General features: G+C 41.3%; 1 protein-coding gene and 1 long non-coding RNA gene across 6 annotated transcripts; both read right to left on the reverse strand.

Moving 5' to 3' along the window:
• Positions 1–2,803: 2,803 nt before the first annotated feature.
• Positions 2,804–27,733, reverse strand: MDM1 (Mdm1 nuclear protein). Of its 5 annotated transcripts, none has more exons than XM_080575314.1 (15): positions 27,355–27,733; positions 26,464–26,569; positions 23,658–24,016; positions 23,078–23,212; positions 21,116–21,271; positions 18,934–19,067; positions 16,691–16,790; positions 12,434–12,472; positions 11,882–12,057; positions 10,287–10,565; positions 8,447–8,592; positions 8,190–8,320; positions 7,490–7,748; positions 6,340–6,408; positions 2,804–4,090 (listed from the first exon to the last, which is right to left on the reverse strand). In XM_080575314.1, exons 3-15 carry the CDS (start codon positions 23,742–23,744, stop codon positions 3,981–3,983), a joined length of 1,821 nt encoding a protein of 606 aa, XP_080431440.1. In that variant the 5' UTR covers positions 23,745–24,016; positions 26,464–26,569; positions 27,355–27,733; the 3' UTR covers positions 2,804–3,980. The 5 variants fall into 5 exon arrangements, with proteins under 5 accessions (XP_080431440.1, XP_080431438.1, XP_080431437.1 ...); XM_080575312.1 differs by lacking the exon at positions 27,355–27,733 and adding an exon at positions 27,009–27,348 and having other exon boundaries at positions 21,128–21,271; XM_080575311.1 differs by lacking the exon at positions 27,355–27,733 and adding an exon at positions 27,009–27,348.
• A 22,109-nt stretch (positions 27,734–49,842) lies between these two features.
• Positions 49,843–51,628, reverse strand: LOC308188563. The gene is made up of 3 exons (XR_013945590.1): positions 51,255–51,628; positions 50,974–51,090; positions 49,843–49,965 (listed from the first exon to the last, which is right to left on the reverse strand). It is a non-coding gene; the product is annotated as an uncharacterized lncRNA (long non-coding RNA).
• Positions 51,629–72,089: the final 20,461 nt, after the last annotated feature.

A 72,089-nucleotide genomic window follows, 5' to 3' on the forward strand; every position in this document is an offset into this window, starting at 1 on the left:
CTTCAAATAATATAAAATTGTTGGTCAAGTATTATGGATAGCAGTGGAAGAAAAATGACTTTCCCAATGCTGTCAACGATACCGAGATTCAGATAAAGGAAACATCTTAGTAAAATGAAGAATTGGAGTGAAGGATAGATGTGGTGACTGGTAACTTCCCTTCCCTTCACCCTTCTGCAACACATGCTGGTTTTCAACCTGTGGCCCTTGGGTCCAGGGCGAATTCAGACTACCTGTAAGACATCAGTGAAAGCACATCTGTTTTCTGGAGGCTGTTAATCACTACACAGGGACCCACATGAGCAACACATGGGTCTATTAATCAAAAAAGGCTGAGAATCCCTATGTAAGAACACACCCATAGTAACTTAGGCATCACTAGAAGACCACTGGGTTGCCTTAGAACTTAATCCAGACTGTACATCCCGTAAATATGCCTTCCTGTCTACATTTTCACTAAAAGTAATCTAGCACTGGTGGCTAAAGAAACTGACTGCTCACATTTGGAAGGCTAATGACATTCATACACTTCACGTAACATTTTAGAAACCCTATCAGGCATTAAAATTTTAAAGTAACAACTAAAAGTTACTGCAAAATTACTGCATTTTAGCAGGACTTTTATTGGATGGAACTACCCGCAACCCAAAATTTTCTCAAAAACCTTTTCTCCATAGCTGGAAAGCCCTAACTGTTCCTTCCCAAACTGTTCAGTCCAGGGTTTCAGGGATAAGCTCAGCATTTTAAGTAGAGAAGGCTGACGCACCACGAAAGGCACAGGAAATTGAGATACTGAAAAGAAACGAAAGCCCAGCGCCACGAAATGATGCAAATGCCTAAATACTACCTTGCTGCTATGGTAAGCATAAGGTAAACCCTCAAAACTCTCCTCATTCTCAGGGGGCATCCACTTTCCTGGAGAAATTGCCTAAGCACTTATAAAGTTGTTTCATCCCTCCCACTGAAGTCAAGCCACTGTGAGCAATTCGGCCAGGAGGAGGAGGATGCCAGAAGCGAGCACAGCTTTGGGAATAGTGAACACAGCTTTGTTTCAGTTCCTAGGCCAGCAACTGTTTACATGCAAAGCATAGAAGATTCAGTAGAAGTGTGAGGTATAGGAAGGACCTTTCCCCAGTGGCAGCGGTCTGCGAGGAGAAACTGACTGACTTACTTCTACAGGTGGCTGAGAGCTGTGAACCCACAGCAGTGAGATTCACCCAGTACTGGAGTAGAAGACCTGCAATTCAACAACTATTGACTGAGTCTATTGTTAACGTGCTGTTTTTTTAAATCTTGTCCTTGACAAGCTCCCAAAGCTGTTTCTTCCTTACAGATGCATCTCCTACTGGCAACTGACTTCCTCCTTGTTTAACTTTTTTGTCTCTCCACTTCAAGGTTTTTAAGATTTCCTTGACTGAAAACAATACACATTCACTGTACAGCACGCATTTGTAATTATTAATAAAGGGTGCACTTTTGAACTTTTTCCATGTTCAGATTACTGGAAAACACAACAGGAAACATGTCTGAAGGCTGGACTGAGTCAGAAAAAAAAATAAATAAATAAAATAAAAAAACTTTCCTGAAGAACTAGATAACAATAGCAGAAAGCAAGCATAAAGAATTTTTTTCTGCCTCAAAGACTACGGAAGAGCATCCTTCAGAAGCTTTGCACTAACGCTATTCAGAAAGGGGTATTTTATCTACATTTCCCCTAAATATTTCTGTGCAAAAGTAACTTCAAGTAGAGCACTTCAGGCAAAAGCTGAAGTGTTCACAGAGGAAATATCACGATGAAGTGTGGCATGCCATGGGCTTTCATTTTCATCTCTAAATTGGTCTGCACCCCTGTGCAACAAAAACATCTCCCTCCTCTACCACTTCTGTTGTCTCCCTGCTAGAAATCACCCAACTCACAGTGCAATACTGTAAGCAAAATTGACACATATGCTATGAAAACATTTATTTTATTTTTTACTTCCAGGCCTCAAAATTGGGCCTGCACAAAAACTCTGACTGAGCTGCCAGATAACCAGAAATCCCAAGCAATGCTAGAAAAGCAAAAAGTGTTTTGTGTTGTTGCTGTTTTTTGTTTTTGTTCTTTGTTTTTTTAAGAAGAGAACACAGTGCATAAAACTCATATGGGTTTACCACAGGAAAATAATGGAAGATGAGAGCTCTTGGCTATGACAAACATTAAACAATATGAAGAATGTGGACAGAAGACAACCAAATTAACATTTCCATCTTAACAAAAACATTTCCAGCTTTAGCCATTAAGTCTCCCACTGTAAAACAGTGGCGACTGTCAGTTTTCATATAAGATGTTTTACTCAAAAATAGGGTTTCTTTTTCAGTACAAACTTTCTGACCAATTACAACTTAAGCATTAACTGTATCCCAAAGAATAAGCCCAGAAGTCTTAGAGAAAAAATAAAATGCCTTGATTTGTTTCAAACTCTACTGGTAGGAAGCTATTGCAATGCAGAAATTCTGGAAATGGACACTGATTTCCATCATGATCAGTGCTGGATACCGTTCGTTTTGTATATCAACACCTCATCTGTTGGGGACTGTCCCTTCGGGCATTGCAGCCTTTCAGCTTGTGTAGCACCCATCTGCTCAGGACTCCAAATATCAACATATCCGCATAGCTTTAGTAAGTTATTCTTTCTAAAGACTTGTTCTGCGGTCTTGTCTTTCAAAAGTCCATCAATGTTCCAGCTGAACAGCTGTTCCACTAAACAGAGAAGTGTCAACACAATAGACTGGTGTTTATCTGGAATAATTTGAATAGAAACAAAGCCAACTTAACCCTTTTTTATTTTAAGTATTACATAGACATAATTGTGTACAAAATCAGAATGCATACAAATGTGTACAAAATTCAAATTGTTCTGGTACAAAATTTCCAAATTAAATATTATTAACACTTGAAGCCACGCAAGAAGAAACAAACCACTGTAAGAGTTGGCTGCTAGCCATCTACTTCTTCGATTTCATGTTAATTTGTTTGCATCAGTTGCAAAGAGAAAACAGGCTGTCAGCATAAATCACAAATATTTTTTTGCTGTGACAACTGTAACAGTAGTCCAGTCTCCCATAAACAGGCAACTAGAAAGAGGTAATTAAAATGTCAAAGTCAAGAAAACATTCTTCTTTTATTTTAAGATATCAACTACCCCTAAGTACCTGAGGTTGAAGAGGGGCTGGGAAAGACCACTGTTTAAAGTGGCTAAGGTTGTTTTTTCTAGAGAAGTTGACATTAACGCTAAATATGGGTCTCGCCCACAAAACATTTCGCTACATCTTACAAGCTGCAGAACTGTACACAGTGATCTTTAACAGTCATCCTGGCCAAAAAACTGTGGGCAATCAACAAACCCTGAAGCCTAATGTCCTTTTCTGCAACTCTTGTATGTTCCGTATTAGCTTCCTTAAAAAGTAATAAGGGCTTTTTGGTAACAGGCTAAAAGTATTAAGTAGCAAAAGCAATGAATTTTGCTATAGTGCTGTGTTGTACTCACGCTTCATACAGTAACAGAATCAAATACACCACAGTTGCCTTTAAGGTATCTGGTTAAAGTCAAGCAACTGAGATGTTTGGTGAATGATAGCGTTGCCCCTGAATACTGTCCCACATCATACTGCCAGACTGCAGCAGAATACCTTGAAAAGTAATACACAGGTTACTGGGTATAGTAATCGTCTGAGTTTCAAGAGGTGCTATTAAAAACAAAACAAACAACAACAAATAAACATGGCTGTGTAACATAATTCTCAAATATAAAGGACCTATATTTTCAACACTGGTTTAAATGTTGAAATTTTAAATTGGGATGGCAAGTCCTAAAGTTAAGTCATAGTAGTGACAAGTGAAAGGATGCTACATGGCACCTACAATCATCATTTTTAAAAATTTACACTACAACCTATAAAAATAAATATTTTTACAGTTTCTATAAAACAGGTGGGAGAGCCTATGTCTTGCCCCAGAAATCCTCCTTCCTCTTCTGAGCTCGTTCCAGTATCTGAGATGCAAGTGAGCTAGAAGCTGCCGAGCGAGCAGAAATCTGAGACAGCCTGTCATCTGTTGGGGAAAGCAACAAGGGAAAAAATAAACACAAAGATTAAATATGCATTTAAAACACAGCTGCATTCATGGCAGACTTGGGAAGTACAGGTATTTTTATACCCTCTGTAACAGTAGATAATAAAGCATTATCACATTACTTTGATTCTATTACTTGGTAACTGACATACAGGAGAAGAATTTCACTAGAAAGCTACTAGGAGGCCACGTAAGCTTAAGAGAGCTACATGCCCGGCACTTTAACTCAAGAATGAGATCCCCAATGTCACCTGGGGAATTTTGAAAGTACTGCCCGATTCTCCAGGTCATCTTTACCTTTACTCTTCTGTCAGGGACCTCAGACATTGCTCCTCTGCATAGACTAGACTCTGACAAAAACATATTCATGAAAGCAAACCACTTCAAGCAAACAGGACAACCTTAGAATGCCACAACTAAAATATCACAACCTATGTTGCCAAAAGAGCTCTTTTGTGCCAAAAGCAGTTAGTGTGCCACAAGCTGTTAAAAGAGATGTATCTTCTGAAGAAAACAGGAAGTTTAACACAACGACAACAAGCAAGCTTTATAAATGTACTTCTGAAAGGTCTTCTTTTCGAACACAGGATCCACTTCACACCCAACAGAACTTTGAAAATTAAACAGCCTGGATGCTGCTTCTGTGGCAAAGCACAACGTTTTACTTCTGCAACATCATTATTAACTTGTTGCTACAGCCCCGTCAAGATGCTCTCTATGAAAAATTACACCCATTCTCCTGCAATGGATTAAAATATATATATATATATATATATCCCTGCTTTCCAGGCCTCCTACCACCAAAACAACAACAAAGATTCTGCATCTAAGTTCTACCAGACCTGTACTTTGTCAGTGTTTCAATTAACTGTTCAGGAGCATTTCTAAATCCTTGAAATGCAGTCATCCAAACAGCTCACAACAGACTCACACGCTGTGCATAACAACTGTGTTCCCACGTATGAGAAAGCTGCTAACTACACTTGTGCAATCAGACGTGTCCTTGGAATAACTCCCAGTTTTGTATGCACATGAACAACTATGGGCATACGAAATATCCGTGAGCTGGCACATTGCACCTGTTTCTGAAAGCTCATATACCATCACTCAGCTCATAGTAAAAAAAAGAAACAGCAATTACTGCACTTGATCTGTGAGCTGCAAGCTCGTGGGAAGCTGCAGAGTACTATAGGATTTTGCATGGTTTATGTAGATACACAGATGCTTGGCTGAGCCATCTGCACAACCTACACATTTTCCAGCCAACTGTAATGAGTGAAATAGAGAATCAGTCTGAACCTTGGTTAAAACCAAGGAGCCAACAAGCATCAGGGGTACCAGAAAGGGCTTTGGTTACTCTGGGGTATATCTATAAATAAACTGCTGTCAGATACAACCTCACTCTGCCCATACTCTAATCTGAACCAAACACAAGTGATTGTGAGTTGCATAGCACCACACCAAGGTCAACCCTATACGTCAAGCTAAGAAATGATGTGTATCAGCCCAAACCTAATGAGGCTACAGTGCCTTTGGTTGACTCACACGACCAGAAGAGTTTTTTTGTGGCTGCCCACAAAAGGGCCAAGAAGACACACTGGTGGCCCATGCACGCACTGGCTGCTCCCCCCGAGTAAATTTACAGTAAATGGAAGAAAAAGCCAAAACAGCAATCAGAATAACAGGATGCCTCTGCTCCCTAATACACGTAGCAGAGGAGCAGGTTTGAAAATTGAAGTCAGAGGAAACATTTTACGCTACATATCTGGTGGCGAACACTCAAGCAAAATCTTAATCTGAAGATACGTGGTACCTTTTAAGTCGCATCCATAATTACTGAAGCTGCAACCTGAGCTGTGATCATTTTGCAGTTTGCTCCTGTTGCTACCAACACAAAGGCTTAAAAAAAATTGTGGGGAGGAAATGATTTTAGGTATGGAGTTGAGTAAGCTATATTAAACATACTGAACCACAATGGGCTGCTTAATTTTCAGCTGCATTTAATGGTTTATTTATGCTGGAATATACCTTCATATTCCTGCTTCACATTACCGGGGTGAACATTTTTAATTACTTTTGATAAAACAAACAATGGGGCAGTTATTCATGCAAACATGTAAACCAGTATTAGTTACTGTATTCGGAGACCTCCCAAGTGACTGCAAAAGTTAAAATTAATCTAGGTAACACACATATGATATACAGTAATACTTTGTGATGAGAAATACCTTCATCATTATAGTTTCTTTCCTGAAGGGGTAACTGGAAAGATCTCATTTTTGGATTCCCAATATTTCCTAAGAGAAAAAAGTCAAAGCACATTTTTGAATAATTTCAAAAGAGACAAAGGATAATATTTAATTGTACAGCATTTGAAAATGTTGCATTATTTCCATCAAGACGAGTCTTTCAAACAGGAAACATGCCAAAAACTCCATGAGACTCCTTTACCCTAAGCTGATGTAGAAGTTATTCCATGGCATTCTTCTCCCCTATCTTTGGTAAATGCCACAACAGCAATGCAGTAAACTGCACTCCAGGTGCTGAGCTACAATGTAGCACCAATTCTGATCTCTTTCCAAGGAGATTCTCTGGATTTCACTAATCCACTTAACCTGTCCAGTGCTTGCTCCTTTCTAGAATTAAATTATTACCTTATTATTAACTATTAATTACAACACAAGAACCAAAAACTGTGGGACTATTTTGGGCAGCTATCGAAAGCCTTTCTGGAATGGCAATGCAAGAGTATAAACTTTATTTTGACTAAAGGGTGAAGGACTCTTCATTATCAGATTTATGCCCTCAGTGCCCTCAACAGTTGTCAAAAATCTCTGAAATGCTCCAGCACAAATTCCTCCTCAAAGTAGAATTTTCACAGAGAATTAAAAAAAAAAAAAAACCTTAAGTGTCTTTTCTCAATATCCAATAAATCTTTTTATGGATTTTTTTTTATTTGTTTGTTTCCATGTTCTGCAGAACTATTTAAGGAGATTATTTCTCAGAAATCCACAACTTCTGCAAAGTAATACCATGTTTTAGAGGTCCAGTTACACATCACTCTACATATACGTATCAGCTGTGGCCTAAAGATTAAACATTACAACTGTTCATGCTAAACCAAATTATTCTCACAATGAGCAAGTACTTATTGAAACTAATACAGAAAAATTAGACAACAGACCACTAGAATACAATGATGTTAGTGGAATCTGAAACCAGGGTGGACAGCTGTGTGCACACCTTCTCAGCAATATGTGCTAGAAAAGCTTCCATTTGCATACAACACATTCTTTATGGTCATTAAGGTCAGAATACTGCAAGGTGACCATTTCCATCCCCTGACACTAACACGGCCAGTTAATAAACAAAACCCACCATTATGCTGGAATTCAGGATCTTTGAGAGTTCCCTGAATACGGGGAGAGGGGCTCCAACAAGACACAGGGCAGCTTCTGGTTGATTTCAGCAGAGGAGGTACAGAGGAATGCTCTTGATGTGCTGAATTATGAGAAACTCGCTCATCAGAAACACCGTTAGAAGGCCACTGATCCTGCCTAAGTGGCAGAGGATCCAAAGTTCCCAGCCCAGCAGGTGGAGAGGTAAGGAGTGAAACAGCTTTCATTTCCACATCAGGCTAAAACAGAAGGTGGAGGGTGGGGAGGGAGAAAAGCAACAACAACAAAAAAAGCAGCTCATATATACTGTTTTAAGCATATTCACACCAGCCTTCAAGTACAGACCCTCACGTATACACCAAATGGTTTTAAAAGGAAAAAAATCAAGGGCTCCGGATGGCAACTTGTGGGTTTTTTTGTTCGTTTGTTTAAAAAAAAAACAAAAAACAGACCCCATACTTTTAGCAGAAAAATCCAAAATGGAGCTCATCTAATCTCACTCCTTTATTTGATTAAAAAAAAAATACATATTTATTCAGACATCATCCCTTTTAGTCACAGATGCTGATAACTTTAGAATAAAATATAACACAAGAAAAAGAATTACTGAGTAAATTACTCAAATTACTTTAAAAGCATTTTCCTGAAATGCAAAATGCTAAGTTCCCTTCCTTACTCACCCGGAAGGATCTTCTTTTTGTAGCTTCTCTTATACCTTGCCTAGCTGAAGAAGGGTCTGTTCCTAAACCTCGCACTCTCGGCTGTGAAGATGAAGACCTCAATTTAGGAGGAGACACTAGAACCGCACCTCCTATTGTAGTGGAGAAAATGAAAAATAAATTATTATCTTAAAAAAAAAAACTTACTGAATTAATTCACGTATGTCTTTTTTTCTTTAGTTCTTGAAATACAGTTTTGCATTTAAAAGTCTTTTTACCGACAGCAGGGGTAGTGAGATCATGATGGGTCCTCTGTGCTCTACCAAGTGCTCTCAGCTTTGGAGTAGGAAGTCTGCCACCTGGCTCCGAGGATACAGAAGAAGAATCTGACACAGCTGCAGAATTCAGCAGTAAGGCATTCTCACTGCAAAAATGAGAAATGATTACAAGGTTAGCTAAGGACTCAGGCATCTTCCATTCAAACTTTTGACTTCTAACACATTCCTATGATGAAGGTAAGTCAGTTAGGGCCATAAAAAACCAACAGCCTGTAGCTAAAACACCTGTTTGCAATGACAAATCCTGAACTCTAGCCCCAGGCCTCAGTTTCTGTAATTATTTTTTTGTAAGGTAACTGGATAAAATTCATAAACAGTCTCAAGCTACAAATTCAGGCTCCCTCTGTCCCAATAAACCTTGAATGCTTTGCTGCACAGTAGCACAGACTCAGCTGGGCTGGAAAGATTCCTCGCCCAGCGTAACTTTGAGCCTGAAGTTGCCAATTGTCACCTCAGAGGTGGGAATGTAGGTTTTGTCTCTTTTCAGTCAATGTGGTGGAACCGAAACCAAGTATCCCACATTTATGCAACCACTCTAGCCCCCAGGTTATTATATAAATCAGCACTACCACTTCTGTCTTCCTCCTCCAGATGCACTGCAAAATAAGGTGGCAGCATGCCCACGCTGTGTGAGGAACCCGATCCTACCAGTGCATGCTAGACACACTCTGAGGACCTCTAGGCAAGGAGTGTCTCATTTCTAGCTCTTAAGCAGGCTTGGATAGCATGCTGTTGTTAAGCTGCATGGCCACACCTAGAGCAGATCTCAGCGCGCACACAACCACATTGCAAGGTAACAGAGAATCTTCAATGTCAATCCAGAAACATCATTGAACTGCATCACCTCTAGAATCAGAAACTTAAAGTTTTCAGGTGACAGTTTTGAATGCTGAGGCCTGCGTTTCACTTCTATCTGGGTCTAGCATCTCAACCTTTCTTTGCCTGGCTTTGCATACAGGATATAATCCCCAAAGGAGATAATTACATTTCCTTACCTTAGATTTGTGGCGCAACACCAAAGATAAAACACAATAGGGAATAAAAAACGCTTAGATAGTACGGTAACAAGGGCCAGAGTTATTCAGCTTTAAATATATATCAAACTAAAATACCGTTCTACCAAAAAAGTCTGCAAAAGTTGCACAGTAAAAAGCCAGAGACTTCTGTAAGTAGATATAATATAAATCTTTCAATTGCCAAACACAGTACTATGCACTGTACAATCCACATGGTTCTAAATACCCCTACACTTTTTTCCTACCTGGCTTCAGTAATGTAATCACTTGTGATTACTGGATGCTATTTTTTTTTCTCCAAAGTCCTCTATCTTTGCCCATGAGTTTTATTCAGAAAAACAGGCACTTAAGAACAAGATCGGCATGGATTCTGTCCTTTGAATCCTATGAATCCTACACTATCAACCTGAAGCAAATTGGGAGCTTTAATTTTCACCATGCTTTGCTGCTGTGCAACAAACAGCCTGTTCTGATAGGCCTAGACCACAAATTGTAAAGCTTTGGGAAAAACGCATTGTAATTTGTCATGCTTCTATTGATATTACAACTTCAGCCTGACAAGCTAGAAAGCCAGTATTCTTCTATCAACCAGCTCAATGTCTTGAAATTTCTTATTCCTTGTTGTACAATTAAAAAAAAAGGAGTCACACTAAATTATACTCTTTTAAAGTAAATCTGCTTTAAGAACAAAAACTAGTTAACCTACAAATTTCTGAGATGTTAGAGGAAAAAATTAAATATATGACAAACATGTTCAGTTTTACCCTTCAACTTTGTTATCTTCATTGGTGTCCTTATTGTTTTCTCCTAAATTCTGCACCGCAACTGCATCTTTTTCGTTTTCTTTTTCTTCCTCTCCTGTTGACTGCTGATTCTCCTTTTCTTCAGTAGCTTCTTGTTCACCCCAAACTAAACGCCTTTTGACTGGAACAGTTGAAGCATCTGACATGTCTTTTTTCTCAGGGCCATTCTCGTGTGACTCTTCCCTGGCTTCAGGTTGTTGCAGCATTTTTGGCCTTGGTGCAGTCTCTTTTTCAGAAACCCTAGGCAACAAAGAAAGCAGCATCTCATACCATTGATTTGCATGAAATACGTGTGCCTATATAGAGCATATTCATTAACTTCAGTCCTTCATCAAAAGTACAGCTCAGATATTAAGAAGTGGTACAGTTAACGTGACGTACGATTAAACTCCCATTGAAATTTTAACTGATGTTTAAGCACAACCCGTTTTCAAACTAGGTTCTGTGAAAACTCTTTTGGAACTACTATTTCCAGAAATGGACTGTAAAATTATCTTTGTGTTTTGAAATAAGAAACAACAAGCTCTGTATTTTGAAATATAAAACAACAATTTGGATTATCAGAAGTGCTCAAAATGTAACTAATTCCATGTGTAGGAACTGTCTGGTGGCACAATTTTGAAAGCCAAGCAGCTTAGAAAACTACTTTCTTGGCACAACTTTTCAAAGTTGCTCACAGAAATCAACACAGTGCACAGAAATAAGATCCCAGTGCAGAGAAATAAGATCAGTAAGAGGGTCTGTATTTCACTGGCAAAAAAAATAAGCTAACAAATCCTAAAAATTACCACCCCATACTTGACCTCAGTGTAATAAATACAGTTTTATGAGTCATCCCTCAACCCTTACAACAGCGACAGTCATGCAAATACATAGGTCTCCTCACACCACAGAAGCAGCAGTCTCAGTGGACCATACACTGAATCATCCAAGACATTGTTTTCAAACCTCAGATCTCAGCAAATACACAAATGACTTTTCTTCCCTCTTCGTTTGAAAAATATCTCTGTGCATATCACTAAAACACTATTTCTGAATTTTCCTAGCAAAATATTTAGCATCTGCCAATTCTGATGGAACTCTAAGAAAGGAAAAAATGGATGCACACCATTCCAGATCCTAAATCTTCATCTCAGAACTAAGCAGTGTCTTAAGACTCAACCACTGGGTTATTAATTAATCCTGACAAGAACATGGATGAATTCCAAGCAGGCAAAACGTATTTCACATCATTCCAATAGAAAGAGGAATATTACTTCAGTATGACTCAGTGATAAATTCTCCCATACTTGATGAAATTAAGGTTGTCACACTAAATATACATTTGTGGATAATTATAAAGGAGAAGCATTTCTCTTCTTTCGTAATATTTGACCATGCCTCATTTTAAATCAGAGAACAAATCAACTGATACATCTGTGAAATGGTAAATGTCCACATCTGTTCCAGAGAATTTATGGTCAAACATCAAAGATCTTAAACCTATGCTAAGCCAACATTCAGCATTTTGCTCTGTTTCAGAGCTGCAGAATAACACGCAGGAATGCACGTCTTACCCAGCAAGATCTAGTGCTCTAATGTCATTGCTGATGCCTTCTTCTGAACTGGAACTCGAGGACACATCCCAAAGACTGTTATTATCAGACAGGATCTGGTTGAGATGGTATCGGGAGAAGTGTGTTCCCTCTATTCGCTGTCTGTAAGCTTTGGCTCTTGCTCGAAGTTCTCTCACCTGCACATCAAAGTTTCGTTAAGTTGTACATCTCTTTCAAGTTCACTTATATATTACTACAAAGTACTTGCATTTGCTAATGGCTGCTAAAGGAGAAAGGCAAGTTACTCATAACACAGGGCCACCCACAGCACGAACATTGCATGCTACAGTAAGTGCAAAAAAAGGAAAGCAAAAATAACAGAAGTTTACGTTTAGTAAGCATGTTTCAGCCATTAAGCCAAAGCAAAATTATCAATTACTTATTCAGTGAGCACAAAAAGTTATGCAGCAGCTATGAGTAAGTTTAGTGTTGGATTCTAGTCTTTTCACCAGGATTTAGGCACAGCACAATGCTCCATTAAAACATTCACAAAAGAACTTAGATGCAACCAACCTCCATATACCACATGGAATTTAGGGGGTTTTGAGATGCCTAAGAAGAGGAATACAGAATTATTTTAAAATTTCTTAATTTCCTGTCAACACTGTATCACTCTTCTAACTTTATTACAGTCTAAGTAAGTAACTAAAGACTGAAAACCTGCCAGTACAGCTCTATGCTGCCTCCCTGAGATTCAGTAACAAGTTGTAAAACAAACACATCAGCACTGGTATTTTGACAATTTTTGTCAAGGTTAAGGAAATTAATTTAGATTTCTAAGCCTTAACGCTCAAAAATTCAATCAGCACATATTAATTTCTGAGTATTTCCAGTCAACAGATCTGTATGCAAGTGTACTACTGAGTTAATAGGTTGTGAATACTGCTACTGTTTATTGCTACACTAATTTTATCTCAGCAAGGAGCTGACGACTACATGAGATCTCTTAATGCTATTTTGTGTAAGTCACAATATCAAAATCATTCCTTCTAGACTATCACTAACTGTAAGAATGAGATGCAAAACTGCTAAAATGTCAGTTTTTGTTTCAAAAATAAGCATTGCAAACCCTCTCTTTAGATATTATGCTGCTGATTTAACACCGCCATTTTTATGGCTAAAACTGTTGCAATACTCACTGCCTTGTGTCTTTCACACAAACACAATTTAAAGCACATGAATAAAAAGCAACAACAAAACTTTTATTTTCAAATGATTAAAAATAAGTTCTTGATATGGTTGTATGTATCTTGTTATCCGGTCTCACTAAAAAATGGTTCAGAGGAAATAAGCACTTTGTCAAAGAGCAGAAAAGCAATACTGACACTACCCTTAGTACATTTTTACTTTATTATTATTGTTATTTATTTCACGATAGGCTTAACATAGTTCTTCCTGCAAGGAACAGGGGTAAGTGGGCCAAATTCCACAAATCCCACTAAAAGCACACGGATACAGCGGATAGAAATCCACTTAGACTACACCAGCTAATGCCCCACAAGTTGACCCACTAAACTTCCAAAGAATAGCCCATTAAAAATATATACTTGTCATTTTAAGAGGAGAGTTTAAAGTTTGAGATGCGAGCGATTTACTGGATTATTCACTTTAAGCAGAAGAATGAAAAATTAATTATGATAGCCACAACAGAAGGAATATAAATCCAGAGCAACAGGACACTGCAGGGGGAGGAAGAATACTATGTCTCCAGTGAATTGTGAAGAAGTACAAAGGACAAGCGTCTCCTTCAGTGACTCAGCAGGCAGCGTTATCTCAGCAGGACACAAGCCCCAGAGAGTCCTGCTGTGATTATGAATCGTCCGCATTAATTTTTCAAAAGCATAATTCAAAGAGGTCTTTTCATTCTGCTGCTCAAAAGAAAACCTTAATGATGTGTATTTTAGGTAGCAATCTAGCAATAATCACTACAGCTAAGGTCATGCCAGGACTCTATTACAATCTTCGCTGTTGGGCTCAGAACTTCAGAAAGTCCATTTCGGACCCAAAGCTATCTACGTATGGTCTCAACTAAGGGGGAAACCCGACTGCAGCAGTCAAAGCTTATCATCTAATCACTTACACTACAGAGAGGTGTTCTGTAGGCACCCTCAACAGGGGGGAGTCTCAAAGAGCAACCAGAGGCAGCAGTGACACAGCTCTGCAGAGCAGCCGTGTCAGTGCATTAGCACGGGAACAGGTAGGGAATCGTTTACAAACCAAAAGGACCGCTGAGAAACGGGTAAGGAAGCCTGTATTGTGAACGGCTTTGTTGCTTTACAAACAAAACTACTACTTGATGCTTTTTCCAAGCTTTACATCCCTTTATTAATCTGCAGTAACGTATTTCTCAAATGGCTAAATTCTTTCTTAGGTCTCAACTGTGAATGAAATATTTTATTCATTAATTCAGACGTATTGGATTCCTAGCCCTTAGAACAAAAATATTTCTGAACTCAAAAAAAAAAATAAAGCCCAGCAAAAAATGAGGTCTATCAGGTTTTTTTATTCATATACTAAGAGAGGTTTTAAGAATTAATTTAATTAATCTTGGTTTCCTTCCAATCTATCCAGAAGACTGGAAAAATTCCAAGCTTTCAACTTGCACTACACCCACAAAAAACTTCATTTTGAGTCATAATCCTGTAAGATTTATAAGGAAATACTAAGACACTAACAATTAAAAAAAAATACACAGAAAATCACACTAACACATTTGCACAAGCTAAATAGTTTTCTTTGTCTATTAGACAAACTAGTTCGATATGCTCACAGACATGTGATTCCAAGTCTAACAGAGGAGAAATTCAGGCAATTCCAATTCCAAAAGCCTCTTCTATATGAAGTCACACTAAGATCTAACGTAGGTATGTATATTTAGAAGTGTGTATGTCATATAAGCATATTTATAGTCAATAAAACATTTGTTATTACTGTCTTAAAAATTGGCTCTTCTAGCTACCTGGCACAACTCCTTCACTTCGAAGGCCCTAAAAATCCTACTAATTCTTTTTTTGAATTCTTCATGAGGTGACTTTTTTTCAGGTTTCCTCTGCAAGTCTCTTGTCAGCAACAAAACCTCCACAGAAGAGTCAGACCCATCCAAACCACCTATCTACAGCGTGGGAATTTCTTGTGCACTCTAATTAAACACCAGATATATTTACTTCCAACTTCCCTCAAACACATCCTAAAAAAGATCCTGCCTTGTTAAGGCCTAACGCCCACCCTCCACCTGCAGTCTCCTCATTCCTTCCCTTGATCGTACTGCAGAGACTCCTCCCAGCCGGCCGTGTAGCAAACAAAATACACTCCACGGCAATGCGTCCCTTTCCCTCTGCTTGCCTACCAGGCAGCCACTCTTGAAGCAGACGCTGCTCTGGACTGCCGCCTGCTCCAGTTTTGGATGTTTCTGACACAACATCCAGCCTCCAGACAAAAGCCTTAGATGCCAGACAAATGAGGTGATATTCCACAGAAACGTTCTGTATACTGCTTACAGCCGGGCTGCATGAGTAGCTTAGATTATTCTACAGCCTTAGGAATGGTTAGTGTAAATCTAATACATCCGTCGGTATTTATCAAACAGAAAATACTGCTCGTTTTTAGTCCTCTAACCTCCTCACCAGACTGTTTTTGCAGAACGGATTATCTGATGATGGATACAATAATTTGAGTCACCACAAACTACAATATAATTTAAACTTCGAGACGTATTTCTCATTATTACCTACATTCAATATAAATTTCTTTTTACCTAAGAAGAATAGAATGACTTTTTAGATCCTGTAAGAAAACATAGAACTGAAAGCTACCACGATACTCGTGCCTTTTCCAGCGAATGCTATTTGCTGAAGCTCAAAGCCCAGTGCCCTAGAGCCATCCCCTCCAGTTCTGCCTTCCACATCAGCTTGGTCTTGACCGATGAGACAGCTCTCATTTGCCAAGTATCTACCATGTATTTAGCGGCACGCAGTGTGTCAGGAAGGCTCCCTCCATCACATGAGAGAAGCCTAGGCCACTTCAGTGAAATCTGACTGCTGCAGAACTAGCTCTGGCAGTTTTTTAGCAGATTGCTGAAGGTTTTGATGTACTTGGGTAATTCAGGGAACCTTACTCAATAATCGCTACGAAATACTACGCTCCTGAAGCTGTTGAGTATTTTCAGAGTTCTCAAATGAGTTCCTATGGGGTATAACACTGACTGTGGTTGCTAAATAAATTACAAGAAAATACTTAGGTTTGCTAAAATTGGACAGAGAAATTCTAAATTTTATGGTGCATTCGACTGAACGCAGCTGACTGCTTTGAATGGATTTATCCTGGCAGGCTAACAAACTGAGCCTGACCGTCAGACTGACCTAGGCTCATACATGTGTTGGCCTTTTCCTTTTATCCCCTTGAAACTCCTACCATCCAATTCTACACTGTAAAAACACATTAAAACTGAGCTGAACATCCAACACTGCAATTATCCAGTCGAAAAGATGCTGTTCTGGACAACTCTGATTTGTAAGGGAAACAAAGTTCCTCCCTTACTTTTCATGTCACATTAATTAATTTATTTTTAAAATCGCACTGCCTCTTACTTTTTCTTACTACATATTAATCTGACTTGTCAGAACTTAGTCTTCTTTGTAGTCACCTTTGTTAGCACTGCAATCTCAAAACCATTTTATGAAGACCACAGTTCGAAGTCTGTTGCATATAAAAAAGGATAATACAAAGCATACTCAGGTTTCAGATTTATTTTTTTTTTTTAAGAATACTCACCTGATTGGGAACTTTACTCCTAATACGAGACCAAGCTCCATCTTTGTAGAAATACTGGGCTGGAGACAAGAATTTTGACCTATATTCAGTGTTCATCTTCCTAGGATACCAAGAATGAGGATGGGGGGAAAAAACAGAAAGAATAAAGCTTGATACCCAGAAGAGTCTTTAAGAACATTTTTAAATTTATATTAACAATAAAAGGTATTCTTGCACTTAAATTCCAGGGCTAAGATATGAAAATGCACACTTTGAAACACAGCTGACCACCGTCAACACAAATAGGAAAGACATAAGAGCTCTTTCATTTGGTAGTTCTCAAGTCTTCAAGTAGTTACTCCTGTTGTTTTCCTCACAACACTTCTGCCAGAAACTTTTTCCCTCTCAGCCAAATCAGCAGAACACAGCACACATACAAGCCTCAATTATTTCAATACAAAATGGAACATCTTGGTTTAAGTCACTGATGAAGGTGCATTTAAGTAAAATTACCTGGTCTGGCACTAAGGCGCCCAAGATGTTTCCTTCTATGAACTCTGCTATAAAGGCAACATGCTCTGCATATGGCTGGGGTGGGTTCTTGGGGGCAGAAACATCTGACTACCAGAACAACGTTCAGTAATAATTCATCTAACTATGGCCTACTGTCTTTGATCTTCAAAAGCACTCGGTACGCTTAAAGACAGATTCATTTTCCCTTCAGCCACTCAAGTGTAAACAGAAAAATTAGCATAATCCAACCTAACGCAGGCACTAAGCAATACTACAAGCCCTTTAAACACTGAACTGTGGCTGTATTAGCTTAAATCTAAATCTAAAGAGTTGTTTTTGCTTTAGAGCATTGCTAACTTTTTTCACCTGATATTTAATATATTAAAATAAATATACTTTTTCAGTCCTTCAGAAGTAGATCATAGAAGTCTGAAGTCAGAGAATAAAATGCACCTTTTAAAACAAAAAGTATCAGGGCGAAAAAGAAACTTTATATTCAGAACTTCTTTCCATATGGCTCCTTTTTTAAGACTCAGATTTTTTTCAGTTTTACTTGCAAAACTAAAGGACTAGTTCAAAAACACATCACTTCTGTGCCTCTGTCTGTCATTCTGTTGCAAAAGCAGGCCATGCAATGCAGGTTGCATACGAAGTGCAAGTCCTGTCTGCATACTGACAACTTTTCCTCTGCACATTTTGACAATTATTTGCACAGTGACTGTTTTGGAAACTTTTGTTTGTGCTACCACACTGAAGGCGTAAGAGGCAGAAACCTGTCCTTAAATTGGTAGAAAATGCTCAAGAATTTTATACAGAATTTTACACTGAAAAATTGGCTACAATCTATGACATCAAGGAACTATGAAATCTAAAGATTTAAAGGCTTCAACTACCTTATATCCGCTCACTTTTTCATAAAGCAATTTTATTTCATAGTGTTTGGGGAGATGATTTTGTCATTATCTGCCTATTCCTAAAAGCATTCAGACCTTGGTAAGTCTCCTCTCCCATCTTCAATCTAATACCTTAACACTGACAGAAAGCCGTGTGAAGGGAAGCAATCACTGGGAGATATACGAAGTGTGAAGACAGCAGAGATGGAATAGATTTACGCATTTTTAACCTTACTTCCATTCTGGGTTTTCATTTCTCTGACTTACCTCAGATGTGTGGAAAAAGGAAACATGAGTTCAGTTTCTACAATGTAGGTATGCGGCAGGAGAAAGATATTTGGATATCTCTCAGTAACATACAGTGTCATTTTATTTCAATGTTTGTCAGATTACCCTATATTACCCTATAATAAATTTCTTTATTTCCCTTTAGTCTTGTATGGTCTAGAAAAAGAAGACATCAAGTACAATCGACCCAGTTTTAAGACATGTAGAGCAAGCATAGTAAAGCAGTTTGAAAGGTGACTACAACTTCCAAAGCACTCTCTGAGAGTTTAGAAGCAGCACTGCATCGATTTAATTTCATTTGATTTTAATTTATCAATAATAACATTATTGCATCAGGAGGTTCATCTGAACCAGTGTGTTCACAAAGCTTCCACTGCCTGGAGAAAGGGATACAAATTAACATCAGGTTTAGAGGTACCCACAGGAAGCTCAGACTGAGTGCTGCAGGGCACAGACACCACAGTTGTTCTTGTGACTACAGGATCATATAGATAAAGGCCATCATAAACCATTCTAAACAGTCAGCTGTACACCTATTTGCTAGGCTAGGTTTTCCCATTTTATACATACCCACGATTTGTACGTAAAGAGAGGGGCTTTTGACTGATATGCTGCTTATTTTTTTGTTTAGGATGTTTCTGCTCTGATTTCCCTTGTTTTGATGCATCTTCTGCTGGCTTGTGAAACGGTTCTTCCCTCTTACTCTAAGGCAAAGATAATTTTAAAAATACTGCATTAGCTAACAAACTGAAAACCCTCATGTTCCTTTTGACGTCAAACTTTTGCAAAAAGTTAATTTTAAAATGTTAGCTGTTTGGCATACTTAATACAAGATAGCATATTACATTTTGTTAATGCAAGAATCAACCAGCAAAATGCCAAAGCTATAATTCCAAGTGCAGCATTCACTTAGTTAGATGATCTATTCTGTACACTTCACAAAATGAATTTAACACAAAAAATAAATAAAAAAAAGAGTACCATACCTGTGCATTCTAACCAGACTCAACATGTATATTTCTGGAATTTATAATTAAAATAAATAAATACTGTTAGCCTTATAGTAAAGCAATATAAACCGATTTATAATAAACCAAAATGTGATTTTTTAATTTGCTGTCCTTCTGGTTTTGAAAGGGTCAGATTGATTTGTTCAGCTTTCACATCAAACAATTTTTTCCTGTTTATTTCATCTTCTTGGAAATCTCAAACATTATTTCTTTTTCTGCTGGAGACCTTTACAGAAATTGTTCAAATTCAAGAAAACAAGCACGTAAAGCAAGAAAAATAGCACACACAAACTCCCAAATTTTTCTTTCAAGAAATTCATCAAAGAAGGTATGTGGGTATAGACAAAAAGCATTTTGAACGCTTTCACCAAAAATTCCCTTCTCGTGCCTTCTTTTCCTTTCCTTATTAACTCTCATGGGAAAACATAACATGAATTTCTGATATAAGAAACAAAGAAACGCTTCCTGAAAGCCTTGTGACTTTTAGGCTTTCTTCACATCTGCTAGAAGAGGGAGGAAGGGGCATAATGTCTGTCAGTCTTAAATGAGACTTAAAACAACAGGCAGGTCTAGGTTCTAAATCATAAAGCCTCCAAGTCAACAAACGTCTTTAAGAACCTCAAAAGTACCGACAGCTTAAACCAAGCCACAGGCACTCCATGTTAAGGATGCATCTGGCTCAGTAACAGTCCTACGGAACATGCTGCCTTACAATGGCTGTTTCTGTTTACCAAGAAACAGAGGCGGGCATTGAAGAGACTCTCACGTGGTCCTTCCACCTGAACAAAGGTTAGCTAACCTGCAGAAATTTAGACAACGCTACTCTCAGCATCTTGCTACAAAAAGAGACATTCATTTTTCCACCTTGCAAAACGTCATGCAATCTAAACTGCTCTCTCCTATTTTCAGAAGGTCTTAATCTGAAGCAATTCCTTGTTATTAAATGCATTTGGTAAAAAAAACTACAACCACATTTACTAAAATTCCACCAGTGTTTGTTCAAGTCAACAGCAAGACAAGGAAACGCAAGGCCTCAGACAGCTAAATGACTTTTGTAAAAGACGTTTTGCTCTGATCAACAGAACTTACATAGGCTATACAACGTCCTGTGTTTACCTTTCAACTTATGAAGCTAAAGGCAAATCAACAATAACCCTTCCTCCATATTTCTTTAAAAAAAATATTGTCTGAAAATCAGTTCCAACTGTGACATCGTAATTTCTTTGTTTTTAATTCACACACTATCTGACTTACCTAATAAATTCCAGGCCTAAACAGTAGTAAAAGCATAAGCCCTCCCATCCATCCTCCTGCACCCTAAGAAACTACACTGGTAGCAACAAGGGCATAAACTGGAGTTAGATTTCAGAAACTATGCCAATCACTAAAAATGTTTGCATGAAAAAAAACAGAAAAGAAGAATGAACTCAAACTAACAACTCAAAAAAGAACTTGAAAATTCATAATCAAATTAAGGTGACAGTTCAGGAAAAAAACACTTGGAATGACTTTGTAAACTGAACAAATGCACTGCAGAAACTACTAAGAGAAAATAAAGCTGTACAGTGCTGTTTTCAGTCTTTTACAGCAAAACAACTACTGAGTCCAGTCCAGTGTCATTAATAACAGCTACGAAATGTAACTGCAACAATTTTTTAAAAATCCTCACACCCACATTATTGAAAAGAACAATCAAAACTATTAAAGCATACTTAATGCCTTTCTTTTAGGGAAATATTTACTTGCTCACAAACCAGAAATTCTTTCTCTTCTGAACAGCATCTCTCTTGTGGGCTCTTAGCAGGAGGAGAACCTTTGGAATTTCTGTCATGTTCTGTTTCAGAAGTAATTGCAGGAGACTTGAACGGAGGTATGGATTTACTCGTATTGCAAATAACCTTTAGGTAAGGAAAAAAGATGAAAAAAATAGTATGGTGATTTGCTTACCTTAAGGCTACATTTTCAAAATCAGTTAACCAATTCAACATACCAACAGAGAGCCAGTCATGCATAAAAATACAGTATGTGCAGGCTAATTAACATCTAGGACAAATTGAAAAGAAACTTGCTTTCAAAAAAAATACATTTGAAGGAGAGCGATTCAGGCACAGTTAAACCTGTGCTCAAATGCTGTTCTTACCGAAGTTCACTAGCAAAGGTTTTCTTTATTTGGGAAGACAGTGGGGAATGCTGCAGCTCAGCTTCAGGCTTATATGTAGGATTTATTTATTTTTAAAACAGATGACATAAAACTTCCCTAGGAGTCCTGTCCGTAAGAAACAACAGATGACTGTTCTCTGTTTTTGAACTAGATGCTTAGGGCTTGGTAATTTGATCTAACCACTGTTTTCCATTCGCTACTGCATTATAAGCCAAGGTACAGAATTTACCTAATATGTGATTTGATATCATTTCCTCATGGGGTGTTGAGAGTCGAAAGACCAGGCCATATGTCACATGTGGCATACGTTTTCCTCAGCTTTGCTATGTGAGTTTAGGTGAGACTTACAACCTAACTTGGATAACTTGGTCAAACCAAACTGATTTCTAATAAAATCAAACGGAATTCCGTATGAAACTTTCCGTAGGGTGACATTCTGGTACTGGCCTCTTCCTGAAATGGTCCTTTGGTTTCTATGCTACTGTCACACTTTTCAGTGAGTTCTCCTTGCATAAGGGACTGCTGGGAAACAGGTATCTCAAAGTACGTCCACCTGCTTGGCATTGCAACAAGAAAAATACAGGAACAGGTTTATAGTGATTGACCCTAGTTATCAACGTCTATCACCTCTGAAAGCCATTAGGGAACAAATCTGCTGCCTGCAGATAGCAAAAGAGATAGCATCATCGGTGGTAATCCCATTAATGCGTATGCCCCGAGTGAAAAAAACAAGACTAAACAAAAGCTTTCTTTTACAGCAAAGCTTAAAATTCCAGATTCTGCAGAAAGGCCTATACTGTAAAAGGACCAAAAGACAGAGAGGGTCTCTTTTGTCCCAACCTCTGGACAATATATTCAAAACACAAAGCAGTCTCACAAGCAGAATTATTCTTCGTGATCCGATTAGCAACGTTCCCAATCCTATGAAGTCCAAAAACTCCTAAGATGCATCAAAATCCCACAGGAGTGTCTTAACATCAGGAAATTCCACTCATATATAAGCAGTTCTCATGAAAGAAAAAACACAGCTGACTAACTACAGAGATGCACTTTAGGGCCTAGAATTATATGTGCACAGAGATGGAGACTGCGAGTAAGAAAACATGGTAGCCCATAAAAGACCCTGAAAATAAATACTGAAACCTGCTTGATTTCAGTGGCAAGACATGTTATTACAATAAAGAACATCTGAACATCCCTATGTTGATTATCTATATACAAGACGACATAAAAATTATGAAAATAAAGGGTAACACTGAGTAGGACCTCTGAGCTCCTCAGGTAAAATTAATGCAAATTAAAGAAAATGGTCCTGTTAGAAAGAAACTGAACAAAACCAGGGCGGAGGAGATCAAGTAATTACACTTGGCTACAATGAAGAATCACAAGGAAACACATCTGATTATCCTGCACTTCTTTATAATAGAAGAAAAAAATGTATTAATAGCATGCCAGTTTATGAAAAAAAAAAAAGGAAATCTTGGAAATTAAACAACTTTCCTTAGACGTAAAAGAAATTATTCATTTAGTTTTTGAAAGTTACCTCTTCAGCTGCAAGTATGGGTGACTTTTCATGAGGACTCTTCCAAATAAATTGGCTTTGATATTCAGAATTTCTGGGGAAAGTATTTAAACGTGGAATATTCATGCCTGCTTTCCTCTGAAGGACTCTGTGAAGCTGACAACATTTAAAAAAAAAAAAAAAAAGAAAATTAACACCAATTGTTCCCTTTCCTACAATGTCTTGCAAGTCATAAATCTTTCAATGCACATCTTCAAAACATTTTTTTTTTGTTATAGGAATTGTATGAAGGCAAAGTATGTTTTCTCATTATAGCCAACAACCCCAAGAAATCTATAAATCATCTGCTAAATCGTCATTTAAGTGAAATCAGTAGAGATGGCATGTGAAGGGGAAAATTTGTATTGACCTACAATGGAACCAAAAGCTGGTCTCAGAAGTACGGTTCTCCCACCAGAGAAGCTACAACGTAGAACAACATCAAAATACAGAACTAAGGAAAGTGAGACAACAGAGGTGGTGTTACGTGTGCTAACCTGCTGTAAATATCAGATTAGTAATTTTTATACCAGTCAATTTAAAAAAAATAATCTTCCCTTACCCCATTATCCATTTTTTCTGGTTCTTTTTTTGAAGATACAAATGCTTCATTTTTATTTGGTGGAGCTACAGTTGGTGATCTCTTCATATTGTTTTCTGCAAGGGCAAGAGCAGTTTCAACTCTAGAATCTGCAGAATGTGACCGAACTTTTGGGGGGAGCCTTGGTCCTTCCGGTGTTTCAATTTTTTCCTGATTCACATCATTATTATGGCCTGTGTGCAACTCTGCAGTCTTCAGAGCCTCAGTTTCAAGTGGGTCATCCAAATCACAATCTGCTGTCCATTCAAACGACTTTGAAATTTGTGGATTATGGTACGGTACCCTTCTCTTGGAAATGAAGTTTGGTTCTCTTGTGATTCCTAAAAAAAAAGGACATACTAGGTTTAACTAAAACGTTATCTTGAATACATAGTATCACTCTATTACAAGAAGAAACAGAAAGCTTTTCATACAACAGATAATTAGAGAAAAAATATTCTAGTATCTTTGAGCAATGACAGCCTATGAATTGTGGGCACAATCGTGAAATTATGACTTCTTTCACATCTGTGAATGCCCCTCCTTTCCACTCAAGAGGGACAGCAACACCGTGCTCCAGGACCATGCTGGATAAAACCCTGTTAAGAAAACGTGGCCACAGAACAATCTTTTGCAAGTTGATTCTGGGAACAGGAAAAACAACAACAAAAATTAACAGAGACAGTGAAGAGAACGTTGTTAACACAGCTAAAGAATAACCAGCCTATAGTGATAAAGAATGTCATGAGCACTTCTAATTACACGTGCACTATATACCTTGCTAGACAGGTTCTCATTTACTGTGCATGGACCGTGACAGACCCCTAATACAATTGCAGGCCATTAAAGAACAGATACTTGAACTGACTTCCATTTTTGAGTGTCTTGAAGAGTCTATTTAAAACTATCACCTCAGATAGCCGGTAACACTTTATAGTGCAAACATGAAATAAATTCCAAAATTCTAAAGAGACCTCATAACAAAACAAGGTATAAAGTTATTTTAAAGAATTGCTGACATTTACACATGCAGATGAAAATAGAATTACCATACCATTTTAAGACAAGGACTGAATGGCTGAACACATTTAAAATGGAAAATCACAATTCAAACATGGTGTGCATATGTGATGGAAAAATAATTGAAGGCCTATAACTGGCTGAAAGAAACAATTTCTAGGAGAAAGAAACTCCCGTCTCATGAAAAAAAAAATGTAGAAAGAGATAAACTGCAGTGAAAGATCTATACGTACTGTCTGTATGCCCAACTATATATACAGGTAGTAGGAAATAATTCCAGTGGAGAAACACTGGAAAAGTAACAGGAAAGAACTCAGAGCACCTCTTAACTCTTTCTGCCAGTATTCCAAGCCATTCTTAAAACTATCAATTATGCATTTCAACAGGAAGAACAGTAAGCATATTAACAACAGCAATCTGCACCGATGACAAAGTCCTACAAGGTGTCAAGAGTGACATTCAAAGATGCACGCTGTTAAATGGCCAGAAGATAGGTGTGAGTGCAAATGAATCCAAAAATGTAGGAAAACTACACCAAGCACACACAAAATCACAGCTACAACGTGAAAAGGAGAAACTGCTGTATTGCTAACTCATGACTTTATTGCAAGTCTTGTAATATTTGCTGTATGAAGTTTCACCATCCTTCACGTGACTGGAGATGATGCATAGCTTACAATTTTCAAAACAGGTTAATATGTGTGGATATGTCTGCATTTCAGAATTTGTGGAAGTTACTCTCTTAAATACAGGTACCCGCACCTACAGGCATGTGCAAGGAAAGCAAGGTTAAAGAAAGACGTATCTTGCTGTAACAAAGAAAGCAGTAATATACAAGTAAAATCTTTGGCAAAATTAAATTATTTACTGAAACGTCTAGAATTTTGGTCGAAAACAAACCATACTTCCAGCAGTTGGTTCTTAATTACTAGGCCATAATAGAGACCACTTATTGTATCGTCTAATGAATATATTGGACTCCAATTACACTGACTGCATAGTGTGATTGCACTGAATTGCACAACTCTGTTAATCTGCTTTGTGCCACTAAAATAATTCGTATTGTTTTAATGCTCCTTTTCAATGCACTGCCAGTTGTCATCACTCTACAGCTTACTCCTATTCCTCAACTCTCAATGGGTCTTCCAATCCAGACGCTATTTCCTTTCTCTCCTACTTTTCAATTTCACATTTCCCTGCCAGGATAACATCTAGAACACTAAATCCCAGACTACAGCACCACAAGCTTTGCCGTTTAATGTCCATCTTTTTTGTTTGTCCTAGTCAGCTGCCATGGGTTAAGTCTTCCTAACAATTTTACTTTGTATTAGACTTTGATCAAATTAGTCTTTTCTTAATAAAAAAATTTACTTAGTGGTTCTATGCACCATAGGCAAACCAATGCATCCTTCTACGCGCTCTGTATGGGTTAACACGGCACCTGTGCTTCATGTTTGGGATTTAGTTTATGCTGCACATCAGAAACCACGTTTTTCAGGTTTTGTATAAATAGCACTAACATTAAAACAATTTTCAGTGTAGCCTGAAGAAAGATGGCATTCAAACACGCATTCCTACAAATAGTAACTAGGAATATAATTTCAATTGCGTAAAGAGTCCAAACTGCCAATGTTACCGGTTTGCTGTGGTCGCACACCCCACCACAGCAAACCTCTCGAGACCCACGGCACCTAAGGCTGATCTTCGTCAGGGCTGACTTGGGTGGTGCTGGGTTTTGCACTCGAGGGGCAGTTTTGGGGACGCTTACCTAACTGATCCGACCGAAGTCCTGCCCACCCGGACTTCTGCTCTTGAGCTGGGCTAAACAACTCTGGGGTTTTCCATCTGAAGTTTCTCTTATATTCGCTCAAGCCCTGCAGCAAACAGAGAGGTATCTGTCAAATGAGTGATGCCTGCCGCGCTTCTAGCACCTGTGGGTATGCAATCTGAGAGGAAACACCTCAAAAGACGTCTGCAGGAAACACTTAAAGTAGGAGGCTGCTCTTCACCTCCCAAACCAAACCCTACAGAGACCAAAAACTACCCTCCGAACAGCAGGAGGAAAAAAAAAAAAAAAACAAGCGTGGAACAGCTTCACGCATACAAAAAGCATGCAAAATCACGCTTTAAATAACTTCTTCCACGCCCACAACGGCGCTCTTTCTGCCTTTTGGGGCCGGTTTCCCTTAGCACAAGGCTCCCCCGCTCCCGCGGCCGCTCCTCCCGCCGGGCCGGGCCGGGCCGCGCCGGGCCCTTCACCGCCGCCGCCTGCCTGCCGCCCCCAGCCGCCCCGGCACCCCCTCGCCGCCTCACCCTGAAGCGCACGGGCATGGCGGAGCGCTGGGTGCCGGCCCTCGGCTTCCAACGCCGCCGCTGCCCCAGCAGAGCCGCCGGCCCCCTTCACCGGGCGCCTGCGCGGCGGCTGCACAACGGGGGCGGGGAGCGCCATGGCCCGGGGCCGGGCGGCCACCGCCTCCCCTCAGGGCGCTGCCCGCGGGGGCCATCTTGGTCCCGCGACTTGCTGAGCCCCTGCCCGCTGCCCACCGAGCCCGTCGGCCCAAAAGCGGCACGGCGTGGTTTTGCTGCTGCTGTGGCGGCCCCGGGAGGTCTGGCCGAAGCTGCCAAGGGGTTCTGCTGGCGGAAAAATAAGTTCCCTTGCCTTCCCGGAGGCCGAGCGGCGGTGTGCGGGCTGCCGTGCCTTCGGCTCAGCCGCCCTCCCGGCGCACCGCCTGCCGTCAGGAGATCCTAATCCATCTTCTGGGCCATATCCTCCTGCGGGGATCGCTTCTGCGGCTGATCTCCCTTCGACACCCACTCTTTAGCTACGTTGAATTAACGAGAGGGTTTAAAAAAATAAATAAATAAAATAAAAAAATCAGAAATATTAAGCAAAATGGCTTAGGCGGTCTGTACTCCCTCTGCCCTTTGCTGCTGACTCTCCCTGTCTGACTGCTTGGTGCAGCCTGTTGCTGTTCTCCAGCACAGCCTAAGCTGCTTGAGCGAGGGCTTTGCCATCTCTGTCTCTCCAAAGCAGCCTGTTAGACGTTGGAAGAGTGATCCCAAGCCAAGTGCAGTGACTGAACTGCAGTTTAGATCCGATCAGAGCCCGCATAAAAGGCGAGCAACAAGTTTCACTGCTGAGGCGTGAGAGGAGAGCGTCGGTCAGAAAGCCTGTCAGCAAGGCAAAATGTTCTTCTGCAACATAAACTGCCAAACCGTGAGGGATGTGCTGCCCTGCTAGCATCTCTGAGTTCCGCACCTCTTTGTTAATGAATGTCAAGACAATAATTTTGTTAGAATTTATTGACTGATTACACTCGAAACCATTAGGTCCACCAAATGAACTAGTTTGTTTTGTTATTACAATGGTTTGTTTTCAGTCAGGTCTAGTTCAGTACATTTTCTAAAATAATGCATAAACTTGTTATAGAATATGAAAATCCAGCTGGCAAACTTGTTGTTCAACATAGATTCCAGGTTTGCCAGGAATCCCTCTTCTTTGATATGTATGGAAACCAAGCCAAACATAATTTCAGTATATTTATAGGGTGTTTTCCAATTAGCCAAGCTGTAATAATATATTTATAGATGGTTTGGGGCTGTCTGGATTCAAAGGTGGGTTTGAATCTTTAATCCAAAAACATAACATGACACCACATCGCCCTGAAATGCTGAGTATTATATTTCTTAACGATGTCTTCCCTATTTTTTTTTAAGATAAAGCAAAATAAATTATCCTGAAATGATGGAATACATATTCATCTACATGCATTGATTCCTTTAAATTGTGTTTTTTATCTCCTCCTTATAGCTAAGAGATAGCTTTAGCTGATGTGGAGGAAGTATTTCTGTAAATATGTCAACCACTGAGCTACCTGATGCCCTTTATCACTGCTGATGCATATTAGCTACTTCAAGTTCAATGTATATGCATTACTGAACACACAGTTATTCAAGATAATATGATGTAAGAATGCTAAAATACTTAGGCTGCTAAGAATATTTTCATGTCAGTGCTGAATAAATAATGCAATCATAAAAATGAGTCCATGTGCAGAAAAAGTTACAGCATATTCACAAAGTCATTGCACTGAAAAGAAGGAAAATAATTTGTCCCAAAGCCTAGAGAGTTTTCTGGAAAATAAGTTAGCTGGGACTGATGTAATGTACATCCATTGGTAATTGGTCTGTATTATTTATTGGATCCCATTGTTTAAAAAAAAAAAAGAGCATTTAAGGCTTGTGTTTCTACATAACACATTTAAACAGTTTTAAGTGCAATTCAAGTCATTTCAGATTCCTTCAACACTTGGGAAGGTGACTGTTTTCCTCCTTTGTTTCCTATAAAACACGCAAGTATTTTATTTTGCTTTACTGACACTTATTCTAGATCTTGTTGTTGCTGTTTTTCAAATGAATTAACAGATGTAATTTGCTAAATCACACATGAAAATTCTCTTTATTTTTTACATGTGTAATTTCAAATGGATAAATATGTGACCCATCTATTTTTCTTTTCAGATTGCTTGCCAGTTAGCTTAACTGCCTCTTGCTGCATATTGTGACCCTTATCTTTGACCTTCTCTGTCTCTTGACCCAAGCTCTTTGGAGTCTTGACTTCAAGTGTTTGATCAGATTTTCCCTGAGAACCTGTCACTTGAACATCAGCCTGTGAAAAGCTGTCTATTACATCTAAGCAAATGAGGACCTCTTTATGACCTGTTGCTCACGCTGCTTGTAAACTCATATACTACAAGCAACTCTGCCTTAAAGAATCGGTAACCTAAAGTCTTTTTCCTTTCTTTTACTTTAGTGTTGATGGTCTCTCCTGCCAAAATGCACGATGTGTCAGCAATCCTCCCTCCAGCCAAAGAAGGCTAGACGCAGCTTGCCGTGGAGCCTGTCAACTCCATGTGTCAGCCTGAGGGAATTAAATGAGAGCAATGAAACGTGCCTTCTACCTCCAGTGTCTCTAGCCTCTAGCACCTACTGGTACATAAGCAAAGGAGGAGGAGTAGCACAGCTGGCCTGGCTCCAGTCCCATAGTTTTACTCTTAATAGCAAATGTTTCTAGTGCAAATTTGTTCCAGCTTATTTTACAACTCATTTAGAAACTGCAGTGTTAAAACTACTTTAGCTTCACTACTCATTTCAATCCACTTTTCAAGTTATAGAGCTGATCCAGCAGTCATTAAACAGCAGCGTTTTGTTGCTTACAGAGATCTGGATTCAAAGATATCCTGGATTTGTGCCTCAGTAATGGTTCTTGAGCTCTGGTAAATGCATTAACTGTTAACTTAAACTAGTCTGTCAGTCTGACACAATTTCATTCTGAATTGCAGAGAAGCCTGTGCAGTTCATCTTTCTAGCAGCAAAAGAGGTCATAAAGTGAATATAAAACATGGAAAGCAGGTTCAACTCCTGGCCCACCATCCACTTTTTTGTACGCTGTGGGCTCTCTCAGGGCAAAACACTGTCAAAAGTGACTGCTGCCTTTGAGAACTTAATTTTTCAGCCACCCAAGGGCAGGCACATACTGCAGAGCTTTCCATAGCCAGGAGCCACCAGCCTCCATGGCAACCCTGGGTGATCTTGAAAGTGTCTCAGATCAGACCACTCTTGAAATCAGCATCCTTAGCCTTTCTGTAATTCTCCCCTCGCTAAAATGAGAATAATATGAAATTCCTAGATGTAGTTTGATATCTGCTAATCATGATCTTATTTTGATTACAGAAGCACAAGATTAAAAAAAAAATACATAGAATTCAAGTTCAGAAGCAGAACAATCTCAAATGTGTGTAGTTGATGAAAGGGTGACAGTGACTAACTTCAGTTCTTGCATCAGAAGAAAGTGCAAAGTAGGAAAGCGTGTGTAATTTTGATCTAATTTTGATCTAATGTTTGCCTTGAGAGCACAACACAACCACAGCTGCTCATCCTCTAGTGAAGATGCATATACCCAACTTGTGGCTATAAGCAATAGTGATCTGTTCCTGTAGGAAGCACAGGGCATCACTTTGTTGTATTTGTGCGGCTGCACACGCTCAGTCATTGCCAGTCTCCATGGCTGTTCATAATGCAGTAATAATCTCCTTTCTGTTTTTAAAAGTGCATGAGATTTACACACCACAGTAGCAAAACTGTGCAATGCTGGCATGAATAATGTGTTATGACAACCCCTCAGGGAGCAACTCCTGTTGGCAGTGTGTGTGTAATCCCTGGATGGCCTGCTGCACTGGTAACGGCACGGTAACAATGGAAACGTGAGCGTGGCCTCGGGTGTCGCATGGCTTGGCTTGGCGGGCTCAGCTGTGCTGGCAAGGCAATGCAGCTCAACACCAAAACGGACGGAGAAGTGGCTAGTGGTCACTGTAGAGGGCCGTCTGCTAGATGACCCAAACTCTCTATGCTATATCAAGAAAAGGTTTTATAAGAGAGCTGCTGAACTTTCTGTGGAATTAAACTTTAGTCGTGTCTCACTCTGTTGTGTATGCTGTCTGTAACAGTAATCCGCTGTAACACTACTGCAAAATTGTTCTTGCTCTGTTAGTAATGATCTATCAGTGCAATTTGCTAGTGCCTGTTATCCGTGCTAATATCTGTACCTTACCTGTTATCTATAAAAAAAAGATTATAAGGAACAGAGGTAATGTTCTGAATAAAATGTATGTAAAACTCTTTTTAATAAGAGTAAATATTGAAAGAGATGGCATTAATATCTTGAAATACACTGTACCAGTAGCTGTAATGGTGTTTGGAAGCATGATTTCCCCAGATTAGGAAGGGGACAATATTATCAAAGGGGAAACAACTTGGGCACCCAGCTGCAGGAAAAGCCATTAGTGGCATTTATGTAGATCATATATTTCCCTTCATTATCATGAACTGATTCTCTCTAGGTACCAAGGGCACCTGCCTCCAGACAGACGGCTCATTACCCACTTTCTCCCTTACCGATGGGATCTGGAGAAGCTGCATATTCTTCTGTAGTATGCATCTGGCCTGTGCCAATTTCTTAAGTCACCACACCAGTTTATGGTGATGGTTTTCTGTGGCAGAGACACACAGAATTATTTTGTGGTAAGATCCTGAAGTCAGATCAACTTTTTTATTTATCTACCGTTTTATCCATTAACCCTGCAGTAACTGTAGTGCAAATGTCCTTATTCTTGCTTTCACTTTTTGTTAAACAAAGCATCAGCAGCTGGCCAGCCTTCACTGGTACAGCTCAACACTTTACCTGCACTGAACACAGGCCAGACTTTGATTCCTCAGCCTTTTTCAAAGGGTGCCTCTTCCTGACTCCTGCCAGCCCAAAGGATTAAGAATAATGCTCCAGCAGTTAGATATACAAACCTACATCTATCCATAAACTACACAAATTGATAAATATTGCTGTGCCAGCTACAACATGTCTAGCAAAACTAGATTTGCTGTGCACAATTACTCAATTAGCTCCAGTGTAATCTAATCAGGTTATCTGAAGACACTGATTTTAGTAGCTTAGAAGAGGGGTTCCCAAACTGTTCATGCATTCTCCCCAAGCATGCATGGTTTGCAGGACAGTATAGGAGTTGCTTTCATTACCTGTGGCCACCACCACTGCTGCTGGTAGTGGTCCCTGCCACCGGTGTAACCGCCAGTGGTGATACCTGGCTTTAAAAGTTTGTGAAAGCCACATTCAGAAACTTGTTTCCCCTCAAAGAGGGTAACCAGGGCATCTGAATGAGCTTTAGCAACCTTTAGCTAGGCCAGCTCAAACCTGCAACTAACGAGGATCTCGTAGTCCTGGACTACCAACCACAAGCCTTTGTTCTCCTGGTGGTTGTCTGCGCTAGGTACACACAGCAGGTCAGGTAAACTTGTCTCAGCCTCATTTAGCTGTTGCGAGGAATCTGTTTTACTGTGTACCTGTTTCTGATGGGCTGTTCACAAGGTCAAGAGCTTTTGAACACTATGTAAGCTTCTGGTTACCGCAGTTCAGCGTTTCAGTTGGGATTACGTTAGCTAATAAACAAGAATGTTTTAGGGCACTTAATGCTGCACTAAAACACCGCAGGTGCGAAGTGCCACAGGCGTGTGATTTGTATGTGCTAAAAAAAAGTTCACTTTTGTATTGGTTTGAGTATATTCTGTCCATACCACTCCAGTTTTATGTCAGACTAGATATTGCCAGTCCCCCCCAGACAACGTAAAGCCAGTACAAATACCATATTGTGTACTCTGGATAATTCAGCAGCAGTGCAGTTGTGTGCTCCTGCCCAATCCATTTGGACTGCTAGGTGATCCAGTACCACACAAATCAAACGTTAATGGTCCTGTCAGTATGTCCTTACCGAAATTGGGGTTTCTTAATTGTCTCAGCCTCTCTTCTGTCTGGCACACATATGAACACAAAGAAATCTAATATTTACCAGAGCAGCTGTTTCCTACCTCCTTCCCCGCCTGTAGCCCCCCAGGACACCATCCTAATAGAGTTCTGTGTAAACAGCAGTTGGCAAAAATCCTAAAGTCCCTTCAAAGGCAAATATGACATCACTGTGACACGTTATCTCAAATTTCTTGAGAAAATTATTTCCTCAAGATAATGCCCACCAGAGAAATTGAGCAAGATGAGGGTGTTCCCGGAGGGCCTCATCCATGGCTGTGCATTGTCCCCAAGCCCTGACAGCCAGATCTGGGCTGGTGGAGGGAAGCTCTCAGGGCCTTCACAAAACAGGCACAGTGGGCCTGGCCTTGTTTGCAGGTGATCTGCATAAACACGATGCTTTCTAGTATTTTCTTTGTATTTGTAGTAAAATCTAAAGCTCCCATTTACTGTTGGAAAGGAAAATGCCACCCAACCAGCAGTCTGGTCCTTATAGCACCTGTTCAGTCTCAGTGTCCAAAAGTCAAGTTTCAGTCCATTTAATCCTGCATGCCTTTTCAATTTCAGACATACCAGAGCTTTCAGTACTTTTGAGAAAATATATGCCATTAAATATGATACATTAGATTCATTTCAACATACCTGACTTGCAGCAGTACTGTTCCAAAGATAATTGCATTTGGGTTTTTCTTTCCATAACAGTACCTTGAAAAAAAATCTGCAATTTTCTTCTCTTGCGTAGCTCCTGCTAAAATCAATGGAGTGACCTCAGTGGCACAGTCTACTTAAGGTATCTCTTCTTTCCCCAGACCTGATTAGCTGCTTTGCAGGCCAGATCTAGCCATAGCATCACTGGCTCATCATCTTGCTATGAGATTTTAAAAGGATTATGAAAAGGATTATGTATGATAACCTTTTATCCTCCTGTCACTGTCTTGAACTTGGTCTGTGTGAGCAATGGCTTGATGTCATTTACGGGATCACTCTGCAGTTGTAAATTCTAGTAAAACTTTTCCTCAAGTAAATTGGCTGTAAATTGGCACAAAATCCCCAGCACAAAGAGGACATGTACATGTTGGCAAGAGTCCAGAGGAGGGCCACAAAGATGCTCAGAGGGCTGGAGTACCTCTCCTATGAAGACAGGCTGAGGAAGTTGGGGTTGTTTAGACTGGAGAAGAGAAGGCTCCAGGGGGACCTTATAGTGGCCTTCCAGTGCCTAAAGGGGGCATGCAGGAAAGCTGGGGAGGGACTTTTTACAAGGGCATGTAGTGATAAGATGAGGAGTAATGGCTTTAAACTGAAAGAAGGTAGCTTTAGATTAGATATAAGGAAGAAATTCTTCCCTCAGAGGTTGGTGAGGCACTAGAACAGGTTACCCAGAGAAGCTCTAGATGCCCCATCCCTGGAGATATCCTGAAGACAGGGATGATGAAAGCATTCATGTAAGGAGCAATATCATAGTAAGTTAAAACTAGCAATGGTGATACTTACTGTTTTTTAAAGGGTAGTTCAGGCAGATGTTCCACCACTCCTGGTAGCATAAACAAGTTGAAATCGGTTTTTCATCCCAACAGGGATGTAAACGTTGCAGGAAAGAAGCCATGTGAACATTAGGTAGATTTTTTAATGCCAGTTTTAAAATACAAATGCATGGGAAAAACTCATTCTCTTAGTTGACTTATGATGGAAGTTTCCATTTGGTTTTGGATTTACACATCCAAAAAAATAGGGTCAACTTTTTCAGAATACCCCCTCTTTTTTTTTTCCATCTCCCAGCCTGCACAGTCTCTAGTGTAGCAGCATGGTAAAGACAGGCTAATTGTGACTAATTAACACCCATTTGTGAAACTGTTGGGACCACCAGGCCAAGCAGAAACCTATATCCCACCTTATATTTGGAGGAAAGTGTACAGGGTAAAGCACTGCTGAACAGTAGTAAAATACTTAGCTATCTGTCTGTCCACACATAGCCTCCAGTGTGACATTAACCTCCCTCAGAGTATTTTGTCTGGTGGATATAATGCTATGTAGAAATAATTGGAAGTTACGTATTTCATGTGCAATCACCTGATGAAAAAAGAAAAATCATAATTTTCCTATATAAAAAGCTTCAAATTTTCCAAAAACTTTAATTTGTGTTGAGGGAAAACAAAAGGAAAGAGAAGAAAGAAAGAAAGAAAGAAAGAAAGAAAGAAAGAAAGAAAGAAAGAAAGAAAGAAAGAAAGAAAGAAAGAAAGAAAGAAAGAAAGAAAGAAAGAAAGAAAGAAAAGAAAGAAAGAGAGAAAGAGAGAAAGAAAGAAAGAAAGAGAAAGAAAGAAAGAGAGAGAAAGGAAGAGAAAGGAAGAAAGGAAGAAAGGAAAAAAGAAAGAAAAAGAAAGAAAGAAAGAAAGAAAGAAAGAAAGAAAGAAAGAAAGAAAGAAAGAAAGAAAGAAAGAAAGAAAGAAAGAAAGAAAGAAAGAAAGAAAGAAAGAAAGAAAGAAAGAAAGAAAGAAAGAAAGAAAGAAAGAAAGAAAGAAAGAAAGAAAGAAAGAAAGAAAGAAAGAAAGAAAGAAAGAAAGAAAGAAAGAAAGAAAGAAAGAAAGAAAGAAAGAAAGAAAGAAAGAAAGAAAGAAAGAAAGAAAGAAAGAAAGAAAGAAAGAAAGAAAGAAAGAAAGAAAGAAAGAAAGAAAGAAAGAAAGAAAGAAAAAGAAAGAAAGAAAGAAAGATCGGAAAGTCTCCAGCTGCTCTGTTCTTATCAGAAATTAGACTTAGTAGAAATAGTATCAGGAAAAAAGTTTGAAATTCATTTGATGTGTTAATTGGACAATAGCAACAGGATCCAAGAAGGTAATCCAGACTGATTCCATTATCACAGCTGGTGTTTTGGTCTTGCTTGAGAAAATGGGTATTTTTGTTTTCCTCTCCATTTTGGATCTCTCCTTTATGCATGGGTCGGGCTGGCAGTCTCTGTGAAATTGTTGCCTTTTCAAGCTTAGAAGAATTATTTGAGAGTTAATATGTTTGATTCTTTTTTCAGCTCGCAGCCTTATCTCCCTCCCAGACACAGTCAACCTCAAATCAACAATTTGCTGTTGAAGATGTTACATTAGTTCCTGTCATAACACGCTGCATCTGTCCTCCTTACTATAACTTTAAAATGTAACTGTAATGCAGCAGCTCTTCCAAGTGATTTTCCTCCTACTTTTTCTACATCTGCACTTACTCCACCCCTGATACTCACTGAACACTGAAAGCATGGTATTAAGACAGTTTAAGGAAGGCATATTTCTCACATTTCTTCTGTGTATAAAATGTTTAATCGTCAATAAACGATGCTTTTCTAATCTATATTTTACATTTATTGAGAGCCATTGCTCATCTATCAGACATACTTCTGACTGTGTTTTGAATTGGATTATTTAAGAAGTACTGAGAAAATGCCTGAAAACCTTTATTGGTATGATATCACTTCTAACAGACAAAGAAGTCATACTTGTTTCTCCCGGACACTTTGGCTAATCATTTTTCCTGGGAACTTCGGCTAATCCCAACAGCATAAAGGCTTGCTGGAAGAAGGAAACGAGGGCCCACACATCCCACAGGGTACAGGAACTGAGGTGATGGAGTAAGGGTTAGGTCCAACAAGACCTTTTATCAGCAGTTTCAGAGAAAGTCATAGGAGATCCTAGTTTAAATTTAAAGCTAATCTCCTAGCAGTTTCCAGAAAAGAATGGAAGCAGCACCATGTTTTCCTGTCCACTTGCGGCCTGACTTCTAAAGCAGCCTGTGGTTTTGGATGGCTCCTACCTCCTCACCAGGGCAAATCGAATCTTTAATCTCTGTGTGGGGACAATGCAGATTTTATGGCACAACAGTTTCTCTGAAGACTTGAGTGCTGACTTTCTTTTCAATATTGGCCTGAATCCACTAAACCGTGCATGAATGTACAATACCAGAAATTTTCCACTGCAGCCAATTCATTATAACTACAGTCTGTTTTCTGGCTTGTTCAGTGCAGAGAGATTGAAGTCAACAATTTCTTCTGTTGCATTTTGGTCAATAAATATCCTGGTCCGGATTCATTCCTAGTGTAACTCCAATGCTGCAATGATTTTTTCTCACTCCCTGAGTAAAACTGTACAACCAAAAAGATGACAAACCTTCAAAAGTATTCTGCTGGAAATGTCACTGAACAAAGACAAATGGAAAAATTTTAATTTAAAATTTGCTGAAGATTTGCTGACAACTGGTTGTTAAGCAGATCTCTTCAGAGTGAAGTTTAGAAAATAATCATAAATCAAAGTGAAATACAAGATCTGTTAAATAAAGATGTTTAGAAACATTTATTTTTAAGCTATACCTTCCAGGGTTCTCAGGCAATATATGGACTGTTGACAGCTGTATTATGACTTGGGCAAATGAAGAAAGCTGGAGAAGTGGCAATGAGGGAGGACAGCATGAGTCTGTATTTTGCTTTTTTATTACCACATCGCCTCTGGCTTTGAGACCCAGGCAGAGGCCAGCTGTAGTGGGCAGGCAAATTTACAGATGTTAACACTTGCCTCCGGCATTTTCTTTCAAAGAGGTTATTATCTGCAGTTGTCTGCTGGCTAACGTGCAGTTTGAAAGCAAAAGCCAAAACTTAACTTGGGCATACAGGGTACGGACCAGTAACCTCGGACATTGTGCTTTAGCAACTGAAAGCGCATTCAGAGCGTGATTATTTTTCAATGGATCTGAAATCCCGGCTCTGCGCCACGGCCGGGACGCGGCAAAATGGCGCCGCCGCCGCTAGGTGGCACGAAGCCGATGCGGCGGGAAGGCCGCGGGGCGCCATGTAGCGGGCGGCCGGCGGGGGGGGAGCTCGTCGCCGCCACACCGGCCGTGCCGGGCTCCTGTGGAAAACCCGCTTCATTCCGATTTGCTAAGCGGTTTTCTACATAAAAGGGGAAGGAGGAGCGTGTTCGCGACAGGACTACATGAAAAGTCATTGCCGTGACTTAAGTTTTCTCTGTATTGCCGCAGCCAGGCCTTTAAAGCGCGCACTTTTTTCTCTTTCCGGCTTGGAGTTAGAGCGATGTGGAGAGCCGGGGCTGCACCATAAAACCTCGTCCAGCTGACTGACACTGCTGTCCCATTCCCCCCATCCACAGCCACACCTCTCGTTGGGTCCAAGCTTGCTTTCAGGCCTCGAGGTTGTACATGCCAGCCTCACAGCACCGCTTTTAGGCCGGACAGATCCCTCAGTGCTTCCAGTTCACGCAGGCAATCCCCAACATTTCTTCAGGGATATGCACTCTTCGTATCTTACACAACTCATCTTTTATTCAGATTCGCTAATACCTAATCCATTACTTCACACAGCATTTGTAAGTGATTATGATGATCAATCTCCCCTAAAACACAGGAAGGCTGGCCGCGCTGCTTACGATGCGGGAGACTGAGAGCTACAGAAATAAGTTCTCGTTAGGCTTACAACTGTTGGTTAAGCTTTTGTAACAAAATTTTATTTCTTCAGCATCACAGACGTGGAGAGCACTTTCAAGAGAAAATATGGCAGGCCCTTTTTCTAAAACAACTGTGCTTTAAATGTGGTATCATATATGCAGAAGGCACTTGAAAGAAAGCAAATGGAAGTTCCTTGTACCAAAGCACCTATACTTTAAATGAGATTAAGCGCAGGATAAAATGACAATAAACAAAGGGCTAGATGAAAGGCTGGCAATGGGAAACAGTCAGACTTAATAATATGACCATATCTTATTTCCTCTTTAGATTTTTTTTTTAATACAGTAAATTTATTGTAATAGGATTTCTGGACAGCATCCACTTTGAAAGCCTGTGTAGAGGTTAGCAATAGAAGAGTGGCTGAAAAAAACTGAGTCACAGCAAAGGGTTTTAAGGGAGTCTGAGGTTGCAGGAAGCAAGAGATCAGAGACTAGTGCTCTGGAAACACTTTTAACAATACCTATTTCTTATAGAGACAGCGTATTTTAATGCATTGCTCTTATGTAAGTTCCTGAGTCATTTGTGTCAAATGTGAATTTGGTTTGATTTCCTGGAAGTGTGATGCTACATTCAGACACTACGGTGACGAAGGTTATATACATGAACACAGTCAGAAGTTGCGTGCAGGGGTAAGAGTTTCCTTACAGGAAACTTGATTTTTGCCAGAAAACTCACCATGTTCTCAATTTTGGTCAAAGAGTTTTTTCCCAAAAAAAAAGGGGGGGGGGGGGGGGGGAGCAGGGCAGGGCAGGGTAAAATATTCTTGTTTTATGAATCACAGAGGAAACCAAACTATTTTTGAGAAAATTTTCATTTTGCCCGAAACTGTTTTTTTTGTCAGCGTAAGTTTCATTCAGCAACATTCAAACATTTCTAAAACATGTATATGAATTGTCACACTGCAAGTGCCTTGCCTGAGAAGGACCACTGTGGTTTAAAAGGCTGGGATGTAGGGTATGGTCCTGAACCCGAGGTCGGGCTCACAGTCCAGCTCATCTGCAGGAAGCAGAACTGTACACCTGCACAACTCATGCCTGGAGCAAAGGCACAGAGTGACTGCTGGGAGTCAGTAGTTACCAAAAAAAAAAAAAGCGTAAGTGCTCCCATCAGGGATGCCTAATCAAAACCCAACAAATTCAAAATATCCCCTATTCATGCTCTTCCTTTACAAAGAGAGGCTGGAATCTGGGCTATCCCACACGCAATCCGTGTGTGCTATTTCAGAGCACCAAAAGAAATCCAGGGAGAGGCACTCGCTGTTGCAGCCAGAGCCCAAAAAGCACAGCCCTGGACTTCCTCGTAAAGTGTGCTTTGCCCCTTTCCAGCCCAACCCTTTGCCTCCACCCAAAGTTCAAAACGACACACCATTTCTTTGCTGCACAACTTTCCTGAGCAAAACAGCCTGTTTGTTATTGATGGGCTGATCAGATTCAGGGCTGTGCTATAATCAAAGGAACTAATTTCGACCAAATCTTCCTGGGAGAATCTCCCTGCTTATTAGATCTTCTTTTTCTCTGATTTCTGTTCCTTCTAAAAATAAATGCAGATCAGTAACTGGAAATCTGCTGTCCTAGTAGCAGCCCTTCTATTATTAATATATTATTTTCCTGAAGGAAAGTGTTTTCTTATGTCAAAACATTGCATGGGAGTGCTGTCTGAGGTGCTACACAAAACATCTGTACATGTTGCCATTAACTGCTCGCGTGCCAGATCGATATTCAAACAGGGTCACTTGTTCTCCACGATAGCGACAAGCATCTAAAAACTCTCTAAAAACTGGGTGGTTAATGTGAACCAGGCATTTTTAAAATAGATCATCCAGCCCACCCATGATTATAAGGCTGAGCATAAGGGAGCATGTTTTACAAGGTCAGTTCCAATTAAAGCTCCTTTCCCAACCCAAATATCTTTAATCTCCGAAGACTACTTGTGTGCATCATTTCACTTATGTAAGTCTGTTTTGCGATTGCTTCCAATTATTTCCCTGCCCACGTAGCTCTCTCACCCTCATCCACCATGGTTACAAATACACACGGAAAGAAGAAGCCAGCCCTAGCTTACTACAGCTGCTTTCCTGGGGAGCTTTTTGTAGGGCAGTGCTTTCCGAGTGATTTAATACTTTGCAACAAGCAGGCAAGTGGGGGAAGGGAGAAGAACTGCTCAGATGATGACGGTGCTTAGTAGATCATGTCCCTGCTAATTTAGTTACTAGCTTTACTTTTTACTATATAGTTTATACACAGGCATGACACTGCAAAGACGATAAAAAAGAGCTTAGAGGAGGGGTTTTTGACAGCAGAAATAGAATGAAATGCTGGTCTTGAATCTGGCAGACTCAAAACTCCTGGTCTAAACTGGAGGCAGGCTCAGATGTCAAGGGCAGATTTTAAGCTTACTTCTCTGAAGTGATGCCACGCTTTGTCAAACGTACTGTTTTGTTGGAAATCTCACTGAGGTTCCAGTCCAAGTGTGTGTCTTTGGTCTTCAGTATATTGATTCAGGTTGCAACAGAGACCCGCTCGTGAACTCTGGCGCAATCTGGGACCGAGAACGGAAATTGGTTCCAGCCCATTTTAATTAAAACATGCGTGTTAAAGATGTTAATACCACAAAGGTCAATCAGAACACAGACCATTATGTTACGTGAACAGAGCAAAAGAGTATCTTTCAACTAACTCTACCATAACATACTGATTTCTTTCTTACTTTTCAGCAGGCATAAGAAAGGACGGGCTTCTGCAGCTCCAGGAAGGGGAGTGATTCTGCCTGATTCAACAGTGCCCACTTGCCTCCCTGCTTTGCATCACCCCGCTGGCACACAGGGAGGTGGAAGTTGGCCTCCTGGGCTCGCTGCCCTCCCCTGAGGAACTTCCATGTCCCCCCACAGAGAGGGGAGAAGCAGGAGGAGGGTGGCTGCTCGTGGTCCTCCCAGCCTTGGGAGGATGAAGGAGCCTCCAGGCTACAAGTGGCTGTTCTGATACAGCTCGTCCCAGCTCGGGCGTGCCAGAAAATCAGGCCCCATGGAGTTACACCAGCAGGCATGAAAGCAAATTAAGGCCCTGGCTCCTTAATTTCATTGTTATGCATTTTGGTGGTACAATATGACTAATTTGTTAGGAATAATAGTGCTGCACTCAGATATGCCCCTCTCAGAAAGTGTTTCCCCACAGCCTCATTAAAAAAAAATGCATTTGCCTCAGCTCCTGAGAGCAGAGTGGCTCTTTCAAGTGGCATATTCTCATTTTTTCTAATACCCCTTTGAAACTGCACCATCTTGCCAATGTATTAAGTAAATGGGCTAGGTAGCACTGTGCTTTGTTTGGGTATTGCATGTGGACAGGCTCTCTCTCCATCCCCACCAAATAAAAACCACTTAAAAAAAAATCTTTTTGAATGGAAATGGCCTTCTTTCTATCACTCATCCATTCCAGTACCAAGGTTTGACATTTGCTGGCTAGGGCTGCCACTAGGCAGCGTGCTTGTAGTGCCAAGACCTTTCATCTGAGCTAAAGAAAGCAGGTATTTATCTGAAAGAAGACCCCAAACATGCACAGAACATTTCTAACCAGTGCCCATAAATGCATCTGATGATAAGGGAATTCTGCCTTTGAACTCATTGTTCCTATCAGATTTGTTTTTAATTGAGTTCGGAGAGTTGCATTGCAAATATTTTTTAGGAAGGAAGCAGTAGTATATAGAAAAGATCGGGTTTTGTGCACTGCCATTGGGGAGCAATGGTGAATTTCGGAATTGTTATTCTACTCCTCTCTGATGATTGTGTTAAGGATGGGAAATTCTAGCATATTTTATTTTCTATGAAGTAGGAAGATGAGAATATTTATCTTAGTGGACCTCACCCAATACGCAAGGGGCCAGAAAAGCCTTACACACTAGAGTCCTCCTACACATTCAGTCTCCATGGTTTCTGCAGTTCTGGCAAATCTAGCCCCAGGTTTTACGTGTGGGTTTCCTAGGAAAGCTGGTGACTGGATGAACTCGAATAAAAATGGCATAAAATGGAAAATGTTCTGGTACAATATCAGCCTCAAGATAAAAGGAATTCCTTTGAACGTGGAAATATTTTGGTAATGCCTGAGGGATTTTCCATTGCCCTCCGAGCTCATCATCTGTAATCTCTGCCTCATTGCTTCCCACCGTATTTCAATTTGAAAGACTTCTAAGGTCATAGTAGAAGACAAGAAGTACTAGGAAAGATGCCACATTAAACTGGTATATTTATTACATATACCTGTACAATGAGCCTAGGTTTAGAGGAGAAAAGGAACAAACATATACCTTTGAATGAAGCAATACGGTTATCAGCCAGGTTTGCTGCACTGAGTATTTTCTACATTTTACAAAACATCTCCCATACAAATCCGGTCTTTGCAGAACTTGCTGCGATAAGTGGGTTATCTGGTGAATTGTACCTGAAACGTTATTCCCGATAATCACATTTGATTAGAGAGTGCATCTGTGCTTACTTTCTGCAGGAGTTGCCCATGTTCTGAGGGTCAGGAGTTACACCTGTTTTCACCAAGGCAGACCTTTGGAGCAGATGTTGTATTGATCAGACTTCTAGGACACACATCACGGTAGAGCCCAAGTCACCTTAGGCAGCATATTTCAGAGCTATGTATAAAGAATATTGATTTTTGGCCATGTATTTCTAAACACAGCAAATGCAACATCTGCATCTTTTTCCTGAACTTGCACCTGGCATTTTCAGTTTTTCCTGTGCAGACTGGCTGTAAAACGTTTCTAATACCTAATCCCGCTAAAGTCAACAGCAGCCATCTTCATGTGGACAAGATCAAACTTTGAAGTAGATTAAGATCAAGGTGAAGGAGAGAGACATAAACAACTTCAGCTTCACGTTGAAAGCCCCTCTCCACTAGCAAATTTATAACAAAGTGCTTTGTCCAGGGGAAAACGCATTGGAAGAAGCCATGCTGTTGCAAAACATTGGACAGCAAATTTCTGTGCTTCACCCTTTACTCCTACCAGCTCATTCTCAGCTGATTCCCAGATTAAAAAGTGAGGCATCATCATAGAAACAGAAAACACAACAAAACAAAATAATGGCCCTGTGGAAAGAAAGGAAACACATCTCACAGCCCAATCACTCAGATCCAAAGGTAGAAGCAAAGGGTTATGCTATTATTGATACTCTCAGGAGCCTAACCACCAATATTCAAGAAGGCCTGCCTGAAAGTTATTTTCTTCACACATTTTTACAAGCACAACTTGCAAGTGCAAGCAAGAACATGACCACAGAGTAAGTTTAGGTTTAAATTGGCGATAACTCTAGTGGAGTGGAGACTGTTGTTACCTGGCGGTGCCCAGTAGCTCTTGTGAATTAGGATGGTCCCTGCAGGGAACAACCATTGCACATGGCCATGAATAACACACCGTGCTCTGGTTCTTTGAGCAAAGTAGGTGTGACCCTCTCTAATAAGCAGACACAGGTCCAAAGAATGGGCCCAGCTCACCCCTTGGAGGTAATTTAACGTACATCTCAAGTTTTTATCCAGCGTTGAGAACTTTAGACAAGCTGTACGTGTAACTTATCCTGATAGATACAGGGGTCTTGCTTGCAAATGTTGATCTCGTTGACAAATGCAGGCTATTAAAAGAAGTCTTACATTAGCAGCAGTGTAGTTAGATGACATATGAGCAAGTCAGAGGTGATTAGGGAGAGAGAGTCCTTATACTAATTGATTGGTTATGTTCTCTATTAATGTAGGGAGCTCATCCACTATGTTTTAGCTAGACATAGGTTTTAAAAGACAAGGTTTTAAAAGTGCCTTTGGCATTGGGAGCTAATATGAAATATACTGCAACATAAAGTTCCTTCAGAAAATGTAGACCTGTTTAACATACTGGCGTTAGGAAGACAGAGAGGATTTTCATGAGTAAAATGTGCAGAATTTGGCCCGACTTTTTATATACTGCCTGAGTGGTTCTGTGTGATTGCTTCTGCATTTGTTTTTGTTTGCAACTAAAAGCAAGATTTTCTGTGGGAATCTGAATTGTGCTCTGTGTACTATTTACATGTGCTGAAAGAAGCAGTGATGTACGATAGGAGCCAGTATGAGACTGCAGCAGAGGAAAGCCATTGAAACATATACATGCTGAACTCATTAACTAAATTTATCCGGTATTATTTTTAGTAAAAGTCCAGATGACTGTGTATCCCCATTACATCTCCCTGGGCTTGTAAATGAGCTATTTGTAAAACAAGAGAGAAAAGGAAGGCTTAATAGAAATTTATCAAATTATCTTTCTAAAATGTGTTTCATCCATGTTGTAGCCAAACACTGAGGGGCCACAGGAGCTGCCCCTGTAGCTCAGTGGTTGCAGCAGTAGGCAGGCCTACACCACATCCCACCTTCACGTCCTGCCTCCCCAGCTGAGTGCTCTTAATTAAGGCACCATTATTCCGTGTATAAGGGAGCTTCTGCAATAGGAAAGGCTGGAAAAAAAAAAAAAAAACTTACGCTGTGAAATAAGTTGAAACCTGGTGCCTTGCTCGTCTCCAGCGGAGGAGGTGTGGAGTCAAGCACCCTCAGGCCAGGGAAGACTTTCACCCTGCCGTCACCACGTCTCAGGCAGGTTTCTCTCCAGGCAGCAGAGACAATGCAGCAGAAAGCCTGAGCAGGGACACTGTCACCGCAGAGTCCCTTAGGAGGACAGACTCCCCGGTCGCAGTGGCTTTTATCACTCCCCTGGCCCGGTGCCTTATTCTCCCCTAGGTCTGCACAGTGCCACGGCTCTAATAGGTGACAGCTGATCGTTTACAGAGCATTTCATCCCGGGCTATAGTGGGGATTTTTCCATACTGCAGTGACAGTCAAAACTCGGTTCTAATGGAGAACACCGTTTTTCTCTACCCAGACCTCTCAGCTGAACAAAGCCCTCTGCACCAGTGCTTGCACCACCCCTGCCTCACTCCTCCGCGCTCGTCTTCCCCACCGCTGGAGTGTGAAGCATCCTCAGGACGCCAGCAAGCCACCTCCTTCTTCCAGCACCCTTTCCTCTTCACAGATGCTGTTCGCTACGTGTCATTCAAAAGCACAGAAGCAGGCAGTGAGATCACCCTGGCTAATTGCAGTCTGTCCCTCTGGCTCTTGACATCTTCACTCTTGGCAAACAGCGAGACACTGACTGTGGTGGGGGGACAGGGACCTGCTGGGGGAGTTATATGGCAATTAAATCTATGTCAGAATAATTCAGGCACACTTCATTAATTCTGGTGCACCATTGATTTTACTGCAATTAAGTTCTGAAGCTTTCAGACTTGGTTGAAATGTCAAATATCAATTAAAAAGAAAAAACTCAAGCATTCACAAAATGGATACTTTCTGGAGATGATTTAGCAATACTTCACCACTCCCTTCCATTTTGGTCACCAGCTCTGATAAACTTCAAGTATGAATCTTCATCTGATAGTGTTAAAACGTTGGCCAATGCATCTGGGAATCATTAACACTTCAAACTTAGAGTTAAATTCATGAACATTAGCCAAGGAGAGGTAGTTGCCAATGCAGGCTCGAGGACAAAATGGAAATGAGAAAAAACTCTGCTATCATACGTGAGCCAGTGCAAGGTAAAATTAAAATACATAATGGGAGGAGTCAGGCAAGTTTTAACGCGGAGGAAAACGTAACACAGCGGAGCTGATGTATCAATGTCCCTCCTAACTAGAGCTTGTCTCTCATGAGCGGCCCCAAGCGAGCTCTGCTCCTGGTGCCAGGACCAGCTGTGCTGGAGGAGGTTTGTCTGTGGACCCCGTGCACAAGGGTCCACCCTCCTGACTTCCACGTGTCTCCAGTGCACACGTGCTATAAATCCATGTTGCACCTTGCCCACATCCTAGAAACAGCTTCCCTGCCTTCCTCTACTCCTGCAGTGGAGAAGGGGAGAGAGCAACAGCATCTTCACAAAGGACATGATAATCTCTGATTACGCTCGAGAGGTCTGGAGAGTGAACTTCTAAAATATGATGCTCATTTTGTTAGACACTGTTTGAGGATATTCTAGATGAGGATTAATGAAAACCAATAGCTTTCTAGCTGTGTTTATCGTTTTCTCATTTAATTAGGGACTTAGCTCCATGTTCCAGTGTCAACAGAGCCAGCAAATATTTAAATGAGGTTGGGATACTCGTTTCTTCATTGCTTTGCTTCAGGAGAGGGGATACTCCATTCTCTGTTCCTCCAATATTTTATTATGAAGCAACAAAACAGTTTTTGTTCACATCGTGCACTGACAACAGAGGGGGAGAACGCAAGGCACCGGTGCATGGCAGGCTAACGCACCTTGTGTCTGCATTGTGCAGGAGTGCAGCTGGACTATGGCAAAGTGCTGTCCTAGGCAAAACGCAGCACGGAGCCCCCTGAAGCTCCCTCTGCTCCCCCAGGGGCACTCCATCGCTGGGGACTTTGCTTCCCTGACAGGCAGAGGCAGGGACTTCCCTTGCAGCCGCTCCTGGCACCGCGCTGGAGGCCAGGGGACATCCGGCAGCATTTCCCCGTGCTTGGGTGGGGTGTCCTGGTGTGTCACGCTCCTCCTGCGACACCTCCCTGCTAGGATGCAGTCACTCCTGAATTTTAGGGTTTGCGATCTGATTTTATGCTTTGGGCCAGCCTGCCCGGTGCCAGCAGGCTCGGGCGTCACCGCACCCACCAGACACTCCTCACCCCCAGGGCATTTCCTCCTGAGCACGGGATCTAGAAAGACACACGAGCTTATGTAGCTTGTGTTCCGATGCAGTCACGCGTCTCCCAGACACAGAGACCAAGGCTCAGGTGTGAAGTTCGGCTGCCAGCAGCGCATCTAGCGCAGGGGTTGCTGCTGGGAGCTTTCTTGTTTCATGCCAGAGTTCCCCTAGCACGCTGAAAGATCGGGAATGGAAGGCGGCTTCAACCGTAAAGGTAGCATCCATTTGTATTTAATAGCTAGCATTGATTTCCAATTTCATATCTGCTGAACAGTAGCCACCGGCCACATTAAAATTCATCATCGTCTTTGCTGCACCTCCCAGTTCAGACTCTGCCATCACCCTTAATGAATCAATCCGTGCCAACACAGCATGCGTGTGTTCTTAAACAGTTCGTGGTGACATTATGGAGTGAGGTCGGCTGGACCCTGAACAGCCTGGTTGTAGTAGGGGGCTACAAGGAAGATTTAGTCATAAAACACTCAAGCAGTTAGAAAGACATGCTCAATCTTTATTGAAGAACTAAGTGTCGTGCTACTCTTTGTCCTTAACGCACACGTTTATTGCAGGATAATTGTATTTATCCGTCATCGTGAAGCTTTACTGTTCTTTAAAGCAGCACGGAAGACACGGGATCAGCTGTGTTACCCTCTGCCAGTACTGAAATACAGCTCCCTGCCTGGCCTGCGCTGTGTGCGCACCAGCCAAATCTTCCTGGGGGTCAGGTGTTTTGCCATGCAGGCTTTGTTGCACATGACCCGCAGCCACCCCACTCTTCTCACCTTATTACAGGGCATAAATGAAGCGCATGTCAATGCGGGTCTCCTCAAGGCCTGTGCAGCCCTGTGCTGGGAAGAGGCATGGATATTTAGTGAATTTAGGGCGCTGATGGCTGACAGCAGCAAGCTCACGTCAATGCTCGGTGCCACGTTCAAGCGGGGCTTTTGTTTGGGGAAGGGCAGCTCTGCTCGGATCACGTTCTCCTTCAAGAGATCAGTTCTCCCTAGACCTAATGTTAGCACAGCGAGCCCAAAGATATTACTCATCAATTAAAAATTCAATAAAAATAAGCTGTCATTACCATAAGCCTTCTTACTGGGAAATGTGGAGTTGAGAGCTTTACCATCCCGGCCTCTGACAAAAGCCCCGAAGACAGGCGGCCGTGGTGTTAATTGATTGGTGTCATTTATAAGTAATCTAACAATGCTGAATAATTTATTTGGCAGTGACATGCACTGAAAATATACAGCTGCAGGGATATGTGCCCAGCCTCGGAAGAAACGGTGCTAAGCGGGGCGTAAGGCAACGATTAAGATGCGGCGATCTCCTTGGGAACACTTTCCCGTGTGCTTTGCTTGCCAGTGCTTTTATTACGGCAGAGGTGTATAGATCTGACAACGGGAGAGTATAGATCCGGGTGGCCAAAATGCACGGCCTCGATACTCTCTTTTGCAGCAGATCACCTATAATGAATTTTAAAAGCGTGCAACGTGGATGCCTAGCAGGAAGTGTGCGGTGCTGAGTCCAGCCTTGCCGAAAGGACGTAAAAATTGACCGTAGCGTTTCCACGCAGAGGATGCTGCTGATGGGAAAAAGCCCTATGATTTAATCTCTGTCTGACCAAAATGGAATCAAAATTCTTGCCGTCCAGTGCCTGCAGAGTAGGCTTTGCATGGGTCACCTAATAGGGAGTGCCTCTCATTAATCTGCATTGTTTTTGCAACTGCGTGAGTAGTCCCAGTTCGTACGCTTTGAAATCAAGAGAAATCACCCCAGGGAGCAAGAAAGGCTGGAGAGGCCGGCCGGTGGAGCACAATCTCTGCCCTTGCAGATGTAGGAGTGAAAAGTTGCTGTTAGCTCTGTGTTCGCTCGGGCAAATCTCCCCCTGCAGCTGATGGCTGAAAACCGGGACCAGTTTCAAGCCCATGTCACAGCAGCGGGTGGGCGAGTCCTGCGTGGGGGCATCCCACCCCCGCAGGCCAAACCACAGTTTTTCAGTTCTCTGGAATACAGGATGATTTTGTGTAAGGTCTATTTTACTGGGAAAATTAACTGCATTTCTGGGAGTTGCTTTAGAAAAGGTTCCTGTGCTTTGTAACTCTGACGTTAGTCCCGCTCTGGTTTGTAGAAGAACTCAGAGATTAACCCCAAAACAAAAAGGACGGTCCCTTTACTGCATGATTTCTACACTGTTGAATCAAATATAAAAAAGAGAGAATTATATTGTTTAGGTCTTATTCATGTGGCTAGCTTCAAGTTGTGTGTTTACAAAATATAGGTACTTCAACAAGCGATGCAGGGTGGGGTATTTCTTTCCAAGCGCCAGTTTTTGAAGTTAGGCGATTATGTGGAAATCTGAACTCTCACAAAGCCTTTAGTTCTCCGGTCTGCTCCTGGCACTGAGCCTAAAAATATAACCAAATATAGCCAAATGCCTCGGAAACTAGAATGTTAGAAAAAAAGAATGCAAACCTCTATTTTAAATCTCTTTTTTTTTTTTCCCCCCCCTCTCCCCTAGTTAGACGTTCCTTTAAGGGCTTCTCAACACGAGCTTGATGATCGCTGCATTCTCCCTGTGACTCTTCAGCATTTCCAGAGCCGTGCTTGCTGGAGGGGAATGCTGACTGCGGACAGCGGCTCCAGCCTTGCTCCAAACGAGTCAGCAGCAGAGCTCTCACCGACTTCAGTCAATGCTGGATGGGGTCCAAAGAGAACAAGGGCAGGAGGGAATATACTTGTTTTCATTACTCATGTTGGTTGTGTAAACAGCACTCACTTCTCGCTGAGAAATATGCAACTTTATTTCCATCGTTTTTAGAAAAAAAAAAGCATTTACCAAGAAAATAATCATTACTGCATACTGATTGCTCATTTTTTTTCCATTGCTGCGCACATCAGAGCACGCATTGGTACAAATACAACTGATCTGGTTAAGTGTTTTAATACACAGGGGAGTAAATTGTTTGGGATGAAAGAAATTCATTATCCACAGTTTGCGGGGCTGAAAGTCTGGCTGTTTTAATGTTACTGCAGAGTAAAAAAATTTAAAAGTGCATGCTGCGACAAGCTGAAGGCATCTTTAGGCTCCATTATACTAGAGTAAGCATATTAATTAGATTATTGTTCATTCCTTCAGGAAAGCTGAACCCCGACACGGCCAGTAGGAAAACCAAAGGCAATCAGCCAAAAGAATAGCCAATTTCCCCAGATTCTTTTTTTCCATTAATTTCCTTCGCAACGGGGAAACTCCTGGTTCCCTCCTGAGATAAGGACAGGGAAAGCCTGAGTGGCACAGGCACGTTGTGGGGAGGCCACACGTGAGTGCAAGAGGCGATGTGAGCGCTCAGCGGGCCAGGAGCGCGCGTTGGGCTGCGGACCGCAGCAAGGTGCACGCTCCTGCCCAGGGCGATACGAATCAGAGCCTCTCCTCCCCCTGCAAACAGAGGTCTCCTACACACAGCAAGCACGTCCAGGCCTTGCACAGAGCTCAGCTGTTTGGACAAGAGGTTCTGTGATTAAACATTAAAGGACCTCCTCGTCCGGGCTTTTGCATCAGCTTTTTCCTGCAGGGCCATTGTTTGTGTCCATACTACCCGCCAGCTTCTGTCTGATAAAGGAAAAAGAAGACATATTTATTTACTCCCTTATTTGTTTACATTTTACCCCTACTTTGGCAGAGTTTTGTGATCCATAAAACTCACCTTGTGCTGTCTGAAGCGATTCCTCTTTGTGTACAGCGTTGGAGCAACATCTTGGGAAATGATGTGTTTCCCACCCGGGTTCTTGTACAGGGCTGCTGCCAGATCCCCCTTGGAGCCCTGAGGTCAAGACGTTAAAGTGAAATCATTTCCAATTCATTAAAAAGCTTTGTGGGGTGGGATGGCCCAAGGTTCAGCACAGAGCTGTTCTTACAGGATTGGGTTTGCAAATGCCGGGCTAGCTGGCTTCAAAAGAAATTACCTGGAATGATTAGGTTAATTACCTAGAACCGAGCCTGTCCCATCCAGAGGAGCAGCGTGAAGGCTGAGCAGGCTGCAGGTGTTCCCAAGGCAGCCCCCAGGTGCAGCTTTCTGACCAGGCTGCATTTAATACGTCGCCCAGCGATGCGATGCTGCTCAGCTCCCCTGAGCCCAGCAGCTCCCTGCAGCTGAAGGCACCTCGGCATGAATTGCTGTCGTGCCTGCCTCGATGATCCTGGTCTTGGGGTCCTTGGTCATATCTGCCAGCGTCGAAGGGTCCCTGTCCTGCCCTCCAGCTGGAGAGAAGGAGGCAGGATTTGTTCCTTCATGAAGAAAAAGACATCACCCCAGGCATCGCCCCTAAATGGTGTCACACTGTGGGGTTCGAGCTCAGCCAGGAGCCACAGCGGTGGCCCTTATCAGGTACTGACTGTCTGGGAGGACAACAGCACGAGGAATTTTGTTTGCTCAAGTAATGACAGACTTTATTATAGAGCAACCGTGCCATACCAAGCACGTTTAATAATTAAGTGGTGAGATATGACAAGTGGCGAGCTGCAGCACAATTTTTACATGCCTGGAATTGTAGTACAAGGCCCAAAGGCCAAAGAATTTCCATCAGAGGATCAAACTATTTTGCATTTGAATCACCTATTTTGTCTATTTTTCTGCAGTCTGTAGCACAGCTGCGATATTCTGCCATAAATATTGTAAGCATAAAATTTCTCATGGTCTGAGACCTTGGAATCTCTTCTCCCCAGCAATGCATGCGTATTGCCAGGACACCGGAATACACCCCTCTGTCCCTGATTAAGTCTGGAATTGATTTTCAGACCTCAGCTAACAGGTCTGAAAAAGAGGTTTGCTGATGGAATCGCTGACAGATTAACTACATCGATGCAAGGGCCGTCACCTCAGTGCCACGGCTGCTAACACTCGAATATTTCTCCTTATGCCATAACAAAGGGGAGAAGAACTCGAGATTTCAAAACAATACTTGTTCTTATCTGCCCCAAGTTTGATATGAGTTTTGTTTGCTGCATACTTGTCTCTCTCCAGTGGAACTTGAGTACATTATTGTGAAATGCAATATTTTCCGCAGAAATGTCAAACTAATGCAGCATCAACCCTGAGACTTTAATCCTAAAAAAATAAAAATAAAAAAAAAAAATCAGAACGAAAGTCCTCACAATAAATTTATAACAAGCTCTTTGTGGTATTCTTTGCAAGGCCTTTCTTTACGCAGAGAACATAACACCGAGCAATGTGACGTGCTGTACAGCAAATATTTATTTTTCAGATAAGCACAGAGGCTTGAAAGGCCTAATGAGCTAATTGAAATAAATAAGGCTCTGCTGGAACTCTGGGCCGGATGCTTGTGGCTGCGATGGGGAAAATGCCCAGCTGCTCTGCTGCTCCTTCTCTGCAAGCTTGCCGTGGGAGCGCCAAGCTGCCGGTGGGCCAGGCACCATGGCTTTAGGCTGCTCACCACTCCCCACCTCTGCTCTGGCCGACCCATACCTGCAGGAATAATATGAGCCGTGCCTGGCATAACCAGACCTGACTGGTGATTAAGAGAGGGTGTGCTTGATCAGGGCAATTAAAATTAGAATCCTGCTCTTAGTAATGGCCGGCACGTGCTGTTCAGCGGAAAGAGAGCAAAACCAAACATTAAATGTTGAATATTTTGTAAGGTATCCAACGTTCATTAGAGATACCAAAAGGGTGTTTGTGATTCCCAGCCTAAAAAGCTTCTGCTCCTGCAGCAACCTGAAGTTGAGGGCGGGCTGGAGACCAAACCCACAGCAGTGACAGCCAGCCTCACCTCAAGGACGAGGGCCATCGTGCCTGGCCTGACGGTGGCCATGTGGGAGGGAGCTGGAGGCAGGCAGGCCAAGCAGGAGAATACGGGATGGTCAGTGAGCGTCGCCTCAGCTGCTCTTAAAATGCATCCTGTATGGAGGCAGTTTGATTACAATACAGAGAGGCAAGGGTGAGGAAGGGAAGCATCAATTGAGATGTGATCATCTGGCCGCATGGTGAGGTATTTGCACATCTTCCTGTGCGCTCAGCCAGCTGTGTGTGTAACATCTGGAATTAGGAGGGGGAGTACAGCTGGGACACATCCCTTTCCTGATTCCTGCAGATAATCAGCTTGTGCCCTGAGGCACTACACTTTGCTAACCATCTTCTTCAAATCCAATTTTAAATGGACTGCAAGATCATATTGTGATGCTGGCTGACTGGTACAGCACATAAATACATAAACTCAAGGTATGACCTGCATGTTACAATGCATTTCAGGAACTGGGAAAATGCAGAAGGAAATCTCTTATATTAAAAAAGACAACAGCATTCTTTCTATGTGACTATTCTTTTTATTAGATTACATATATCAAGATTTCTACCATTTTTCCTGAAGAAGTAAAGGCTGTTTCACAGAAGCTTCAGGGAAATGGCTGCATTTTAATACAGTCTAATTGACTTTTATGGTTATCTCTGAGGAGTCCTGGTCATAAAAGCTAATTAAATTATACTGATCTACATATTCAAGAACCATTCTATTTCTCACCCTTGAAAAAAAAAAAAAAAAAAGAAAAGAAAAAGAAAAAAAGAAAGAGAAAGCTGGAGGATCATCCTCATGATTAGGACATGTTACAATCTCCTGACACCCCTCTTTGTGCTGTTTGATTTGCTCAGTGTTGCAGGATATATTTAACCTTCCTGAACAAGTGACTGTCCTTACCAGCTTTAAGAATGTCGGTGATGTTATTTCAGATCTCTCCTTCTGCAAATGTGTAGAAAGATCTATGTGCTCGATTTACAATTCTACACTCATCTAATAATTCTCTAGAGAAAAGGTTAAAAAAAAAAGAAAAAGTGAATGCAAAAGTAAATCATCTAAATCTGCATGACAAGTGGGTTAAAAAGTAGACTTTCTGCATTTCTTCATTTTCTTTCTTTTTTTTTCAGATGATGATTTTTTGTTTCTGCTCTCACCTTGTGAGAGATTCTGACTTTGTTGTAATAACAGCTTAATAGCGTGCCAGACCTCATACTGTAGAAAACAGCATCTTTTTTTTTTGTCTGACCTCCCATTATTTTCACATCCTTATTACCCACACAGTGCCAGATTTCCAAGATATTTAAGAGCCAAACAAATCAGACTTGTGCCAAGAAGGTTTTTATGAAGCAGGGGGGAAAAAAATCTGAATACCCTGGTAGCAGTCTATCTCTATCTTTCAGCACCCAAATACCTTTGCAAATCTGGCCTAAGGCTGTAAGCAAAATTCTCACCTAGAGTTATGGCCATTTGCCTCAAACAAAAATTGCAGAAATGAGTTCCTGTAGAGTTAATATCAACATAATTAGACCAATTTAAAAAAAAAAAAAAAAAAAAACTCTTCTGACACAATGCCCCATACAAACCTCTGTCCAATGCCTTAATCCAGCTAATACACTGTGCAGTAAATAACTACTAAGAATTGCTCAGCAGCAGCTCAGAGTTCAGCAGGCTCCCTTGTACTTGCAGCCACCATGTCGGGGATATGAAATGCTGTAGGCAGCAGCAGTGAAGTGGTAACATCCCCCTTTTTCTCTTTTATTACTGCCTGACTGAGCAGCTCAGACCCTCTCTTTCATCCTCTACCTGCCTGTCCCTCCTCCTCTCAACTTCTTTGGCTCCAAGTATCTTGAGGACAGCCGTCAACAAAGCATCTGCTGCTTCTGGTTTGCATCTCAGAATTATCTGCCAATACAACAGACAAGCATCGTCATCTCTGCTGCTGCTCCTTGTTGCTGACCTACTCTTTTTCCCAGCTCCCAGAAGTTTTTGAAAACACCCATAGCATGATTTGAAAGAAGTCCGTTCACCAAACGTAAAATTGTGGGGGAAGGCCTTGAGGAACTAATGCAATTGCTTCTACAGTAAGCAGCATCAGAAAATCTCTGAGAAGACCCTCAGTACTGTAGGAGTTTGTAAGGTGAATACATGAAAATATAAAAGTCACTTCCAACTGGGAAAAAAAGAAAAATACAAGCTGATTTGTCAAAAATTACTTTTTTTTTTTCTACAGAGGAACACATAAAATTGCCAGATTTGGGCAAAACATCATGAACTTCTGTAAGAAAACATGCAAAGAAAAGGAGGTATAACTTCTTGGTAATCAAACCAAATTGGGGAAGGGGATGTTGAGGGACCAACCTCAAGATTGGTCCCTGCCTGCGTTTCATACTCTGTAAGGCCCAGGATCCACCTCATTATGGCATGAGCTCTTAACCAGCTCTTAGCCATGCCAGGCAGAGAGCGGGGGGTGCAGGGGGTGTCTCAGTTTCTTTGGTGAGGACAGACTGGTGACAAAGCTCCATTGTTCTGGTGCCTAGTCGTCCTGTGCTGTGCGATGGGGAGGTCTCCATGCCAAGCTTCTAGCTAAGGATCAGATTGCAAAAGAGAAAATCCCTTTGGCCCGAGAGCCTGTACAAAACAAGGGCTTTGTGAGACAAAGAATAAGGGCTCCCATCGAGACAGGCACCTCTTGCATTCTTGTTGACACACATGTTCGGCACCGCGGTGAAATCAGTCACGTGCTTTGCATAGCTTTCTTGACCCTAAATGGGACAACATTCAGGGTCCCATTCATTGTCTTTTCGGAGAAATTCCTGACAAAACCAGACATTTGTAGTTACAAGAGTTCTCTGTTTACAAAGATCCAACCAGCTCTGCCTCCTTGAGCATATAGCTGCCATCAGACAAGGCAGTCATAGTCCTGTGCTTCTGCCTGGGACCAAGGTGGGGCCAGGAAGTCAGGCCAGGATCGAGGGGACATGGCCTGGCAGCGCTGGAGACAGCGCTCCTGCAGCACGTCTGGTGGCTTTCTTATATTCATCCTGAATGGGAAGCAGCTGATAGGCTCACAAAGCTTAAACCAAACCACAAAAAATTTTAGCTAGAACCAGGCAGTCTTAGATACTGTCTTATTTCTATTTGCTTTACACCCAGCCCTTTGGATAGTAAGAAACAGCAACATTTCAAGGGTCAGGTTTCAATGGTGAATTTGTGCATACAAAAAGCACAAGTATTATCTTTGCAAGTGGTCTGGTAATCTGGAAAGTCTTTGTTTTTTCCTGGGAAATCTGACCCCCTGGTTTCGTAGCTGTCAGGGCTTGGCTGCAGGTCCTGCTGCTAGCCTAAAGCAGTGTGTGCAGTACCTCTAAACTGGCTCTCAGTGACCTGATCAGGCAGGTCGATAAATATGGCTGATATATTTTAATTGAGTAGTTTCACGGATTGGTTATGTCCTTGTTTGCAGATGGATTGCTAGTGTGGAGATTCACAACTTTTGTTACTAGACCTGTCTGAAACGCTTTCCCACCACAGCCATAATTCAGAAGGAAATTGCTCCAGCTGGACCTTTTCCCTTTTAGCAAAGCCCCTCAGCTGTGTGTGTTTGATCTGAGGATGGTTATGTTATACTAGTGTGCAGCATCTGATAAACAGGGTGGACAATAACATTAGAGCCTGTGGTGTTGACAGAAACTCTGCCCATCCACCAAAACCTGCTCAGCCTATGCAGTGCTTGGTGAGGACTTACCGAGTCCTTTCCCTGGTGACCATATCCTGCTTCTACTTCCCACCCTCCCTCACCCACAGTTTTGTTTTGCTGTTGTCTTCTGCCCACAAGGCACCGCAGTTTCTGCAGCTGCTGACTTCTATGACTCAAATGCTTGTCTAAATCCAAAGCTGGGTTACGGAAGGACTGATGAAGCAATCACAGCCAGTGTTTTGGCTTCTTCTGTAGGCATCTTCTCATGCACCCCTCAGAAGAAGGGCAGGTAAACCCTTCTAGCACAAGGGCTGAAATGTAGCTACGAAGCTTCATGGTCTTTTAGGAAAGCTGTATATTATCCATTCATGAAAGTGATACAAATCCTCAAGTTACTGTCTGACTGTACTCTGCCTGAGTGACCAGGGAGTCACAGTTTTTAAAGGTAACTCATATCTGAGAGCCTTCCTTCCTATTGGACTTGGGGTGTGTTGGACATTTAAATAGAATTTAGGAGCCTAAATGCCATTTAGAGTATAGTCCTTAGTTTCTTCCCAAATAGTGGCCTGCCCACAGGGATGTGTGGATTTGCCACCTCAGAACCAAACTGCTAAATTCATTAATCCTGAAGCTGGGTATGAAGGTGCTGAGCAGGATTCTGTGCAAGACAGATCTGCCTCCTGTATCATCTGGGCACATGAATGCACCACACATATATATCTGGGCTACGAGTACATCAAGCCGTTCTATCATCTCTTCTCCCTGGACCTCAGTAGGCCTTGTTAGGACATTGGTCCTGATCTTATGGATGTTTCTAGGGGTAAACCTAAATCCTCAGACCTAAATTTAACTTAATATGTGAACAGCTGCCACAGATGATTTGTATTGTTCTGGAAAGCCAAGAGATGGCCAGGCCAGGAATGGTACTCTCTGTACTAGGCCTTGCTTAGACACCAAATGCAAATACAGTCCCGGCCCTAAAAACTTATAGCTTAAGGTCAGGAAAATATGTGGCAGATAGGCAGAAAAACAGAGAGGAGAGCAACTCCAAGGAAGTAATGAAACAAATATTTGTTAGTCTAATAGGTCTCACATGAACTCATGGAGGCACTGTGGCAAAAGGAGAGTCTTAAGGAAGGACTGAAGAAAAATTGTGAGGCAGCTTTGCTGATGTTTACAGAGAGCTTCTCCCGAGTGTTGGGGATGGCACAAGACAGAATGTGGAGGTAAAAGCTAGCAAGAGGCAATGAGCATTGATGTAGTGATCTGGTGAAAGGCAGGATTCAGCTCCTCAGCCCTGGAGGACATGGTAGATGGGATGAGGATAGGCCATGCTTTTCCCCACCGGCATGGAGGGATGGTACCCACAGAGGAACTCCCCTAGAGCATTACACACACTGCCTGACAACAGAAAGCCCCCCTTCTTTTGATCTGCCATGAGTTAAATATAACCAAAAAGCTGAAATGGAAACAAATGGATGGATAAATGCTGAGGAAACAGACATCATAGAAACATTATAAACATGCACACTGTTTTTCAAACAGCTTTTCCTTTGCTTATGATTCAATATGAAAATATTAGATGTACCTTCTGAAGTTAGTGAAGAATTTTCTACACTTTGAGAGTAAAGTCTTATTCCTCCACTTATACTTTGGCTTGTTTGCACTTAGTTCTTCCTTACCACACTCTTTGTGTTTGCTAACATCTAACATCCACTTCTGGCTTCAGCTGCAATTTTTTATATTGGTGTAACCACTTTTTTCATGGTCTCTTGGTGCTTGTTCTCTGCTTTGTTTAGATTAAAAGGAAGGACAGGCACTTGCAATCCCACCAATTGCTACTTGAATATTTCCCAGTACCTACTTGTAAATTCCTGGAAGTTTTAGTGAGATTTGCATAATTCTTCTGATGATTATCTCTATTGTCCTTTATAAAGCAAAACTTGTGTTAGTGTCATCAGTATTCTGCATTCTCTCTGCTCCAGAAACAACCATAAAGTCAGACGTGACATTTGCCTGGATTTGACTGTGCCAGCCTGGGTATCACATCCTTTGCAAGGTGTCCAGGTTTTTTCTTTGCACAGCCCAGACCATTAGATGTGCAAGTAGGAGGAAACTAGGGCTGCAAAGAAGAGACAACCTTACCTTTTTACACTAGGGACACCGTGTTCAGTGAGCATTTCCACCCCTCTCTCAGAAACAAATTTTCTACCTGACATTGCCAAGGGCTGTCACTGCTCTGAGCCAGTCTTCAGAATGGGGAGGGTGAGACTCAGGCAAGATCCTATCCTGAAGAAATATGTGTTGAAGTTCAGACACAGATAGATCTCAAAAAAAAAAAAAAATCTACCACTGTGGTGTTGCTACCTTACACTCAAATATTGTTGACCCTTTTCTCTCTTCATCCTTATGTTTATTATATTCACCTTAAAAGGCTATTGGAATGTGCAATCAAAATTTCCCAAATTATCATTAAAATTTGTTCCTTCATGATTCTTTTGGACTGATCTCTACCATCTGTGCAGTGCACGAATATTTTTAACTATTGTAAACTATACTGATGGGCCAGAAACATGCAGTTTACTGTATTTCATCTGAAATGTGAAATTGTCCCATTTGGGTCAACCACATGCAATGTGAATATTCATGATAAATCACCTACATCAACAGTGTATTTGTCCTCTGTTAAAAACCATACTATGCAGATTAAAGTTCCATAGCTCCCTTTTTTAATGTCCTGTTCCACAGTTATTGGTAACATGACTGCAACCTCTATCCCTAATGGATAAACCATTGGATAAACCACATAGGGGGGTTTATGAACTGTCGGGGAAGTGTACATCCAATGTCATCCAAGTGTACATCCAATGTCATAAAGAAGTCCACTTCCACAGTTCTGCAGCTAAGTGCTCATATATAGCTAACATTGCTTTAACTACAGGAGAAAGAACATTTCAAAGAGTAGTGTTTTTAAATGGTTTAGCCATTTCATGGTTTTTAATTGTGCTTTATGTTTTATGTAGAACCTACAAATATCTGAAAGGAGAAAACTGAAGATTCAAATGTAGGTGACAGGTGACACCAAGATCCTTCACCATATTTCGGTCCCTTTATGCCGAATACAGGATTGACATCAAAGTGAAAGAGGTCTACAAAATTGACAGCAGCAAATATTCCTTTGGTTCAAGCACTGCTGAAGACAGTAGAAAAACCTGGACACTTATGCCAACAACTGCCAGCAGGAAATGCTAGGAAGGGCACTGATGAGGAGATGAAAAGCACCAGGGACAAGAGTGTCTCTGGGTTATGTTGTCTATAAAAGAATTGGGTTTAAGCTTCAATATGCTTGAAAAGTGCTAGGTGCTATCATGAAATCAGGAGAGTGCCCCCAGGCTTGTGGTATGTATATTGTATATCCTGGAAATGCAGCACAGAATTTTACCTGTACAATTTGGAAAACACTGCTATGTAAGATTGACAAACAGCTGAATTATTCATTGTGGAGAATGAGAATGAGAACACGAATGAGAACAGGAATGAGAACAGAAATGAGAATGAGAATGAGAATGAGAATGGTCCAGCTGGTCCAACATGGGACTGGGAGGAAGAACTGCTGGGTCATGTCTGGCTCTGTCTTTGAAATGGCTGTATAAGAGGTTGTACCACTCACCTAACATACATGCACATTGCCGTGCTCATCTTTTAAATAATAATGCCAATCAGCTGAGAGGCTTATATAATTTCTAAGAAAGTCATTTAGATACTTGAATGACAGAAGCTATGAGCATGCATTGCATTATTACTGTCCCATGTGGTCTGCGGCTATCTTCACTGAAATATTAAGCAATGACCTGATTGATTATTCTTATGACTTTTTGAACAGAGCCATTACACAGGGTTAGATGTCTTATTTGCTGACTTGACAAGATGACTTGTAGTGGGCCCCAGGTTTCCAGTCCATGGAAACAGGACCTTAAAAAGACCTGTTTTCATGCCCAAACAACCAGCCACCATTTCACTGCCCATGAGTCCAAGAACAGATCTTCATGCTAGGCTCTCCTCACAGCTTTTTCAAGCTTTGCCTTTATTTTTTCCCCCTTTTTATTCCTTTTTTTGCTGGGCTAGGAGAGGGTTATTGGTACTTTTGTCTGTCACATGTATTTCTTCCAAAGGTGTTAGCCAGAAGGCCTCACATTAATTTTATATAGGCCTTTCCTGTAAGAGATGATCTGGTGACTTTTTCTTTGTAGAAACTACTACTTTCTAGGTTCTTTGTTATACCCTCCACCTTTGGAGAAGTGCAGCTTTGCACACAACATTTGTTTAACAGAGTGAAAGACCTGTTTTTTTCCCCTGCAGAATTCCCAGTGACTTCAGCAATAATGTCACTGCAAACTGAAATCAAAATTTTCCCTGCATTTGGGAGTGCCTTGACTTAGCTGCTAGGAAAGCCACTGTTTTTCAAATAAATATTTACATTTGTGTTTTATTTGTAGCTGATACTTTGGGAAACAATTAAATGTTTCTTTTCCTTACTAAATCTGAATGATTCATATTTGGAGCTGAAGAGTTCGTTGTGTAATTTTTACTTGCTTTGCTGTATTTTTATTGCTGAATTTGTTATGTTGAAGAATCATGTGTGTCAGATGTAGTCAGCAGGCAATTTCATTACTCATGAGTACACATTTCTGAATGTCACATGGATAGTCCAGAAGAAAGTGCAGACTATCAAGCCAGCAACACCAGAAAATGTTCCTCTGAACAACTTGGAACTTTAGGGACAAATAAAGGTTTTTCAAACTTAAAAATAACCTGCTCAATAATCATTCTGTCCATATGTTCCAGGGCTGTTGTATAGTCATTTCCTTATGCTTGTTTAGTTTATATGTTAGTATATGTTGTTTGTAGATAGATTGTGGACTGTTTCCTGACTTCAAAACCCTGAAGATTCAGCTAGAATTGAAAAGGAATATTAAGGATGCTTTAAATGGGAAAAAAATAAATCTATTGATATTGAACCACTACTAAGTTTCATGTTTCTGACTGCAAGTAAATGCAAAAATCATTAGACAAGCCACTCCTAATGTGGTGGGTTTCTTGATGCTGATGATGGTGATCGCATGACTCCATAAACCATTTATATGGTTTTATACAAAGTTATCTGTAAGAAAGTGAAGTTCAGGGAACACACACACAATCTAGACTCCTCACCCACAGTCCTCATACCAACATCCTACTGAGGCAGTGGGAAACATGCAGAAAAACCTAGCAGGTGTGTGCCTTATCTTTGCACCCTCAGCACATGCTTCAGCACATGCTTTCCCAGGTGGAGATGCTTTCATCTCCCTGAACTTTCTTGATCAAAATATTAAAATTTGTTGATATATAGTTTATTTGAAAGTGTAACATTTTGTATTTGCATTTATTTTATAAAAGTCCTTACTCCTGGTACAAGAAGTATAGTTCTATATGGATATTCCATCGCCCATCTAAGCAATCAGGGATTTAATTCTGCTTTCAGTGAAGTTTTAGTTTTCAGCAGACACAAGAACAGATCTACATTCATGACTGCTTTTTATAATTAAACCCAAAAGAGAGGAGCTGCGATTAATGTAATGCAGTTTTCCAAATCAATATTGTGGCTTCTTCCTCCCTGATCTGCTGAAATACGATTTCAAAACACAGAACACATTGAAGGCTCAGGGGGAAAGACACAGCACCTAGCATTTCCTCATTGTCTGAGAAACTGAAAACTAGGTGGACCTTAAAGAAGAGAAGCCAATGGGAATTGGGAGAGCTACGCAGTTTTATATAGCAAAGGACATCAGCTTAAGCCACTGTTGTGCCTGTGATGGTTCCCTGCAGGGGGAAAGTATTATCAACCTCCTCCTTGCTTCCTCATTAGTTATTTTTGGCTGCAGACAAGTCCTTCATTCCTCTTTACCAAGAATGCTAGACTTCCGTCACCATCAGAAGAAGAACAGCAGCAAAACAATGTGCATGTCTGCATGCGCTCAAAAGAATGATGATCAAGTATAGAAACTGTTGTGACATTTGAGCAGAATAAAGAGTGTTTCTAATTTAGCAACTGCATTTATGTCATAAAATGTTATACTGGCAAAGATATAACATACTTTGTAAATACATTTTCCAGGCTTTTCCAAAGTCGGCTCATGCTACGAATATTTCATCTTGTTGTTAGGGTATCTTGCAAAGTTCAAGAAGTAATGTGAGTGTTTCTGAAACAGGGAGGCCTGCAATTGCAAGGTACAGATTATTAGATAAACCTACAGAGGACTATACTCTGTCTGAGGACCAGGTGTCTAGCTGAAATGTAGATGTTTGAATTGCCGATGACTCAGGCTAGGTGAGATGAATCCTGCCCCATATGTCTTCTTGATTTTACAGGCTCTCTTGGAAGCAGAACCTGGAGTAGGCAGTGAAAATACTGAGACATTTTTGTTCTGAAAACCAGAAAGTTTGGTGTTCCCCAGGCAGGTCTACTCACCATATGTCTTTACATTTGTTCTGTATCATAAAATTGACTTCTTGTTGCTTGGTTAAATACAACATTTTTAAGAAGCTAACATATGGCGGTATCATGCCACTTTTCAGAACTGGGATGCTATGGAGAGCAATGGGGAATTCTGTTTAAAAAATGGTGTTAGGATCTATCCTCAGAAAATCTCTGCTAAATGGGGGAAAGGATAAGATATGTTTTTTATGAGAAGTACCTCTTCTTAAAATATTGATAAATTACTTAACATAGTATGAGCTAGCTGTATCAGAAAATGTTTGTGGCAGTTGTTGAGTATTATATTGAGGATTTGATCCTGTGCAACTAAATGCATGAAAATTCTTTACACATAGACAGATGTTTAAGATGCAAATACATTAGAGATGAACCTGTCAAGTCTAAAAAAATAATCTTTGCTTGCAGTTTTCTCCATCTTTCAAGTAACATTCATTTCATTATTATTTTTGTGTTTCAGGGTAAGGAGTAAATAATGTAATAGCAACCAGCTGTCTCACTGGCACCAGTCTCCCTGCCCCCTGAGGCTTCGATACAGTCAGTAGGTGTCCCATGCTGTGAAAGCCAGCGGAAGAGAGATCAGAGTGAGGAGGGAAAATTGAGAGTTAAAAAAAAAGAAATGTCTCTCTAGTTCAGATTCAGCACACTCTGGACCAAATTCTTGCCCTCAAGGGTAGGGTACAAGGCTCTGCAGAAATGTGGTGCTGCCCAAGGGCAATCCATGTGTTGGGTGATGGCAGCGACAGGAGCCACATCTACATTGCTCCAGAAGAATATGTCGATTTTACAGGAGCTTTCTGAGTCTTGCCATTTCCCTCTGGACTAGGTCTCACAGGTTGTACTGAACATCATCTGGAGGTAATGTGGTCGGAAATATCCTATCCACTTGCTCCCACATCATACTATTCCCTACATCCTAACACTTCAGATGACTAGTGTCATCCTCAGAGCCATCCACGCACTTTCGTAACCTCCCTACGTCTGAGCGGAGGAAGTCTCAGCGGCTGGGTTCTCTGCACAGCTCACGCCAGCCCTTAGGTTCAGAGTAACCCATCTTGTTTCACACGAGTTCCCAAAGCTCTGCTGGCGTGCCAGCATCACCGCTGAATCACCGAAGTGTCTTAGTCAGCCTGCTTAAAATGGCACAGCTCTGAATTGTCTGGTTGCCACCTCCAAATTGCATCTGACCTTCTGCCAATCCCGCTCACTTGTTTCTAGCTGCAGGCCTCTTCTCTGAATGTGCACCCCCACGCTCCCTGAGGCATCTATGCTCCACAGGCCATGCTGCTGTCTGCATCCCTTTCCTCTGATGAGGTTCTGAGGCTTTCCTCCATTTGCTCTATCAGACCATCAAACCTTCAGGGCGAGGGCTTATTGTGTGTTAGGCGCTGACCTCTTCCTGTACCGCATCATGTACATTTACAGCACTATCAATTATTTAAAACAGCTCTGCCTTCAGTTCAGCCACATGCTGAGTTAAGCTCCATAGCCTTTGGGTAGTTTGCAGCAATTTTATTTTTCTTCCTCAGTGTTTCGCAAATTGCTTGCTACTTTGTAGCACGTGTTACTATTTGCTAGAGGAGATGATATGGTGTATTATCACTCAATAGAAGTGTTTTTGTGGAGATAGTGTTAGCTTTCTTCCCAAAAATTCAGATATGCCTCCATAGGAATGTAATCCCAGACCCTACCCCCAGAGGGTCCTTGACTTCATTAGCACTTTCATTTAGTTCAGACAAGTAATTATTAATATCAACATCTAATTCTAGCAAATCTAGCTGTATGTGCCACAAGGTGACAAGATGTAATAAACATAAAACCATATAGACTTAGAGGAAGGAAAAAATGTTCCCTTCAGTTAGCAAGGGACAGACAAGATAGTAATAGCAACAAACACTGATGCACCTAAGTAGATTCATATTTTTTAACTTAATCTTGTTTCCATGCACTAAGGTAATTGTTTAATGCTTTTTCCTTTGAAGTGCTGGGGACAATTTTAATTATTTACTCAGGTTAATGAAGATGTTAAGCTCTGCCTTGTGCAATATAAATACCGGGACGTTAGACGACACACATGCTATTTTTATTTAGCTCAGGAATAGCTGCAGACAAATGCACAGGGCACACAGGGCAGTGCTCTGGCAGGCTGCTGCTGTCATCTCCTGCCCCACATCCACCCTGTAGGCCCTACACCCCCAGGTGGGCTGGCACCATACGGAGCAGCCTCAGGACCTTCACCTCTCCCAGCAGCCCTTCAGCTCGGTGGCTGAAGACTGGAGGGGTAGGCCTCTGCACGGCGGTGTCCTCGTCCTCTTCCACTCCCTCCTCCAGTGCAGGGCTGTCCTTGCCATACCTGGGAGGCAATGCTGCTCCTCACCAAGGTCTAGGGCCAAGGGTCCTCTTCTTCAAGGTCTAGGTCTAGGGTCTAGCCCTAGCAAGGCCTGTGGGCTCCCCTCCTGTCTTCCCACCCCATGTGTGCTCAGGGATAAACCAAGAATTATGGGGTCAGGGCACACAAGGGCATGGCAAAAGCCAGACAGGATGAGGGACCTGTCGTGCTCTTGCCTGTGTGTGTAGACATGTGGTAATTCCCAGAGGAATCTGGGAGTAAGCCAGGGGACCATGTCATCAAATAACTCACATGCTATAGCCATGAAGAGTCCAAAAACACCACTGTTCCTATTTTTCTCTCTTCAGGCTTGGACCTCTAAATAATATTTTTTCATCCACCAAGCCAAGAATATTAGACCGTAGAACTACTGAGCCTCATCACAGAAGACACAATACTCCCTCTATTCAGGCAAGCCCCCAAATCAAAACATTACTTAGATTACTCAGCAGACATAGTATAACACACAACAATCAAACTTTCAATGGGAAGGCTGGAGGGAAGAGAAACTGTTACCTGAACCACTTTCCATGACCCGTAATCTGTGCCCAGCCTCCAGCAGTTCCGTGGTAGCTGGTAGACTGGGAATGTCTCAGCTGAACGTGACCAGCAATAGCTCAGTCACTGCCAAAGCTCCTAAACTAAAGGACAGGAAAAGAAGGGGCAAAATCCTAAAGCATTGTTCTTAAATTTTGCTCCCCATTTCAATGAAGTACATCTGAGCCAGGTTGGGACAAGGCTTTCTGGGAAGACTAACACTGGCTGTGACACTGCCTGGCTGCATCCTCAAAAGGAGTATAGAGGAAAGAGGAAGACTGAGAAATGAAAGGTCTAAGCCAGATACTTGAATATTGCTCCTGATATATTCTCTGTCATCTTAAGCCTTTGGCCAGCAGAGCCCTTTTGCACCATGTGTGAAAGGATGTCATCATTAGAAGTGTTTTCAAATATCCATTTGAGAAAAAATTCCTTCGTGCTTCAGTTGAAACCCATTTCTTCTTGTCTGACTGGAGTACTTGACACTTAGCTTCTTTTTTCTCCTGTATCTCAATATTGTTTTTAAAGTCTCATCCTCTCTTCCAGTGAACTCGCAGTCACTCCTCAAATGGTGCTGTCTGCAAATTTATTAACCCATTGCATCATTTGGAATGTTAAAGGGAACATTAAATAGTACCAGACCCAGAGAAGACTCTGTCCAACCCTATTGCATACCTCTGTACAGTTTCGGTGAACTATCAGTTACCACTTTCCAGAAATGGTTATGCAATGAACTTGGCTAATCATGGCTTGTATCATAGTCAGGGGCCCCAGTAACTTCACCAGTAGTCAGGGGAGGTGATCCAAGAAATCATAAGGACCCATCTCCAACCTTCAGGATCTTTCACCCTTACTCCTCATGTTTTTGCTGCTTTCTGCACTTCCTCCCATTCATTACGTCCCTGCTGGAGGCACCACAACAGCAGGAGGATACTGCCAGTGCCACTCTGAGGAGCAGCTACCAGTGGCGCTACACACAGAAGACCCTATGGCAGTGGGCAGGGGACTCCAGGCAAGTTCTTACTCCTGCATTTTGTATAGGGAAGAACCTAGAAGTCCCAGAGAAGGGATTAACAATGCTACAAGCTTTTATGATTTCAGCTGAGGGATCTTACTCCAAGACCCTGTGATGAAGTGCAGAAAAGAAGAACTTAAGCAAAAACAGACTAGAGACTGAAAATGCCGAATGAGGAGGAAATAATTTTGAAATTTTTGCTTGTCCACAAAGCTTATTAAAAAGCCACAGAAGCACAGCAGAAATAAGGCCTCTAAAAGCAACGCTGTAAAACTGTACACTATGTTTGACCCGTGGCTCACAGTTTAGGCAGCCTGGGGCTAGAAGTGGATGGTGTTCTTGTCCAAGTTTTAAGTAATCATCATGGTGCATTTGCCATTTTTCCTATGGCTGACTAAAAAGATCCAATTGAAAGAACCCGTATCTTTTTTAAATTGTTTTAAATTCTTTTTTCAGTGAAGCTGAGGTTTCACTCATCATCCTTCAGCTCAAAAAGGCAGGCAATAGAAGAAAAGCAAAGAAGTATAAATTTATGATGGATGGTCCTCTATGTATTCCTCAAATCTCCTTTACTTGCCTGTTATATGTAGTCTTGCTTCTTTCAGGCCTTCTAAAAGATGTACATTTCGGGGAGGAATTTGAGTGAAAGGAGCAGTGGCCTTAGTGACTCCTTAAGGCAATAGCTGCCATAATCCTCTCAGAAGAGAAAATATACATACACTTAACTTGATTAATATTCTGCAGGATAAAGTATTACTTTTAGAATGACTTCTTACGTGAATAGATGAGCATCTTCTAACATCCAAAGTGTCTTTTAGTGTTAAAAGCAGCGTGCAATGCAAATAGCATGACCTTGTAGAGCACACTCCAGTTACAGGACATACTGCTGTGAAATGCATGCAGTATGAACTGTCATTTGAGCAAAACCTGTCCCATATAGGTAAAGTTGTATGTCTAAGACATTTTCTGGGTGTAGCCCCACAGCAGGAGCCACTGTTGAAGTCATTTTATAGCTTGTATTTCCGACTAGCTTTTACAAGAATAAAATAGTACGAACAATGTGTATTTGCTGTCAAACTTGGGGTAAAAAACTAATGCTTCTCTGGACCATATTGTGAGGATAATGGTGTACTGGGAATGCTTTCCTCAAGCAAGAAGTCATTCTCTCTCCTGGTCGGGGGACCATTCAGAAATAACTGTTTTTAATTGACTCCAAGAAACAGACAATTGCAGCCCTCATACTTGAACATTCTCTTCATGTGTGCTTCTGTGTGCCATGTTACTCTTCAGGAAAAATAATTTTGGAATGGGTAAACACATCCAGACTAACATTAAGCTAGTTAGCAAGTGTAACGAGAAGTAGTGGCATTTGCAAATGACTACTGTGTGTACTCAGGCTGCTTGTACTCTAGTTGCTAGCCTCTGCTGTCATATCTTATTAAAATTAACACAGGTAGCTCATACTCAAATCTGTCTTGAGCAAATGTTTATATTCTGTGTAGACATATCCAGTTCAAAAGCCAGAAAAAGTGGAACAAGTGTCTCTAAAGAAGCACTTCTCCTAATTTTTTTATTTTTTTTTTCATATTAGGAAAAAAGGCTTTCTTTGTGGAAGTTTTTATTATAGTCTTAGAATAGATTGGCATGCTAGGGGCTGAGTCATATTGGGTTTGATCTCCCTTATAAGGCAGCAAACCAGGAGTAACTCCACTGAAATTCATGACATAAAACTAGGCTAAGTGGGATCAGAATCAGCCTCACAAACTTGTGCAGGGTTTCCTGCTGATGATACATGTATTTTGAAGTTAGCCCTCACCTTACACATCACTACAGTGGCAATCACATTTGTTGGAATTGGACAAGAGTCCAAATCCACACAGGAGAACACACTGCAGTACGACCTGAGAAACAGCTTTTGTTTTAATGTATGATGTATGAGAGTCATTCAAACACACTATTGATACTTGCACTCCATAATGTTAATGGGGCTAAAAGCATAATAAGTAAGGGTGACAAGATAATCCCTGACATCATTCTACTAATGCCTTACACTCATTTTTTTCTGACTCACCAGGCTGTCATATAACTAGACTCATGAACTTGTGCAATTGGTGTGCAATTTGTATGTAACTTGTGTAACTGGACTACCTGGAGTTGTGCAAAGCATTTGACACTGTTCTGCATGATATCCTTGTCTCTAAATTGCAGAGACAGGATTTGACAGATGGACCTCTCAGTGGGTAAGGAATTGGCTGAATGTTCACACCCAAAGAGTTGCAGTCAATGGCTCGAAGTCCAGGTGGAGACCGGTAACGAGAGGTGTTTCTCAGGGGCCAGTACTGGGACCAGTGCTGTTTAACATCTGTCAGTGACACGGACAATGGGATCGAGTGCACCCTCAGCAGCAAGTTTGCTGATGCCACCAAGCTGTGTGGCGTGGTCAGCACGCTGGGGAGAAGGGATGCCATCCAGAGGGACCTGGGCAGGCCTGAGAGGTAGGCCTGTGTGAACCTCCTGAGGTTCAACAAGGCCAAGTGCAAGGTCCTCCATCAGGGCCGGGGCAATCCCAAACACATATACAGGTTGGGTGGAGAATGGATTGAGAGCAGCCCTACAGAGAAGGATCTCGGGATGCTGGTTAATGAGAAGCAATGTGTGCTTGCAACCCAGAAAGCCAACCGTGTCCTGGGCTGCACCAAAATCAGCGTGGCCAGCAAGGCGAGGAAGGGGATTCTCCCCCTCTGCTCTGCTCTTGTGAGACCCCACCTGGAGCCCTGCGTTCAGCTCTGGGACCTCCAGCACAAGAAGGCCATGGACCTGTTAAAATGAGAGGAGGGCCATAAAAATTCTCAGAGGGGCTGGAGCACCTCTCCTATGAAAACAGGCTGAGAGGGTTGGGGTTGTTCAGCCTAGAGAGGAGAAGGCTCTGGGGAGACCTCATTGTGGCCTTCCTGTACCTAAAGGGGGCCTGCAGGAAAGCTGGGTGGGGACTCTTTGTCAGGGAGTGTAGTGATAGCACAAGGAGTAATGGTTTTAAAGTAAGAAAAGGGTAGAATTAGATTAGATATAAGGAGGAAATTCTTCACTCAGAGGGTGGTGAGGCCCAGGCTGCCCAGAGCAGCTGTGGGTGCCCCATCCCTGGAGGTGCTCAAGGCCAGGCTGGATGGGGCTTTGGGCAGCCTGGTCTGGTGGGAGGTGTCCCTGCCCATGGCAGGGGGTTGGAGCTGGGTGGGCTTTAAGGTCCCTTCCAACCCAAACCATTCTGTGATTCTGTGATTCTATAAACTATGTATTAAAAACTACTGGAGAAATCTTTGTGGTTTAGCTCTAAAAACTGGTTCATGAATCTTGTGATCTGACTAGCTTAAAAGTCCAGTTGTTCCCTTACATGTAAGCAACACTGTAACAACATAAAACAGCAAATCATCTCATCTTCAGACAATTCCTGAGAATGTATTATTGCTTAATTGCTATCAGTTTTGTTGGCAAAGAATGTACCTACTTCTTTTCATGGAATATACATTTCAAACCATTTCTATTGCGGTCCCTGCTGTTCTTCTTCATTATTTTTATCCTCTATGGGCCATGAATCACATTGCTGAATCCAATGTCTTTTCTTAAAAGCCAGTTTTCCTTGCTAAGTTGTTAATTTTTTTTTTCTGTTGGCTTTGATGTCTTTCTTCAGTTTCCCAGTGCATCTTCAGAACTCCAATTCATTTCAGGCTTTTATTTCTGTTGATGTCTTCTCTTTAATTTATTACTACATATGCCAGCAATTTACAACTGTCTGATTTCTTTAATTTGAATTTTTCACACAATAATAAGTAAGACACTAAGTTCATGCAGTGCTATCAACCTAGGGTAAAAAAAAAAAAAAAAAAGGAAAAGAAAGAAAAAAAAGTGAGTCGTGTACCAAATATCATCTTCAGTTTCTTTATGATTCTAAATCTTCATGACATTTTTGGTCTTCAAATCTAGAAGGTAAGGACAAAGATATGTAAATTACAAACAACGATGAAAATAACTCTGAAGGAAAGTCCAGTGTATTTCAGAGCATAATTGAGTTTAGCAATGAAGCTAAAATACTCACTTTTTCAAAATGCACTCTAAATTTCAAGCCCAAATGCCCAAGGCCATTTGAAACTCACTTTCAAGAACTGTTTGAAGGTGAACTGCTCTAGGGGGGGTAAAAAAAAAAAAAAAAAAAAAAAAAAAAAAAAACCATGCAGATATTGCACACAGAAAAACCCAGCCTGAGCCAAAACTGTTCCTTTTGCTCATCTCCTGTCACTGTTTTCATTGTCTCAAATGTTCAGATGTTCATGTTCCACCCTTCATGAGGGCTACAGAAGAGGGAGAAAGCATAGGGGAAAAGGAGGAGAAAAAGATAAAGGAAAGAGGAAGAAACAAAGACTTACAGAATTTCCCTGTGGCTTTTTTCATTCCCTCCAGAATATCTTGTGCAACCCACCATTCCCCATTTAGCTCACTACAGGACACAAAAGCATAATTTCTCTGTGTTTTCAATTCACCTTTGATATCTCACTCTCCTGAAGTTAAACTCCCATAAAGCTCTAACATACAGAAACATTCTGCTTGTATTACAAGGAACAGGCTTATATTTTATGTAGATGTAATATACAAAGGTGGTGTTTTCTGTATGTGGCTTAAAAAAAAAAAAAAGTGAAATGGAGAATATAGCATACTTAAATTCAAAAAGGGAAAACGTGAACATACTTCTAAAGGAAAAAAAAATCAGACAATTCTCTTTGCTATGTTCATAAAATCATCATTTCTGTGTGATTCCTTTTAAGTTCAAAGCACTGAGTTTTTTTAGTAAAT

This window comes from Anser brachyrhynchus (assembly GCF_964034855.1).
Source record: "Anser brachyrhynchus genome assembly, chromosome: 1".
Classification (NCBI taxonomy): Eukaryota; Metazoa; Chordata; class Aves; order Anseriformes; family Anatidae; genus Anser; species Anser brachyrhynchus.

Excerpts from the sequence above, each read along its gene's own strand:
- MDM1 (XM_080575311.1), bottom strand. Across the intron at positions 12,473-16,690 it reads GGAGTAAAGTTCCCAATCAG|GCATCTCAAAACCCCCTAAA; the intron begins GTGAGTATTCTT and ends TCCTCTTCTTAG. Across the intron at positions 7,749-8,189 it reads CAAAAAGAAGATCCTTCCGG|CCTGATGTGGAAATGAAAGC; the intron begins GTGAGTAAGGAA and ends CTTCTGTTTTAG.